Source organism: Arachis hypogaea, chromosome 1 (genome assembly GCF_003086295.3).
Source record: "Arachis hypogaea cultivar Tifrunner chromosome 1, arahy.Tifrunner.gnm2.J5K5, whole genome shotgun sequence".
NCBI lineage: Eukaryota > Viridiplantae > Streptophyta > Magnoliopsida > Fabales > Fabaceae > Arachis > Arachis hypogaea.
This window is the reverse complement of record NC_092036.1, coordinates 31,668,008-31,740,096: the sequence shown is the minus strand read 5'-3', so window position 1 is coordinate 31,740,096 and position 72,089 is coordinate 31,668,008. Positions and strand designations below refer to the sequence as shown.

The window sequence follows — 72,089 nt, the reverse complement described above, 5'->3', positions numbered from 1 at the left end:
TTGTTGGAGTCCTTTTCGCAGGCTTGCTTGTGGTTGGAAGCTCAAGGTATGATTTTGATTTCCTCTATGTAGTATATAATATTCATGGACACTTAGGCTAGTGACCCATAGGATAGGTTTAAAAATTTATATGTTGTTGATGATTGGTTGGTTGATGATGTACAATGAATTGGTATTGTTGATGTTGTTAAATGATGATGATTGAAATATGATGGATTTGGATGAATGAACATTGTTGATCAATAATATGAAGCATGGTTGAGTTGATGATGAAGATTTATAGCGATAAATGATGATTAGTGAATATATGTTTGGAATGTTATATATATAATTGATTATTGAGGTTGAGAATGATGAAGTAGGATGGAAAGATTGGTGTTAATTGTGAAAAGTGACCCAAGAGGGTAAATGGTGCTGTAGAGGGGAGTTTGGTATGGTTTTGATTGGTTTGAGATATGAAATTGGGAAAATTGGTAACTTGTGAATTTTGGGTAAAAGTTGATTTTTTATGAACTTTGTCTGATCATAACCTTTGCCTCGGTTTTCAAAATCTATTGAAATTGGTTTAGATTTAAAGTTCATTGAAAATTCTTCGAATCGATATAAAGTTTGTAAAATTTGGAATTTTGTAGAGGAAGTTATGATCATTCAAAGTTGGTGTCAAAAATCTGAAATTATGCAAAGTTGCTGAATTTCATGATTTCTGATATGTGCGCACGCACAACCCTGCGAAAATCTTATTCTGTGCGAACGCACAGACCTGTGTGCACGCACACGCAGGAAAAGGCTCCCTGCTTGTAGTGTTAGCATAGCTTGTGCGCGCACACATCAATGAAGAATTACGATCTGAACCCTGTGCGCACGCACAAGTCGGGAAGGGTCGTCTGTTGGGGGCGCTAGCACACCCTGTGCGAGTGAACAGACTTTACAAATTTTAATACATGTGCGTACATACACCCCTGTGCGCACGCACACTTTCAAAATCTTCCTGGGTGTGCGCACGCACACCCCTGTGCGTATGCACACGCCCTGTTTCACAAATTTAAACTTTGTTTTCAACTATTTCACCTTCTCAACAAGATTTTAAGCTTCTATAACACCATTTTAAGGCTTTTGAGCTTATTTTTGGGTAACAAACTTGGGAATGATCCTAGGAGGGTTTGAGTTGGAATTATTTTGAAAAGTTAGAGGACGGAGGCTCAGGTTTCTGGAATATTGAGGATGGGTTTGGTAGAGTGTGAATGGAGAAAGATGTATGAATTGAGAAACTGATAAACTAATGAGCTCGGAATGAAAATGATGAATTGATGATGGTTTTGATGAGTTGAGGACCCAAAGAGGAATGATGATCTTGTTGAATAATGGGAGTGTGCTAGGCACTATATCCTTGGGATAAAGTATGATAGTGTACCCGGTATTATGTTCTAGGGATTAAATTATGACTGATAATCTTTTCTATTGCAAGAGTGTGCCAGGCACTATATCCTTGGGTTACGCATGCGAGTGTGCCCGACACCAAATCCGTGGGTGAATGGAGTGTGCTCGGCACTAAATCTGTGGGTGAATGGAGTGTGCCCGACACTAAATCCGTGGGTCAATAGAGTGTGCCTGGCACTATATCCGAGGGTGCGGCAAAAAAGCTACATCCGAAAGGATGTGTCGGGTTGGCATTTATGGACCGACAAGTGATATCACAGCCAGTAGGACAGGCATCCATCATGTGCATTCTCTATCTGTTTGTATGCTTTGCCGACTTGAAATTTTTTGCCTATTTGTATAATATGTCTAATTGCTATTTGAATTACTTGCCTTATATGCTTCTACTTGTGTCTTACTTGCCTTGTATATAATTGTGCTTTCTTCTGGGATTGAGGAGGTTCGGAAGGCAGTGGTGATGGGATCGCACGGAGGGTAGGTTGGTGAAGGCTGTGGGACAGCGATGTTTTGGTTAGAATAGAAATTCCCTAAGATAGAGCACCCTGTTTAGTTATGTTAAGTTTATATATTTGATTTATTGTTTAGTATGCCTTAAGATTTTAATCTTGTGATGGATTTGGAGCCTAGGATTGCCTTTGGCATTCCGGGGTCTTATATCCTACATCACTAGGCACTGTTACCATACTGAGAATCTCCGGTTCTCATACCATATTTCTGTTATATTTTTCAGATACAGGTCGCAATCCACCTCGGTGAGTTACTTGGATGGTGACAGAAGCGAAGGATCCTGATACCTTTTGGAGTCTTTTGGTTTATTTTGTATATGTCTCTCGCTTTTGTATTTTGTTTTGGCCTAGAGGCTTGTATTTAAGAGAGAAAAACTTGGATAAGCCCTTTCTTTAAACTTCAGTTTCTGGTTGTCTGTATATATATATGGCTAGCCAGCTTAAACTCCATGAGCCGTGGTTAGATTTCTATGATATTATACTATTATATTTTGTTATACTACATCTGTCTCTTATGCTTTAAGTTAGACGCTTCGTTAATACGCTTTGCGCTTTTAAATCATGTTTTTGAACTGTATTTTTCATCAGGCTTCTAGATAATATTATTCCTTCTATATATTTATATGGGTTTAGAACTGTCGTAATCCTTGATTAACCTTTGCTTTACGATGCGTAATAAAGTTTAGACTAATTGGGGTGTTACAGTGTACCACTAAAGGAGTTCCCAGGAACTTGGCTCCAAAGTTTACATCCAAGGTGAGAAAGTGCGAAACCGTTGAATAATCTAGTTTTACATGTTTTTTTTATATTATTTTTACGCTTAAAATTCTATGATTTTTTTTTATTTTTAGATTTAGTCAAAAAATTACATTAAAAAATATTTATAGAAATGTATTATATTAAAATCTTTAACCTATCTATTAAAATGCATTAAAATAAATTTTAAAAATAATAGTTTAATTTTTTTTATCAATAAACCTTATTTTTCACTGCAAGTCACCTAGATCTAGATCTCTAACGTTATTTTCATCACTTCAATTGAGGATATGTCTAAAATAGGCACAACAACTTTGTGCTTATTGAATGTGTCTTATTATTATAAATCATTCAGTTTTATTAAATATAAATCAAAAGCTACTATAAAAAAGAACATTGATAGACCATAATAAATATAGAACATATTAAACATCACTAGTACATAAATAAATAAATATCTTTTAATATATAATACTTTAAATAAAAAATATATTTTTTATTTTCAAATAATGAATATAAAATATATAAATATAAAAAATATAAATCTGTTTTATTTATTAAGATCAATAATTATCATCCAATAAAAATTTTTATGATATTAAAAAATTATATGAAAATAATATTCTTAATTAAATGTAACATAAAAATATTAAATAACTAAATTTTATTTTATATTACTTGATAAATAATTTAGATTGTTATATTAAAATTTTATTAAATAATTACTTTGTTAAAAATATTAATATATAATATATATTTTTATTGAAATATTTATACTTTAAAAACTACAAGAGATTCCTACGATGTTTCGAGTTGATGTCGGGGTTAAGTATCAATTTTGACAAATTCAGCTTGATCTCAATCAACTGTGAATAACAATGGGTTCGAAGTATGTACAGTTTATTGGGGTGCAAGGAAACTACTCTTCCGGTCAGATACCTTGGCATTCTTTTAGGAACTAATCCAAGGTTGATCAAGACTTGGAAATCAATTAGAGGCAAAGTGGAGGAGAAGCTCGGCTTGTAAAAATCGAAGGTTCTTAACAAAGCGGGAGAGTTGGTGCTCATCAAAGCAGTGTTAAATAGCCTGCCGGTTTATTATCTAAGCTTATTAAACTGCCAAAGGCCATTGCTGAGAAATTGATTTCGTTATAGAGAAGGTTCTTGTAGAGTAAGGAGGATGGAAGGAATGGTATGGCATTGGTTAGATGGAAAGTGGTTCAAACTCCAAAAAAGTTAGGGGGTTAGGAGTCGAAAATGTGATGGTTCGTAATACAGCACTCTTATTTAAGTGGTGGTGGAAATTTTTTAAGGAGAAGTATCCGTTGTGGAAGAAGGTGGTATGCTCTTGTAATAATCTCTCCCCACATGAGATATTGTCCACCCAGGCTCTACCTACTAGAGGGGGTCCATGGAAGGATATTTGCCAACTACAGATTAAGGAGCAACATATAAGAGACAAGATAATAACTAGCTTGTCCATGGAGATTGATGATGGTAGAAGAACTCGTTTTTAGGAAGATGTCTGGCTATGTTGTGATCTTCTAAATGATAGGTTTCCAAGACTCTTCTCGATTTCAATTCAAAAAGGATATGTCATAGGGGTTTGCGGGTTCTGGGATGTGTTAGAGTGGATATCGAACTTCCAATGGAGGCGTGAGCTACTCCAATGAGAGTTGAAACTTGTGAATCAATTACACGACACTTTGAGGCCAGTTAAAATAGCCTTTGACAGAGTGGATAGAGTTGTCTGGAAGTTTGACAGGTAAGGCAAAACTCTTTTGTGCAGGTGCTACAGGAGGAAACGCTTCCGGACGACGTAACAAGCTATAGCTTCACTAAGATTATTTAGAAAGGATTAGTCCCTCCAAGAATAGAGTTGTTTACCTGGTTTGTCTTGATAAGTAAGGTGAACACAAAGAAAAGGTTGTGTCGACTCAGAATTGTTAATGAGAATGATAATTTGTGTGTATTATGTAATAAGGATGTAGAATATGTTCACCACTTGTTTTTTGACTGTGAATTTACTTGACAGATGTGGTGTGCATGGTTATCTAATTTTGGCAAACAATGGTCCTGTCTGGGTACTTTAAAGGAACACTTTTAAAATTGGATAGGTGTTACAATTAGAAAGGAGCAGCGTAAGAAGTGGGTCATAAATTTCTTCGCGGTTGTTTAGAACGTCGGGTTGAAAAGGAACAGGAAGTTGTTTCAAAATACAGGAAAAGGTGTTGAAAAGATCTTTAACATGACTCTCTATAACTATAAGGAGTGGAGATGCAAAAATTCATTTTGTTGTTGATGGCAATTCCACAGATGATATTGGGATAAGTTACTAGTATGAGAAATCACTAGGTAATTATAATAGGTGTTGTCTTATTATTATTATTATTATTATTTTATTTTTTTGCTTCACTTTTGTGTTGAATTTCTTTAGTTTCAAAAAAAATTTAATAAGTTATATTTTATTGAATTAGACTTTAGATATATTTTTTAAAATTAGTTAAATTCAATACAAATAGTATCATATATCATAATTTATTATTTTATCAAAATTAGAATTTTATTTATAATATAATTAATTTATTACATAATTTGTCATATAGGTAAATGTAAAATTAATTTATTTATATTATTTTATAAAATATAGGTTGCTTAAATCTAAATTTTCTTTTACAAATCCAAATAAATCGATACAATGTAAATTATATTAAATTGTATACTTTAAAGTTTAAATTAGATTGATTTTTCTTTTAAGGTTGAACATTCCTTATTATCTATATGAGAGACCTTTTTATTGATAAATTTTACTTTGTATTTTTGTTTAGAAACTATAATTTTCTTGCAGAAGTGTAATGTCTCTATGTGCAACAGCAAAAATGTTAAAATTCAAAAAAAAAAAGAAAAATTATAGAGGAGCGTGGAAACACAGCAAAGATGCGAGTGAAAAAGGGCAAAATCGCCGAACAATCTAATATTACATGCTCTTTTTATATTATTTTTCTGCTACAAATTCTATGGTTTCTCACTTTCTCTTTTCATTTATATATTTAGTCAAAATTTACTTTAAAAATATTTTATAGAAACTTATTAAATTTAAATCTTTAATCTAGCTATTATAATTATTAAAATAAAACATTTTAAAAGTAATGGTTTAATTTTTTTTTTCTTTTATCAGTAAATCTTGTTTTTTACTGTGGGCCCCGAGATCTAGGTTTCTGACGTTATTTTCATCACTTTAATTGATTCTTTTATCGTTTCTGTTTCATATAGTGTACCCAATATCATTGAACTTTTTGGGTCCCACACATACGATGATTGCTATTGCGTGGGCTTCTTCCATGGTTTTATGGATTTTTTGGAATTTTTCAGTAAAGTATTGTGGAGAGAGAGAGAGAGAGAGGACGTTTATTTTATTTTATTAGTATTAAAAATTTTGATTGTTTATATTAATACAATAAAATAAATACCTTATTATGCAAAATTTCTACACTGATTTTTTTTTGGCGTAGTTTCGTTCGAATTTTTTAGAAAAAAATTATCCGAATTAATTATATGTAAAATTTTAATTTAGTTTGTTTTTTTAAGCCAACTAAATCAAATCAAACTAATTAGAATTTGATTAATTTGGTTCATTTTTTTATTTTAAAATAATATATTAATATATCAAAAATTTATTTTTTTTATTTTAAAGAATTTTTTCTTCTTTTTTTTAATTTTTCCAAAACACTCATTAGAATTTCATTTTAATAGTTTTCACCTCTATATAATAAGAAGAAACTTACTTTGTGCTTAATTATTTTATAACTAAATCTATATTTTAGTAAATTAATTTATGTAATACGTTTACGTAGTGTTTGTAATTTTTTAAAAATATTTTATTAAAAATATCTTGGTGTATCATGATTCGATATACTTTTTTATTTAATTACTGATTAATGATAGTGTAAAAATTTATTCAAATATTTGAATTTGTATAAATTTTAAGATATATAAATAATTGAGTCAAACATATTTTTAAATATGGAATATAATAATTATATGTTGGTCATAAAATCTTTTTTTGTACTTATAAAGTTATAGTTATGGTATGTAAAATTTGAATTCTAATTTTCCTAAATTATACTTTGAATAGAACAAATGAAGGACATGTTCGCAAAATTAAACTAACACGAATAAAGTCACATAAAAAAAACTAAAAATAATAAATAATTAAATATAGAAGTGAAATTAGACAAACGGGAGCGGCAATTATCACTTCTCTAACTATAAGAAAGTTTAAATTTAAATTAATTTAAATAAATCTTTTAATACGTTAATTAAAATTTATTTTATCAAACTTAGTGTATGTTTGAATTTCAGTTTGTAAATGAAAGTTTGCGTAAAATTAATTTTGTAAATTTGATTTTGATGAAAAGTAAGTTTGTGTTAACATGATTTATGTTTTGCAATCTTTGTATTAAAATGAATTATAGTAAAATAAATGTTGTTTGGATTATACTATTTAAAAATATTTTTAGATGAAAAATTACTAAAAGAGACATCAATTTATATAATATTTTATATTATCCTATTATTTTACTTTATATTTGAATAGATCTTATTAAGAGGCATTATTTTATAATAAAATTAATATTTACTTACTAAATTAAAATAACATATAAAAATTGATAAAATATATTTTAATACATAAAAAATAATAAAAATATCATAAAAAATTTCATATAATAAAAACAATAAGAAATAATAATATACATGAAAAAGCAAAACATTAAAAAAATATAAAAAATATTTATTATATAAATAAAATAAATACAATAAAAAATAAAAATATGAAAAAAATACTATATATTTTATAATATTAAATAAAAAAACGTTCTATAATTTATTTAGTATCGTTAGTACTCTTTAATTTAGTATCATGTTGGACTATAAATCTTTATTATTTATGACTCTTTTGCTACTTATAATTAGTATGTAATAAAAATGAAAATAAAATACAATGAGAAGTACAATAAAAAAACGAAAAAAAATCATACAAATATAGTATATAATAATTACAACCAATATGAACAAAAAAATTATAATAAGTAAATAAAATTTATTTGAATAAAATTAAAAAAATAAAAAATTTATACACAACATAAATATAGTACAATAAAGAATTAAAAAAAATTATATAAACAAAAAATAATAAAAACATCATAAAAATTAGTAAAAATAAAAATTTATATCATCAACAATAGTTGTCATAGGGGTGGCAAAGCGGACCGGCCCGCCCTAACCCACCCCACTCCAACCCGCCTTGTCCCGCCCCATAAATGGGGTGGACCGGCCCGCCTCGTTAACTAAAATAGGTTTAAAATGTTAGCCCGTCCCGTTTGGCGAATTGGCGGGTGGGCGGGTTAGCCCGCTTGACTTTTTTTTTTGAAAAATAAAATTCATTAAAATTAACCAAAAAGTAATAATTAAAAAATCAAATACAAATAAAAAATAGTTAAATTATAATATAATTTTTTTACTATTTTTTTTAATTTTTAACTTCAATAAAATTATTCAAAATAATATTTGTCAATAGAATCATCTTTATTTAAAAAAAAAGTCACATAATTTGAGCATATATACAAAATTGTAAAATAAAATAAATAAAGTTAATAACTAAAAGAAGAATAAAAACAAAAACTGAAAGAAAAGTGTTTAAAAATTTTATAATTATTAATTTTATAATAGTAATCACTCTTTTATTTAATAAAAAAAATAAAAATAAAAATCTTCGGCCCCGCGGACCGGCCCGTTCCGCCCCGTCAAAACCCACCAATTTGGCGGTGCGGATTTGACGGGTTTTTTTTATTTGGTGGGTTTCAAATTCTATCCCGACCCGCTTTTTTAGCAGGTTTAGCAGATCGGCCCAACGGGCTCGACCCGTTTTACCACCCCTAAGTTGTCATATGAATAAAAAAATGCAATAAAAATATAACATTAGAACACTAAAAAAAATATAAAAATATTTATCATATAAATTAAAAATATAATAAACAAACATTAAAATCAAAATATGAAAGAGGGTACTAAAAATAATAATAAAATTAAAATATTTACCTTAGTATAATTGAAACAAATCTAAAAAATTTTGATGAAAAAAACATTTGGAACGAAGAACATACACAAAGAATTACTATAAAAGTTATATGGTTACTTGTATCCTTTTATAAAAGAAAATAAAGGATAAAATTGACAGAAAAAGAATGAATTTCTCATAATTTTTCAATTGTAATTAATTTTTTTCAACAAAAACAAAAAATTAAATTTTTTTTCTTCACATGAACGTACATTCAGAGATGAAAGTAATTTTGAGTTCAAAATTTTACAAAATTGTCAAACATAAAAATAACATATTTAAGACATTCAAATCGATTTCTGTTTTTTTTTTTCAAGATGAATCTCAAACACACCCTTAAAATTTGATTGATTTGGTTCAAGTTTTCAATTTTAAAATAATATATTAAAATATCAAAATCTATGTTTTTTATGTTAATTAATTTTTTTATGATTTTTTTATTCTCTAAAAATGTTTGTTAGAATTTTATTTTAATAGTTTCCACTTCTATGTAATAGTAAGAAACACTTATTATGTGCTTAATTTTTTTATAAGTTGATCTATACTTTAGTAAATTAATTTTTGCCGTTTAAGTAATATTTTTTTTAATAAAATATCGTTTTTATCTCTAATGTTTCTCAAATTATTTAAGATGCACTGTTTATAAAACATTTTACCTTTAAAAATATATTTGTTGCGTACTTTTTAGAGCTTCGATAATAAGTTAGCTGCTTCTTTTAATTTTTAAATTTTATTTCTATCTTTTTCATCTTCACTACTAATTTCATCTACTATTGTCATGCTTTTGAAATTTGCTGTAAATCAGGAATTTTAATTTATGCATTGGTCCAAACTGCGCAAGATTTTACAGAAAACCAAACAATGAAGGAATAACTCCTCGACGGCAAGACATCTTCTACAAACAAAGGGATATAGAATGAATTATATCATTTAGGAAAGAATAATTATTTAAATAAGTTCTTAAAAATTTTAAAAATAGATATTTTAATATGTAAAAAAATTAATATATAGATTAATTTTTAATATTTTAATATGATACACAAATTAATTATTAGTCTATTTTTTAGTAAAGTAATTACCTAAATTAGTTCTCAATGATTTTAAAAATGAATATTTTAGTACATGTTACGGATCCAGTCCACGGATCCCTGATCCAAGGTAAAACCCCGAATCCGGCTATCCAGGTCCGGACCATCGAAACCCTCTAGAAGGCCCGGGACCGACCCACTAGAACTCCCAACCAACTTTCGAATTCGAACGTCTCCCTTATCTTAGCCAGAGAAGATAAGATACGATAGCTACCTTCGCCTATAAATAGAGGACCCAGGTCCCCCCAAGTATTCATTCATTCCTCACACTTTATACCTCTCAGATCCATTCTCGGAGTGTCTTTGCAGGTACCACCCCCATCGCTCTAATCAAGTAATCTGGCTTCCGCTTCGACCCGCTAGTTCCCGATCCATCCCTCAACCCATACCGGAGGCATCCAGTACATTGGCGCTGTCTGTGGGGAACTTACGCCAGTTTAGTTGGAATGGCGGACGAACCCGAAGAGCATTCCATAAGTTGCTAAGAAAACTCCCGAACACGAAACCATACTCCTAAAAACCAAGAAGCCATACTCCAAGGAAGGATAGCAAGCACCGTCCATAACAAAGCAAACAACCCCGCCAAGACTCGGAATCCCGGGAATCCGGAAGACAAGTCAGCACAAATAATCCGAGAACTCTGCCACAGAGTACATGAACTTGAAGGTCGGGTTGCCAACAAAGAAAGGCACAATGCCGAACACGGAAGTCACGCAACCTCCAGATCCAGGTCCCGCCACGGTAGATCGCCAGAACGGCGACACGCCAAAAGGCATGATAGAAGCACCTCACGTAACAGATCTCCAGAACGAAGACACAACAAAAGATACGACCGCAGCGTATCTCGCGATCCCGCCCACACGGACGATGACCGACGATACCGAGAAACCAAACGCACAAGAAATGACCATGTGATAATGGGAGCCACCCCCTTCACAGAAAGAATTTTGAAAGCAAAGCTCCCCAAAGGATTTGATAAACCCACGGACATGAAATACGACGGAATTAAAGACCCCCAGGAACACTTAACAGCATTCGAAGCCAGAATGAACCTAGAAGGCGCCACCGACGCCGTTCGATGCAGAGCCTTCCCGGTGACCTTGTCTAGACCATCGATCAAATGGTTCAATGCCCTCCCAACGAATCCATAACCGGCTTTCGCGACATATCACGAAGGTTCATGGCCCAATTTACCACCAGAATCACCAAGGCCAAACACCCCATCAGCCTATTAGGAGTCACACAAAGACACAACGAATCCACAAGGAAGTATCTCGACCGATTCAACGACGAATGCCTAACAATCGACGGGCTCACAGACTCGGTCGCAAGTCTCTGCCTTACGAAAGGACTCATGAATGAAGACTTCCACAAACACCTTACCACCAAACCAGTATGGTCCATGCACGAGATCTAAAATGTCTCCAAAGATTATATAAACGACAACACAACAACGCCCAACACGGCAACCCGACTCCTCGGCACAACCCACCCAGAGAAGGCCTAAGGGAACACCCCAAACCAACAAACACAAACCGACCACCCAGGATTGGCAAATTCTCTAATTACACACCCCTAACGGCCCCAATTACCGAGATATACCACCAGATAGCAGATCGAGGCATCTTCCCAAAAGCCCGGCAACTCAAAGAAAGAACAGGCGGCAACAAAACCCTCTACTGCAACTACCACCGAGGTTACGGGCACAGGACACAAGACTGTTTCGACCTCAAAGACGCCCTCGAACAAGCCATTAGAGACGGCAAGCTCCCAGAGTTCACCAAAATCATTAGGGAATCAAGACGCGCAGAAAGGGACAGGTCAGCTGAAAGAGAAGGACGCAACCCGAGAACACAAAAACAACCTCCCAAGGAAAGTCTAGAAGACGACCCAACCATAATAGTAAACGTTATCACAGGCAAAGACATATCAGGAAAATCAAAATCGACACTAAAAAAGGACCTCAAGGTCTTGGCCGTCAGAAAGCAAGCCCCATCTACCACTCCCGACAAAACGATAAACTTCCTACCCGAGGACTGCTAGCACGGCACCTCGGCCGAAGATGCACCTTTCGTCATCTCGGCAAGAATCGGAACGGGACTAGTTCGAAGGATACTGGTGGACACCGGTGCAGACTCCAACATCCTCTTCCGAGGAGCCTTCGACAAACTCGGGCTCCGCAACGAAAATCTCCAAACACACCACAATGGCGTTACAGGACTCGGGGACAATTTCCTCAAACCGAACGGCTCCATCACCCTACCCCTCACCATAGGGACAGGTAACCAAAGGAAGACAATTCTGTCCGAATTTGTGGTCCTAAAAGATTCCACCGCCTACAACGTCATCCTCGGAAGGAAAACGATCAATGACTTCTCCGCCATCATTTTTACCAAATATCTCCTTATGAAATTCATAGCGGACGACGGCTCCATAGCCACTATCCACGGTGACCGCGAGGTCGCAGCAGAATGCGACAACACCAATCTAACTTTACGAAAGAAGTCTCGCGACGCGGCTGGGATATTCCTAACCGACTTGGACGCCCGACAAGACGGCCAGCCCAGACCAGAACCAGAAGGCGACATGGAAAAACTACAAATAGGACGAACCAAAGACGAATACACTTTCATCAACAGGAACCTCCCATACGACCTTAAAGAAGACATTTCTCAATTTTTGAAACAAAACAGAGACCTATTCGCTTTCACACCAGCCGACATGCCCGGGATAGACCCTGACCTAATGTCCCACCGACTAGCCGTAGATCCCAAAGCCAAACCCGTGGCACAAAGAAGACGAAAAATGTCCCAGGACCGGGCAGCCGAGGTCAGGAGATAGGTAAAGGCCCTACTCGAGGCAAACTTCATCAGAGAACTACCATACACGACGTGGTTGGCAAACGTCGTACTAGTAAAGAAGTCCAACGGAAACTTCATCAGAGAACTACCATTACACGGACCTTAACAAAGCTTGTCCAAAAGACGCCTTCCCCCTACCCAACATCGATGGATTGGTAGACGCCGCATCCGGCCATCGATACCACAGCTTCATGGACGCATACTCTGGCTATAATCAAATACCGATGCACCGACCCGACGAGGAAAAAACAGCGTTTATCACCCCCGACGGAACATACTGCTACACGGTCATGCCTTTCGGCCTAAAGAACACCGGAGCAACCTACTAAAAGCTCGTCAATAAGATATTTCAAAATCTGTCCGGAACCAAGTTAGAAGTCTACATAGACGACATGCTCGCCAAAACCGAACCCGGCGAACAACTCATCAGCGACCTCAGGCTCATAATGAACACCCTACGAAAGCATCGAATGTGACTCAACCCGACAAAATACGCCTTCGAAATGTCGCGCCATCCTCGACATGACAAGCCCAAAAAACCTCAACGACATCCAAAAGCTCACCGGCCGGCTCACAGCGCTATCACGCTTCCTCGAAGCATCGGCACAAAAAGCAATCCCCTTCTTCAAACTGATGAAGAAAGGAGCCCCCTTCAAATGGGAAGAGAATGCGAAGAAGCCTTCCAATACTTCAAAAGAGTCCTAGCGGAACCACCAGTTCTTGCCAAACCCCAAACAGGGGAGACCCTCTACCTATACCTCTCCATAACGGAAGAGGCACTCGCAACAGCACTCATCCACGAAAACAAGCAGAAAGAACAAAAACCCATATACTTCATAAGCAAGGTCCTACAAGACACAAAGACCCGCTACAAGGTCGGTTTACGGATCCAGCCCACGGATCCCTGGCCCAAGGTAAAACTCCGAACCCGGCTATCCAGGTCCGGACCACCGAAACCCTCTAGAAGGCCCGGGACCGACCCACTAGAACTCCCAACCAACTTTCGAATTTGAACGTCCCCCTTATCTTAGCCAGAGAAGATAAGATACGATAGCTACCTTCGCCTATAAATAGAGGACCCAGGTCCCCCCAGCTATTCATTCATTCCTCACACCTTATACCTCTCAGATCCATTCTGACTTGAGCGTCAGAGTGTCTTTGCAGGTACCACCCCCCATCGCTCCAATCAAGTAATCTGGCTTCCGCCTCGACCCGCTAGTTCCCGATCCATCCCTCAACCCGTACCGGAGGCATCCAGTATATTGATACACTCTTTTCGTTAGAAACAAACAATGTGAATAATGATGTTTTAAAATTCAAATTAAAATATTTTCTTTTTATACAAACATATATATTTTTGAAATAGGAAATCTTTTAATTATATTAAATACAAAAATATCAAATAATTTTAACCTTAAATTTCTTGTAGAATAATTTTTAATAATTTTATTGAATATTATTATTAATTATTATTATTTTTGAATGAATATATATATATATATATATATATATATATATATATATATTTATGTAAAGACTCTTTTTATATTATAAATACATACATAAAAATATAATGAATAAATTTATTATTATTTTTATCAAAAAATATAAAAAATTATAGTATAATATTATGCAATTAATAATAATAATAATAATAATAATAATAATAATAATTATTATTATTATTATTATTATTATTATTATTTTATTTTTTTAGAAACGGACGTCTGACGGAAAAAAATATTGGGATTGATTTGTGTATTAATTTTTTTGGGACTAAAATATTCGCTTTTAAAATTCTTGAAACTGATTTGGTAATTACTCTACCAAAAAATAATTGAGAATTGATTTGTCTATCTAAATAAATTTTGGAATATTTTTGTGTATTAATTTTTTATTTTTTTAGACTAAAATATCTATTTTAAAAATTCTTAAGTACTAATTTCAATAATTATTTTTTTATTTTTTGTTCATAGAAATTCTAGTATTACACTATTAAATTACTAAAATATATTATTATGATAAATATATGATTATTCATGTAGGATGTAGCTTCTATCAATCTAACTAACTTTAATTTTTAGAACAAATAAATGATGATATAATATCAATATTTTTATAATTTAAAATTTAATTTTTATTACTTTTAACATACTAAATATATATAATAATGACACGATATTTGAATTTGTATGATTTAAAAATTTAGAATTCAATACGGTTATTCTCTCTCAAACAAATGATATCATACTAGTTTATTCAATTCTATAAGATAATTGACGATACTGATATTTTAATTAAGAAATGAAAAAAAAGTATAATATTATATTAAGCATTGTAGATTAAGATCAGAGAAAGACTCGTGAAGACAAAGAGAAGAAAACAAATTAAAGAAAATAAAATAAGAACTAAAAAAATTAGGACAAATGAGAAGCCTTTTAATAGTACTGAAATGAAAACCACCAGCTGAGCACACAACAATTGGAAGAGTGGGAAATATACATTCAAAGCATACATAACAAGACTTCATCATATTTGATATTTTTGGTAGTTGCTAGATAACAGTTGTCTTTGATGGTGATATGTGGAAGATTCGTTTGGGTACAAAAATAAATTATTGGATTATTACTATGGTTGTCTTATAATGGAATGACTTTTAAGTTTTAAGTGATTATTATATAATTAGCACGAAGGGATTTTTCATTTTAATAAATAAATTAATTATAATAATTACGAAAATAAATAATTTAAAAAATATTTACTAAAATAAATATTTCTCTTATCTCGTTTACACGTGAATATATATCTTTTTAAATAAAAAAATTTAAAAATAATAAAAAATATTAATATTATCAATAATCTAAATTTTTAGCATAAAATTGATATATAAAAAAATTAATAGAAGAGATTAAAATGGATATATTTGATCAATTAGTACTAAAAAAGATTGATGGGACAGTGGAAAAAGAATTGAAACGGTTATCTCTCACATTATCTTTCACTATCCACGTGAGAAATGACCGTTTCAATTCTCTTCTCACTATCCCATCAATCTCTTCTAACAATTGACAAACTGTTATTTTTATTTTTCAAATTTAAATCAAGGAAAAGTCTATGGGCCAGCAATTTTATTGCATTTTGGCCAGCATATAACCAGCAGAAAAAGGTGAGCCATTTGATGAAATCTCACACCAATCTTACACCATCAAATCATTATTGATGGCTAGTTGATGGCTACCAATCACAAATATTGCTGGTCCCCTAACATTGCTCATCAATCAATCCAATTGGATCATAATTTAATTTAAATTTTGATTATTAGTCTATTTTAAATTTGATTCTTTTATTACGAATAATATTAGAGAATCAACACTATAAAGTTTAATTTTAGCGACCATTATAGATTAAAAATGAGTATCTTTTAGTTTAACATGTACAAGATAGAGAGATTGATAAGATAATAGGAAGAGAATTGAAATGGACAATGGTTATCTCTCAGGTGGATAGTGGGAGATAACGAGAGATAACTATTTCAATTTTCTTTCTTCTATCCTATCAACTTTTTTGAGGACTAATTGATTAAATATATTCATTTTAATTTTTTCTATTAATTTTTTTATATACTAATTGTACGTTAAAAGTTTAGATTATTGATAATATTAATATTTTTTATTATTTTTAATTTTTTTTAAAAAATACATGTATCTCATTTATACTGTAAATAAGATATACACGTTTTACGTCTACTCGTCTTATCTCGATAATTATTATAATTTATTTATTTATTAAAATAAAAAATTCTAGCAGTAAGTGATACTATTCATCATTAATAACATGTATATTGTTAGTAGTCGAGAAATTGGTAGTTATTTTGTGTCTAGGAAATATATAAGAATAATAATAAGTTATGGAAAATAAAAAAGTTCATGAACCGAGATAATTAACGAGAAACGTTGAGTCCAAAGTAAGGAGAATTACATGTAATGCTGTAACGTGTAAACGGCTAACCAATACATATCAATTAACTCTAAAAACTTAATAACGAGCATAAACCGTTAGTAGAAGAGCTGATAACATGAGCATAAACTGAAAAGCAACTAAGGGAGTACACTACTATTTTTTTTTAAAAACAAACTATATTCATTTAGGCTTTGGAGTGTGTTTGTAGATACCAATTCCAGCTCATGTACTAAAAAGCATAGATGAGGTCCGAGTTTTTTAGTTAGTGAATTCACTAAATTTTTTAATAACAAAAAAAAAAAACACACACACACACATATATATATATATATTTGATAACTAATTTAATGATTAATTTTAATGTATAAATATATAATTTTATATATACATATTTGACTAAAAAATTATGTAATGTATTTTAATCATATAATATTATTTACATAAATGTATTTTTTTAATTAGTAAATTGTAATGGGAAATATCAATTACTAAAAAAATAAGTAAATCAACCCTCCCTTCCCCTATTTTAACCCATTTTAGAAACTAGATAAATTGTACTATTGGGTAGAAAATTTAAAAAAGTACTATAATCTACCTTATCAATGCGATTTATATATGAAACTTGAATTGAACAAACTCTTGAATTGCAATAAATTTCACAATTTATCATCTGTAAAAAATGGTACTCACCTACTGCGATTTGTGAGTTTTGGGTTAAAAAATGATTGTGATTTATGAGTGAAAGAAAGGAATTCTAATAAGCTAATGTGGTTTATATGTAGCCACAAAAAAATAACCTATCATGAACGATTGTTGTTGAGTAATGTTATATGTACACTAAAATCAGTCATTAAAGTTAGTCATCAGTATAAAATATATGTTGAAATATAAATACATATTGAAAATAAATTAAACTACACATATATTTATACATAAATACATTGGTGGTTAATTTTAATAACTGATTTTAGTAGCTGATTTTAATGTACAAATTAAATAGTATTTTTTATTGTCATTTATATCAATTTTCAGTAACTATGGTGACTATACATGAAGAGAAAACGTTTTTAAACATAGCACTTTTGTTAGAATTCACCTCAAATGATAAAAAAATTATTTTATTGTTGCCCATCACAATAGTAAAATTATAGAAAAGGTTAAGTACGATTTTAGTTTCTAAGATATAGGTTGAATTTTTTTTTCATTTGTAACTTTTTTTTGCACACAAATCATCCCTAAGGTTTAATTAGTTTTAAAATTGTCATTTTTACTTAAATCTTAAATTTTGTTACCAAATTACCCTTATCAAAAAAATTATAAGATAAAAAACTTGGGAAAGAGAGTTCTAGAGTTGAGAGAGAAAAGCAGAACTACGGGGAAGAGGAGAAGAAGAAGGGGGAAGGGAAGACGAAGAAGGAGGAAGTGCCGTTTCTGCTACTTTTCCTCACTAGCTCGCTGATCGTCGCTGCTCCTCACCGCTCGTCGTTGCTCTTCGTATGTAGCCGCTGCTCCTCTTATGTCGTCGCTGCTCTGCTCCTCGTCGCTGCTCTGCGTTCGCACCGCTACTTTGAGAGATGCGTTGATGAAATTTGGGAACAATACTGATGGAAGGGCGAGGTAGGCTCAATCACGTGTCCTAGATTTAGAGCGAGAGATGTTGTTGTTGTTGTAGGAAGAATTTAGGAAATACAAGACTTACCATGAATTGGTACTTAATACTTTTCTCTTCTATAGAGAATGTTTTTGTTGAATCTGTCAACCATTGGTATGCTTTTTTTCTTCTAACAATATTAATCAAGAAAATATTTTAATGCTAATTAATGGGACTATTGGGATTTCAGTGCTGAACAACATTTTTTTCTTTCAATAATAGCAGCTGTGACTTTATGAGATGTGAGTATAATTGTGTGGATGGTTTCTTAAATTTCTAATATGGTTGGTGGCTAGATGATCATTCATTCATAGTTGGGTTGCTGCAATAGTACAATCTTGTAATAATTTTAATGTACTTTATCAATGTGTTATGCAACTTATGTTTAGTAGTTAATCTTACTATAAATCAGTTAGTTTTCTTGTTCTTAAATGGTGAAACTCTAGTACTTTTATTGCTATTACTTCTAATTTTATTGTTCTTTTGATTTTATTACTATTTGATTTCTTGTGTTCTTCTGATTGCGCTATTGATGTTGAAGAAGAAGAAAAGGAAGAAGAGATGCTACTATGATGGAGAAGAAGAATGGGGTATTTTGGTGTATAAGGAGAATGGTATTTTGGTTCGAAGGATGATTTTAAAATCAAGTTAAATCTTAGGGACGATTTTGTATGCAAAAAAGGTTGGGGACAAAAAAAAATTTCGCCTTATGCCTTAGGGATCAAAATCATACTCAACCCTTATAGAAACTATAGAAGGAACCACCTTTATCAACAATGATCCAGTGGGAAAATTTGTTAATTCTACTACTTCTTTTGCTGTCCTACAACATAATATTTTGCAGAAGTAAGGCCAGTTTGGTCGAAAGTGTGTTTCTAAGATTTTGTACAGACTTCCAATAGCATTCGATTAAGGATGTGCTCAATTTAAGAATTTCTTAATACATAGTGACAAGATGTAAGTATTATTTCACTACCAGTCTAGGTTTTTGAAACTTTAGAAAATTGAATTGTTTATAAAATTTGAGGAGATATTTGTGAGTTATAGAGGATTTGTGCCAAATGTACAATCAATGAGAATGGAAGGAAGTTCTAGTTCACGATATGAACAAGTGAGATAGTCTTCTTTTAATGTCTACAATGTGAATGATGAACATGAGATAATTATACGGGATGATTGGTCATTTGGAACAACTCGCAATTGCAATGATTGAACCACCAATCCAGCATCCACCAAAGTATGAATTTTTATGGAATTATAGATGTTGCAAAGGATGTCATTCTAGATAGTCTCAGAAACTCAGGGTTCTACTTCTAAGAAACATCAATATACAAGTAATTTTTTGACGTTGAATCTAATGGTCATGCAACAAGTTGATTAATACTTTAACTAACAAACCCGTTATGCTGTAGTCATAACAGGTTATTAACGAGGACATTACTATGACCAGTAACCTATGAGTCTTAAACACATATAATAATGTTAATAATACATAATAAGAGTTTGAAAGTCATTTTTTTATTCGTATATATACCATTTAAGATTGTAAAAAAAAAATGGCACGAGTTGACTAATAGAAGAGATTTCAGATGAGAGGTCTAATTTAAACAATACAAAATTATAAAGTACATATAAGTATATATATAGGAATCGAATTCTAAGGCTTGGCCATGGAGAGGCCACCTAAACTGGTTTTCAGGCTAGATTGACCTAATTAAAATAAAATTGTCTCTCAACTGAAAAACACATATAGTGAATACAACAATAATGAGATAAGACTATTATGAGCAGAATAGATAAAGGACGTAGAGTGAATTCACCAGATGTGAATTTGTGTATCACTGAAGTCTGCCAAGATATGAAAAGGAGAAGTATATAGCCACATGTAAGAACCTGTCGATTTCCAGTAAGATTCTGAAATCGAATACAACTAAATAAAGAAACATAGTTCCTAAGCATCTTAAGTCCGAACCCGCAATCTCAATACCTTAAGTCAATCTAATCCCTTAAACAAGTTATCTTGTACAAATACAAATCTTCTCTTGCTTTAAATCTAACTCCTTTTCATTATAATTGAGATTAAAACCTAATGTCTTCTCTAACCTTTAATATGTGAATATTTCCATGCATCCAACAAACATAAGCAACACACACAATATCAATCACAAAAATTCACAAGTGGTTTAAGTAGTACAAGAAGCACATAAGTAAACAAGTAGAAAAACTCAAACAATTATACACCCAATAAATAAATAAATAAATAAATACATATGATGTGTGGCAGTCCTATTAGCCATGAACTAACGTGTTAGTTATAAGGTTCGTTTGGGAAGCTTCAAAATTTATTTTTTTGAGCTTTTAGGTTATGAAAACTAGTACTATTAATGTTCGGTACAATTTTCAAAATCAAATTGTAGCTTTCTAAAAAGCTATTTAAGTGTTTATAGAAAAGTTAAAAAAATAACTTCTCTCATAATAAAAAGCTTTTTATCACATTTATTTTAAAATAAGAACTTTTAGAACTAAAAAAATAACTTATTTATAAGCTACTTTTAATATAAATATTTATTGTTTAATCTATTTTTTCGAAAGGAGTTTAATTAAACTGTTTACCTAAACTAGGCCATAATACCAGAACCTAACACATCTGGTAGTCAAACTAAACATAGTCTTTCTATTGTACATTCCTAAAAGAAATATCTTGAACTTTCCAGAGCTCAATCTCAAAGGTAGCACTGTAAGGAATTATATGCTCGATCAACCTTACGATCAGAAAAAATGTAGTGAGAAAAAACCACTATGTCCACATAAAACCAATATCAAGTATGGAAGAATCCTTTATCTCATACATAGCATCACATAGCACTAAGCAAGAAGATTGAAACCACAATCCTTGCAAGACATAAGTATAATTAACATCATCACACAAGTAGGACGAAATTCACATTCTTGTCAAAATCATCATTAATCATAATAGTCGTCAATCATAACCACCATCAATCGTAATCATCGAACATAATTCTCATCAATAATAATTATTATCGTCAATCATAACCATCATTATGTGGCTCAAATCATACAAAATTTTCATTAAAATATTTAGAGCCAAATACAGATATTGATGCCTTGGCATCTTTAGTGATTTTTACATATCTTTTGAAGTAGTTTTTTATGTTTAAATTGAAATTTTTATGTTTTATATGAAATTTTCATAGCTAATCATATATTTGGAGTTGTTTAAGAATTAATATGCATTTATGATTATTCTTTAAAAAAATAAGGTGAAGAGAAGCAAACAGGGATGGCATAAGTTGAACTCCCAAGGATAATTCCTGAATGCACACTAATTCTAAAATAACTCCAAATATATGATTAGCTATGAAAACTTCATTTAAAACAATAAAACTTCCAATTAAACATAAAAAATTACTTAAAAAGATATTTAAAATCACTAGATATGCCAAAGCACCACAACACCAAACTTCAAATTTTGTTTTTTTTTTCAAGCAAAAAGAAGAATAAACAGAGGTTATCTTAGTGATAAGAATGGAAGAGTTTATTAATTCAAATCCAAGTCGGATATTAAAAATAAAAATGAGGTTTATAATAATCCTTATGATCGCATATGGACTTTTCCTATCTTGATGAATCTTGCATACATATAGTTATGAATATTCAAAGACTCTAATCCGGATTATATTATGAGAATCCCTTTTTAATTTTATGACCTTGAAAGCAGCTCACTTTTCAAAAAAGTTTTAACAATTTTTCTTAACTGGGGGAGATACTTGAAATTTTTTACTCTAAGTATTTTGTCTCAAGGCAGCTCTTAATATAGGTTTTAAATCGATAATCTCAAGGCAGTTTGTAAGACCCAAAATCTTTGAAAAGTCTTTTTATGAGCAAGTTTCAAATCATATAGTTATTTATAGCCTTAATTTTAGAAATTATTTTATTAAAGATAATTAAGGCAAATTCCGATTTATTGAATTTGAGACAAGTTATGATTATTATCCAATTTTATAATTATTGGATTATTTTCTATATTTAAATTATAAAGTTGGCATTTATAAAATAATAGGGATTTTATATAATTTGGACTAAATAATTTATATTTTAAGATATTAATACTGCTATTTTGGAAAATGAAGAAATTAAGTACATTATTTCTAATTTTTGGATTTGAACATTTTATTGAAACTAAAGTGTGAAATTGATGAGCAAATAGTATTTTTATAACCGCTGCTAATCTCGCGCCGCCGCGGTCCCGCCGAGCTTCCACGAACACCGCACGAAACAGAGAGGGAGATAGATGGAGAAGAGGTCCGCGGAGGGGGAAGAGCCGCCGATTTCCGTCGTCGTTGGGTTCTTGTTCCTCGCCGTCGAAGGAGCTGCTCCCAGCCACGGTGGTCGCCGATGTTCGCGCTGTTGTTGTCGGAGAAACCCGAGGAGAGAGAGACGACACGACGGGAGAGAGGGGGAAAGCCGCCCGCGACGCCGCCGGAACATCCATTGCCGTCAGAAGCTGTCGCTGCGCCAAACAAAGGAGTGGCCGCCGTCGCTGCAGAGGAGCCGCGTGGCCACCGTTGCATCCTTGCGCACAGAGAGAGGGGGATGTGCGAAGGAGGACCTTTTTTCGCCGCTGTTGTGCCAGGAGCACCGATTCAGTGGTTGCTGTCACCACTGCCTGGGTTGCTGTGGTCCAAGCCGCCATCGATGGAGCTCGCATCACCGCCAGCCATGGCCACTGCACCTCTGGCTGCCGAAAAAACTTCGTTGCCGTTGCCGGAGAACTCTACCGTTAAGGGTTTTAATTTGTGGTTTCTGTCATTTGGATTTCGAGAAGGTTATGATGTTGCGTGATTATTATAATTGATCCACCAGAGCTTCTGGCTGCCGCCAGAGCTGTTGCTGGGGCGGTTCGAAATCACAGCTGCTTCGTTATTCCGGTAAGAAATTGTGTTTTGAAAGCCCTACGTTAGTGTCCCGTACGTGTATTAAAGCCTTTACGATATTAATGTTCTTAGAGTGTAGTAACTGAGGTTGCTTGTTGTAATTTAGGGCTGCTTATGCTACTGTGTAAATGTGTGGGGCTATGCTTTGAAGCTGCCTTTGATTTCGAGTTGAGGCAAAAAGAACTTATGAGGCGTTTGGATTATGGAATTTGCCTTTTGAGGTAGGGGCGCTTTCTAAAAATTATGTTTTATGTTTTGGAATTATTACATATGGATACTGATGAGAGACATTGTGTATTTGGTGATTGTATCTGCCTTATGTATTATTTGATTGTCTCGAATGATTATGGATGTTTGTTTGGCTGAATTGTTGTGCGGCTTTGTGAAACGTAATGTTTTGAAGTTGATTCTTTAAAGATTTGAAATCTGAGTTTAATCCGTTGAGGATTGATTTGAATTGAGTTAATTATTTTGATGATGTGAAAAGCCGAATGCACTTTTGAATTAAGCCTGGTTTACGTTAATTGACTTGGTTTTGGACAAATGATTTGTTACTGAACCATTTCTTTAAAGCTTTGGAAATGATTTAAATCGGTTGATATTGATTTGATTTTGAAATGGTTTCTTTGAGATATGCCACTGAGGCGACTGTTGGATTTAGCTTGATTTTGAATTGATTTTTGGATTCTGGACTGTTGAAAGGAATTGAGGAATGGTTTTGTTGGGACCCGAACCGGGTGGCAAAGTCCAAGTTTTAGGGGATATGCTGCCGAAATTTCTATAAAAATCCGAGTCTTTATTGAAATATTGTTTGAAATAATGATGAGTTAAAGACTTCTACTATTTTATTTGAATTATCAAGAAAAGGATGACTCATGCTTTTGAAATGAATTGTTAAAGAGAAAATTGTGATTTAGTCTTGCTTCTTAAGAAAATTATATATTTCCCTTGTGAACAAGTTATTTAGATGAAACTTATGCCTTATGGCTGTTTTAAATGTGAAAAGGGTTTATGCCTTTGAATTTGGCTTGAGGATTTCAATCAAAGGATTTTCAATGACTTTAAACGAACCTGAACGTCTATTGACAATTTTATTCTAAAATGTTTTGGGAAAAGTTTTAAGTACTTTTTGAGTTCTGAGTTTTTGGCATGACTAAAACAATTTTTGAGCAGTTTGAAACGCTTTAGAATTTCTCATGGGGTTGAAGCTGGTTTTTGTTTAAGTAAAGAAAACGGCTTTGAAAGAAGTAAATGATTACGTGACTCGGTTTGGCTTAGATCCTATTTTATTACTCAAATCGGAAAGCTAATGTTTTAATGATTTTAAATGAATTTGGCGTAATGAGTTATGTTATTCTCCCCTAAAGACTTAGGACTCTGCCGAGAAACTTTGTTATAAAATTCCATTGTTGGATGAATGATATTGAATATTTCAAAATAAATCTTTAACTTGCCATGGTTATGAAAGTTTTGGAAAGAGGATGCCGAGAGTGGCATTGTTTTCAAAGGGAGAATTTACCTTGAGTAAAAGTGGCTTATGAGCCTGAGATGATTTGAGAAATGAGATCTTTAAAGCCAAGGCTGAAAATAGTTGAAACTTGATTTCAAATTGAAATGAATTGAGAAAAAGTGATTTATGGCTTAAATGCTGATTTTATGAATTTAATGATGTTGAATGGTGGAAGTGCTGTTTTGTTATGGGCCGGAATGGCTGTGTATGATTATGAATATTGGCTTGTTCTGGATTGAACCGTGAGCCGGAATGGCTGTGTATGATATGAATATTGGCTGGTTCTGGACTGAACCATGAGCCGGATGGCTGAGATGGATGTTGATCCATGGAAGAGAATGAATGCATGTATATGCGGAATTATTGATAATTGTGATTTGCACTTCCACTATCAGAGGCACGAGTTCCCTGGGAGAAAGCAGTGGTTAGCCACCACGTGTTCTAGGTGGAGACTCGAGACTCTGTTGACCCTATGTCGTTAGTGTGGCCGGGCACTATGAAAGTCCCGAATGAGCTCGCCCCCGTAAATATTCACTAGTGAGGGTGATGGATATGGATCATGATTATGATCAAGTTTATGATGAGTATAACTCGAGTTGGGGATGCACGACAGAGGGACAGTCCAATGGTTAGCTACCAGGACTTATCGGGTTGGCTCTATTACCGACAGATGATATCATCAGCCACTAGAAACAGGCATGCATCATATGTATCTATGTGACATTATTTGGGTGTGCATATTGTACTTAGTTTGCCTTTGTGACTATTTGAGATTAATTGCTACTTGTTCTACTTGTTGTAACTGTTTGTTTGTGCTTGAACTTCCTATCTGTGTTTGCAACTGGGACTCTGTTGGATTGTGGTGATTGGCTGTTGGTTGGATTGTTTGGGCCTAGGGCCGTGGTTGAATTGAGATAGACCGATGGTTGATTTCGGTTTTGTGTTTCTGGTTTGGAAAAGTATGAAAGGCTAATCTGGTTCAGCATAGATAAACCTTTTGAAAGACTTTTGAATATTGTTTTAAATGAACAGTTTCCTCTTTCAGAAAAAGATTTCATATTTTTCTTTTATTGTAAACCGTTGTTTTTGAAAAGAGGCATAAGACGGTTATTGATCACTGGTACGGTTTATCTTCACGTATCCTATTACAGTAATTCCCAAAAACCCTATACTGAGAACCTTTTCGAGGATGATGTTCTCACCCCCTACATTTTTTCTCCTTTCAGGATATGGGTGCAGAAGTCACGAAGAGTTTTATTTATTTGTTATTGAGATGTTCTGTATTACTTTAGATTATTATTTTTGTACCCTCGCCTTTATCTTGATTTATTCTGTAAGAGGGGTAGGAATTATATGGATGCACTCTTTATGAGTTTTTTGTAAGTTGTATAGTATCTATGGATGTACACTATCGAACGAAGTATCTCGGGAGCGATATTGCGGTTAAAAGTTTTAAACAGGCTCATATTTCAGTATTAAATAGTATAAGTGTCATCGTAATGTCCGAGCTATCAGAGTCGCGCAGCCAGAAGCGTGAGCTTTGGTAGTTAGGATGTTACATAGTTGGCTCAAATTATCAGGTGATGAAGCACTTCTCGGATTTACTTACCCAAATCTCTCCTTGACACAATAGCATCATAAGCACATAACTGGACTCTAATCATTGGTGCTCAGAGTCTTATTATTCTTATGCTTTTGATCTTCCCCCCTTTTTTATTTGAAAAAGATCACTGCTTCATAGTTTGGACCTTGGATTCTCATAATACTTTTCTAGATTTTTATTTTTGAAGATTCTATCTCTCTTTCTGCAAGTTTTATCCATATTGAATCCATTAATGTAATGATATCCTTTCACATGTGACCCACTTTTATTTTAACCTTCTTGTTTGTTGATCTTCAATTCCTCTCACTCGAATATTCTCATTATAAGAAAATTTGGTGGAAGGACAAGCAAAATAAAAACAAACTAGATTTTGAAAACGAGTGAAAACATGATGTAACAGCAAAGAAAAAAAAAGAAAAAAGAAAACATGATGTAGAAAGAAAAAGAAAATATGATACAACAAAAGAAAAAAAATAAATATCTAACTAACCACAAAAAAATACAATTCAAGTTTACCACATTTAGTTTAATCTTTGGGTCATTTCCAATTAAAATTGTTGGAATTCTCTATAAAACTACTAGAAGTCAATTTTTTAAGCTTGAGATTGACTAGTTCCCGCTTGAGGCTCAGGTGCGGGAGGTGGAGGAGGATGCTGTTAAGGCTCGTCTCTTTGGTATTCTCCATAGTACCTTCATGCTGATCTTTCAATTAGTGCCACAGAGATCGGGCTTCCAAGTTTAATAGAGATGTCTTGTTCAATGGATACCCCAGCAACTTGGCAGTGACGGTGGTTGAAAACCCGAAAATTCGAGTTTTGCTCTTGAGTCACACTTTGAGCAATGGCTCTTATTTACGTAGGGATGAGATTCTCTACTCTAACTTCTTCTCAGGTCATCATAGAATGGATTAGGACTGCTCTATCCATGGTTACTTCAAAATGTATGGACGTAGGAATAATAGAGCGTTGGATGAAATCCAACCATCCCTTGGTAACAGGGATGAGTTCCGTTCTCTTTAATTAGTTTAGTGCTCCCTTGGCATCAAGCTTCCATTGTGCCCCCGGGACACATATGTCACAGAGCACCTCATATTTCCTTTGTCACTCTTCATCACCGTTTCATAATCATAATAATCGAAATTCGAGGAGTAAGGTTGAGGAGGGAGGCTGAGGACCCTTCGGATATTTTGAGGTCTATAGTCAATAGGTTAACCTCGGACATAGCTCATGAAGGTGGGCTTTTGGGTTTCTTCCTCTGGGATCCTCCAAGGATTTGCATGAAACTCTTAGACCAATATGAGCCCCATCCTTCTCGGTGGATTAAACAAAATGCTCCACTTCCTCTATGATATTTCGACTTGAATATTCGAATATTAATCCAGTTTCAAGTTGAACCTTATATTGGGGATGACCAATTTATCCACCATCCACATACTATATTGATCTTCATGAAGTTTGGAATGGAATCGACCCTGTCATATGAAGGAGTGGGTTCCTTTCCTTTCCTCTTCTTAAACAAAGACATGTTATTTCTATGAAATAATATTTCAACAGAATGTAAAACAAGTTTTTCTAAACACTTTCAACGCCAAACTTAGAGTTGTGTTGGGTTTCTAAGTTCAGATGTATAAGTGAAGAGAGAATAAAATATGTTTGTGAAGTGAGTGTGTATAGAAAAGAAGATGAACATGAAGAATAAAATGGATGTGAGATGTGTATAGTGTGTAGGTGTATTTATAGTGGAGTGAAATATGAGTTATGTGGTTGAGAATAGATGATAGAGTGTGTGGTGTGCATGTGTGCAGAAGAAATTCATATAAAATAAGAGCTAGATGACAAAATTTAAAACATTGAAAATTGAGAAAGTGGATGCATAGAGGTAGCGTGTGGTTGCATGTTTGCATGCATGTGAACTATGACAACAACAGAGATTGGAAAGAGTGATATTGAGAAGGGTGACATGTATGCATGCAGAGCAGCTGCATGATAATCCTCGGGAAGACAAACATGGTGGCAGTCATAAAGAAAAAGAAAAAATAAATATGCATGCAAACTTTTTGAAAAAGATTAAAATTAATAAAGAGAAATTATAAAGAAGAATCAAAAGCATTTAGAGGGAATAGATCACTATAAGCGAGAAGGGAATCATCGAAGGTGTTGAACTTGAGTCCTGGGTGCTAGACTTGAGCCCCTACTTGATTCCTGGGCGCTTAACTTTGATCCCTTGGGGGCCAATTAATGCATAGCCATTGGGCGCCCAATCCAGGCACTCGACGCCAACTTCCTTACCTCTTTCGAAGGCACTGGGTGCCGATCCCTCTCTTTTTAAAAATAAAAAAACTACTTGATCACGGCTAAATGTTGGTTTAGAAATTCACAAGTTATAAAACTCGAATTCGTCAATAGTATAGTCTTAAACCGACAAATAACCCTATCAAACTTTAGAAAATTGTCACAATTCAAATCAAATACCTGGAGTTTTAAATTCCAAGTCGTTCTCCCACGGAATTACAATCGGGTGTACAAGTATTGGCTATGAAAAATGGGAGTTGATCGCAATAAACAGGAATTAAATTGTAAGAAAGTAAATAACGAGCAATGAGCAAAAGACAAAGGGAATTAAACTAAAAGTAATTAAAACAAAGTAAAGGAAATTCAAGCAAAAAGGATCTTGACAAGCATTGAGAGTTAAAGATCACTATCCTTATCATTAACCACGAACATAGCAGTTGTGAAGAGTTAATCCCACTTCATCATCCCTTAAATATCGGGGAAAAATCAAGCATGTATAATTAATCTCAATCCACAAATCCTAACCAACTTACCAATTAAATTTGGTAAAAGATTAGTCTTAGTGGAAACTAAATCAACTAGCAATGCTAAATCACCAATCAATATCGGATATCAATGACTTAAGGTCACCTAAGTCCTCAATCTCAAGTCAATGATGCAAAATTCTTCTCTATAACTAGGTGAGATATTTCATTAAATACTTAGAAGGCATAAAAGAAAAGCATCTTAAGTTGCTAGAATCAATAAAATCTATAACTAACCAATGCAAGAAAGTAATAATAACAACTTAAGCAAGCATTAATAAACATGAAAACATCAAATTGCATTAAAGGTGAACAAAAATTCAATAGGAGTTCATAAAACTAAAATGACAAGAACAATAAAAACTAACATGAAAATATATCAAACTAAGGTGGTAGAACAATAAAGATTAAAACCTAATTCTAGAGAGAAATTAAACTAAAAAACCCTAAATTTTAGAGAGAAGTTGGAACTTTTCTCTCTAGAATTCTACCTAAACATGATACTAGACTACTACTAAGACTCCTTCTCACTATTTGGTTGATCTCCTCTAAATTCTTGCTTCAAATGCTTCAGAAACGAGTTGGATTGGGCCAAAATTAGGCCAGAAATTTTGAGCAACGTGTTCTTTTAAATGAGTCACGTGTTGCAAGTCGTGCGTACACATAAGCCATGTGTACACACGAATTAGAGGAGATGCGTATGCACGACCTATGCGTACGCATAACCTGGCAAATTTTCAAAGCTCATTTTCTTCATAAATTCTCCACTTTTGCATGATTTCTCTCTACTTATTTAAGTCATTCTTACCTTCTAAACCTAAAATCACTCAACAAACACATCAAGATTTCAAATGTGATAGAAGTGAATTAAATGTTAACAATTTAATGGTCCAAAAAACATATTTTTAACACTAAAGCACATTTAAGAGAAATTCACAAATGCATTCTAAATGAATAAGTGCAAGATAAGTTGATAAAATCCACTATTTTCAACCAAAAAATTATCATAAAATATGGGTTTATCACTACTTTAATGAAAAATAGAAGAAGAAGAAAACTAATTATGGTTAGATTGCCTCCCAACAAGCGCTCTTTTAACGTCATTAGCTTGACTCACAACATTACTAGGGTGAAAGTTGGATTGCTTCACAACACTTTTTTCCAATATTTTCCTCCATTGAATGCTCATCCTCTAACTCTTCTTCATTTTTAGAGCTTGAGTGCTGTAGAGAGTCCTCAAAGGTTCTTTTATCAATAATTTTTTGAACTAATAAATCAATTAGATTAACCCTCACACAACTTTCTAATTCCCTTGGGTGTTACATGGCTTTAAAGACATTAAAAAATATTTATTCTTCATAGATCCTTAGTGTTATCTCACCTTTCAGGACATCTATGAGAGCTCATGCAGTGGCTAAGAAAGGTCTCCCTAACATAATGAAAGCGTCCCTATCCTCTTTCATGTCAAGGATCACAAAATCAGCACGGAAGATGAACTTTTTTATTTTGACCAACGCATTTTCTACTATCCTATGTGAAAATTTTATTGATCTATTGGCCAGTTGCAAGGATATCTTTGTTGGCTTGACTTCTTCAATTTGTATCTTCCTTATCATACGCAGAGAAATCAAATTAGTGCTTACCCCTAAATCACAAAGAGCCTTTCCAACGGTGACATCCCTAATTATACAAGGAATTTGGAAACTTTCTGGATCTTTCAGCTTTTGTGATAGTTTTCTTTGAATAAGGACACTGCATTTCTTGGTGAGTATCACTGTTTCATCCTCCTAGATGGTTTTTTTCTTATATAGCGGTTCCTTCATGAACTTGGCGTAGAGCGACATTTATTCTAAGGCTTTCGTGAAAGGAATGTTAACTTGCACCTTCTTAAACACCTCTAGAAATTTGAAGAATTAATTCTCCTGATTCTACTTCTATAGCCTTTGAGGATATGGAATCCTTGGTGAATAGGCCTTCACATTCTCTTTTTTTTTATTTCTGTAAGAGTATTCTCCTTTTTTGATTTCTCCTCATTTTTCTCTTTTAAAGGCTCCTCAGCTTGTCATTTATTCTCCTTGAGAATCTTCTTGTTAACTACTCTTTCGCTTCTCAAATTGATACTCTTGCACTCCTTTCTAGGGTTTGGTATTGTGTCAATCAGAAAGTAATTTGCTAGCTTCTCTGCCAATTACTTGACATCTGTCCCCCTTGCACTTTTAGATTTCTGATGGATGCTTCTTGATTTTTCAAGTATGCTCTTGTTTCTTGCATGAAGTTTTGGGTTTATTGCACAAATACAGCAGTAGACTGGGAAATTTCTCTATGGCAAGCCCAAGAGGTGATAAATTCTGAGGGTTTGCTTGCTGTTGGTATAAAACATTGAAGTTTCTTTCTCTTTGATTTCTCCAACTAAAATGAGGGTGATTCCTCCAGTTAGGGTCGTAAGTTTTATGAACGGGTCTTTCTTTGGCTTTGAAAAATGTCCCATGAAATTTACTTGCTCAGTAGATAAATGGACTTTTTTGAATAATTCACACCCTTCCCTCTGATGTGCCCCTTTATACAAGCCACATGTAGCTTATGTTCCTACGGCTGAAACTTGCCTCCATTCTAGTTATTTTGTGAGTGAAGAGAGTTGTTGAAACATAATTTTGTATTGTGTTAGGATTATACTTATGGTGTCCAATACCATCACTCATTTTTTATGGTTCTTTTGTATGATTACATGAAATTGTTAGCTGCCACTATTTTGATCAACTCCAATTCTTATTTAGGTGTCTTTCTATGTAATGAGCCTCCTGCGGATGAGTCGATGATGGTTCTTGAGACATGAAAGACTTCACCATAAAAGGTTTGGATTTACAACCACTCAGGAAAAGCATGATATGGGCATTTTTTGAGTATCTCCTTATATCTTTTCTATGCTTCATAGAGTGATTCATCATCCTTCTAGAAGAAGGAATTTATGTCATTCCTCAATCGAGACAACTTCTGGGGTAGAAAGTATTTAGTTAGAAATTTGTTAACTAAATCCTCCTACGATGTTATGCTACCCGGGGGTTGAGCTTGGAGTAATTGCTTAGCTCTATCTCTCAAAGAGAATGGAAATATCCATAACCAGATGGCTTCGAGGCTAGCTCCATTATTACTCTTTACTGTGCCACATAGCTGTAGAAAACTAGCTATGTGGACACTCAGATCTTCTTGAGGGCTACCACTGAATTGATCTTGCTTCACTAATTGGATTAGTGAGGGTTTTAGTTCAAAATTATTCGCTTGAACCGTGGGTCTCATTATGTTGCTTTCAGAACTATTAGTGGCAGGTGTGATGTAATCACGAAAGGTCCTTCTCACGTTGTTGTTCTTCTCTACCATTCTCTCTTCCACTTCTCTTCTTGCCCTTGATTTCTTCCTTAATTGTGTAAGCATTCTTTCTATTTCAAGATCAAAGAGTGTGTAATCTTCTCTCCTTTGCATGCACAAAAACAAAAAAAGAAATAAAACATGCCGTGTAGAATAAAGAAGAAGAATAAAAGAAATTAAAAGATATAATTCAGTGATTCATCTAAATGTGTGTTGTCAATCTCAGTTAATCCTCGGTAACGATACTAAAAACTTGATAGGCCGAATCTTGATGGCACTAATCTTGGCAAGTGCAATAAATCACTTCAAGTAACTGGTGGACGAAATTGTGATCCTCAAAGTTGGTCTATTTGTATTTGTATGAAATCAAAAATACCCCAAAGAGATCATGGTGTGATGAATTGGGATCTTAATAATCCCTGGTGTGATCATAACTCCGTTCAACTTAACCAGCAAGTGTACTGGGTCATCCAAGTAATACCTTACGTGAGTAAGGGTCGATCCCACAGAGATTGTTGGTATGAAGCAAGCTATGGTCACCTTGTAAATCTCAGTTAGGCAGATTAAATGGTTATGGGTTTCAAAAATTAATAATTAAACAGAAAATAAAATAAGATAGAAATACTTATGTAAATCAATAGTGGGAATTTCAGATAGGCGTATGGAGATGCTGTGCTCCTCTCGAATCTCTACTTTTTTCTTATATTCATCCAATCCTTCTTACTCCTTTCCATGACAAGCTGTATGTAGGGAATCACTGTTGTCAATGGCTACATCCCATCCTCTCAGTGAAAATGGTCCTATGCTCTGTCACAGCACGGCTAATCATCTGTCGGTTCTCAATCAGGGTTGGAATAGAATCCCTTGATTCTTTTGCGTCTGTCACTAACGCCCAACCTTCAGGAGTTTGAAGCTCGTCACAGTCATTCAATCCCAGAATCCTACTCGGAATACCATAGACAAGGTTTAGACTTTCCGGATCCTCATGAATGCCGCCATCTATCTAACTTATACCACGAAGATTCTGTTGGGGAATCTAAGAGATATGCGCCCGGCCTAGAGTAGAACGGAAGTGGTTGTCAATCACGCACGTTCATAGGTGAGAATGATGATGAGTGTCACGGATCATCACATTCATCAAGTTGAAGTGCAACGTATATCTTGGAATAAGAATAAAAGAGAATTGAATAGAAAGTAATAGTAATTGTATTGAAACTTGAGGTACAGCAAAGCTCCACACCCTTGATCTATGGTGTGTAGAAACTCCACCATTGAAAATACATAAGTGAAAGGTTCAGGCATGGCCGAATGGCCAGCCCCCTGAATGATCAAAAGACCGAATGGTCAAAAGATGACTAATACACTAGTAAAAAGTCTTATTTATACTAAACTAGCTACTAGGGTTTACATGAGTAAGTAATTGATGCATAAATCCACTTCCGGGGCCCAATTGGTGTATGTTTGGGCTGAGCTTGATCTATCCACGAGCTGAGGCTTCTCTTGGAGTTGAACGCCAAGTTATAACGTGTTTTGGGCGTTCAACTCCGGATCATGACGTGTTTCTGGCGTTTAACTCCAGACAGCAGCATGTACTTGGCGTTCAACGCCAAGTTACGTCGTCAATTCCCAAATAAAGTATGGACTATTATATATTGCTGAAAAGCTCTGGATGTCTAATTTCCAACGCCGTTGAGAGCGCGCCATTTGGAATTCTGTAGCTCCAGAAAATCCATTTCGAGTGCAGGAAGGTCAGATTCCAACAGCATCAGCAGTCCTTTTGTCAGCCTTTTTCAGAGTTTTGCTCAAGTCCCTCAATTTCAGTCAGAAATTACCTGAAATCACAGAAAAACACACAAACTCATAGTAAAGTCCAGAAATGTGAATTTAACATAAAAACTAATGAAAACATCCCTAAAAGTAGCTTGAACTTACTAAAAACAACCTAAAAACAATGCCAAAAAGCGTATAAATTATCCGCTCATCACAACACCAAACTTAAATTGTTGCTTGTCCCCAAGCAACTGAAAATCAAATAGGATAAAAAGAAGAGAATATACTATACATTCCAAAATATCAATGAATATTAATTCTACTTAGATGAGCGGGACTTGTAGCTTTTTGCTTCTGAACAGTTTTGGCATCTCACTTTTTCCTTTGAAGTTTAGAATGATTGGTTTCTCTAGGAACTTAGAATTTCGGATAGTGTTATTGACTTTCCTAGTTAAGTATGTTGATTCTTGAACACAGCTACTTATGAGTCTTGGCTGTGGCCCTAAGCACTTTGTTTTTCAGTATTACCACCGGATACATAAATGCCACAGACACATAACTGGGTGAACCTTTTCAGATTGTGACTCAGCTTTGCTAGAGTCCCCAGTTAGTGGTGTCCAGAGCTCTTAAGCACACTCTTTTACTTTGGATCATGACTTTAACCACTCAGTCTCAAGCTTTTCACTTGGACCTTCATGACACAAGCACATGGTTAGGGACAGCTTGATTTAGCCGCTTAGGCCTGGATTTTATTTCCTTGGGCCCTCCTATCCATTGATGCTCAAAGCCTTGGATCCTTTTTACCCTTGCCTTTTGGTTTTAAGGGCTATTGGCTTTTTCTGCTTGCTTTTTCTTTTTCTTTCTATTTTTTTCGCCACTTCTTTTTTTTTCGCAAGCTTTTATTTTCCACTGCTTTTTCTTGCTTCAAGAATCAATTTTATGATTTTTCAGATTATCAATAACATTTCTATTTGTTCATCATTCTTTCAAGAGCCAACAATTTTAACATTCATAAACAACAAGATCAAAAATATGCACTGTGATGACATGACATCATATACCTATTTTTCTATGCTTTTCATACAAGAAATTGATAATTTGTGCTTAAATATTGAATGCTTTTGTACTTAAATGATATATTTTCTTGATATTTTAATTTTATAAATCTTGTAGGAAATAAGAAGAAAAAGAAGCAAAGAAGCACAAAAAAGGAGAAAAAAAGAGCTTTGGGACACACTTTGAAGTTGGAGCACACTTTGGAGCCTTAGGCCACGCTTTTAAAAGCGTGGCCCATGACCAAATTAAAGAGGAAAACAACCAGCAAGCACATTGCCCTGCCCTTGCCAAGGGCAGGGCAGAATCGTGATGCACATTGAGGTTGGAAGCAAGAATTTCGCTAAGGTAAAATCTGGGCGCTCACAGCATGACCATGCCTCCTTCAAAGGGCTATAACTTGAGCTACAGACGTCCAATTGATGTGCTTCCAGTTGCGTTGGAAAGTTGACATTCAGAGCTTTGCAACGTTATATAGCAATCCATATTTGGCGTACAGTTGAGGGAGGAACGAGAGGCATCTTTAAGGGCAAAAAATAAGCGAAAATAAACTAAAGTGCTTCCACCAAGGCTCGAAGCTGGAGCCTCACTCCAAAACAAAGTAGCGCTCAATTTTCTGCCTTGCCCTCTTAGAGAGCAGGGCAATGTCGTGCTCTTCATGGAAAATCAAGGAAAAATTGCTCCTCAAGTGCTTTCACCAAGTTTCGAACCAAGCACCTAAGGGGAATGAGGAGCGCATCATGACACGGTCCAAGGAAGTGAGTGCGCAAGACACACATGCAAGGCAACATTGCCCTGCCCTCCACAAGGGCAGGGCAGCATCTTCACACACCAAGCCCGCACCACGCCCGCACCACGCACGCACCACGCATCAATTTTCTGCCCTGCCCTCCACAAGGGCAGGGCAGCCTCCTGGGAACACCCATGGGTCAAAATTCAATTCAAATTCCCTTTGAACTCAAATCTTCACCAATTGAACCAAGGCCATCCAAGACCCATTTCCCTCAAATCCAAAGCAAGCAAAGCCCACTCAACATGACTCAAAGGCACATGGATCAATTAAATTAGGATTTTCATTTTTGTAATTTGTTTTAATTTCATTTTTATTTTTTATTTTGTAAAGCCTATATAAAGGCATCAATTCCATCTCACTAGGGGGCTTGCTCTATTAGGGAGTAGTAGTAATAGATAGCTCTCTCTCTTAGTTTTCTTTTCTGTTTTTTTTTCTTGAGTGAGATTGGAGGAATTCTGTTTCATTCTCACTTTGAGAATTCTATTTGTTTACTTTCTGCAGATTTCTAAGAAATTGAGGATTGAATTTGAGTCTTCACTGATTGCTTCTCTTTTTTTCTTCTGCAATTATTCTCTGTTGGATCAAGGAAGGGATTGAGATCTAGACTTGTTTTCTAGTCTCCTCCATCCTTGAGATCTTCAACTTTCCCTTAGCTATTGAAATTGAGCTGCATTTTACTTTCTGTTTCATTCCTCTTCTACTACATTTACTTTTCTGCAATTTCCTTTCCTGTATTCTGCACTTTCACATCTTTGTTCACATTGAGCTTGATTTAATTTCCTGCACATTTACATTTTCTGCAATTTAAATTTCTAGTTGCTTAATCTATTGCTCTCTTAAATTTCCTGCACCCAATCCCCTTTACATTTCCTGCAATTTACATTTCGTGCAATTTAAGTTTCAGCTCTTTTACTTTCTTGTTCTTTAAGTTTCCTGCAATTTTATTTTCTGCATCTTTTAAATTCCTTGCAATTTACTTTCTGTTGATCAACTTCACACAATTCACTCAATGTTAGCTTGACTAAACTAATCACCCACTAAAGTTGCTTGATCCATCAATCCCTGTGGGATCGACCTCACTCTTGTGAGTTATTATTACTTGATGCGACCCGGTACACTTGCCGGTTGGATTTGTGTGTTGGAAATTTATTTTTCCACAAAAACACCATCAAGTTTTTGGCGCCGTTGCCGGGGATTGATTAGATCAACAATGATTAAGTGGGTGAGAAGTCTAGATCAAGCATTTTTTTGTTTTTGTTCTCTGTTTTAAAGTGAAACCAAGGTGTTTGAGTTTTTGCCTCACTAAGAAATTCACATCTCTGATATGAGTAATTTCAATTTTTCTTGGTGTTGTGTTTTCCAAAATTTAAATGGAGTTCAACTCATCTTATGATCAAACAAATTTTATGGGATATTACCCACCATCACCAATCTCTAATGGTGGTTGGGAATATCACCAAGAAATCACAGATTCTGAGCACTCCAATCCATGGAGATTTGCTTCACAGACACAAGATGAGCAAGAAAATCATATGGTATATTTTCTTCCACCACAAAATGATGCTAGTCATGATTCTAATGGTGGCTGGGAAGGAAATTCTAATGCTCCATATGATATTCATCCAAGATATCATCACTTGACCATGCTTCAACAGAAAGCCTCTATCAAAATTCACCACCCACACAAACTTCCATGAACCAAAGCCTCTCAAAGCTTGAGACCATGATTGAAAAATATGAGAGGGAGGCACAGATATCCTGGAACGAGCAAGAGAATTCATTCAAAAACATGGAAATAATGTTAGCTCAATTGATGAGTGCAACAAGGAAAGAGGAAAAACAAGAGGAAGAGGCTACTAAGTCAAGTGAATCTTTAGTGAAGAAGGAAGAGGTGGTGGAAATATTTGAACCTGAAACTGCCCTTGAGATGACAAGAGCACATGACAACTCACAACTCTCAAACGCCTCAACACTTGAATCCATGATTGAAAGGTATGAAGAGGAGATGAAGAAAGCTTGGGAAGATCAACAAACCTCCTCCATGAAAGAGCTATTAAAGCAAATGTTGAGTGTAAAAGAGGAAGTGGAAAAACAAGCTAGTGAGGAGGACAATCAAGAACGTCCAAACTCAAGGGAAACAGAGAGGCACATTGAACCACCAATTCAAAAGGCTCTGGATGAAGATCAAACTCCAAAAATCACACAGCAACCATGTCTTAACAACAAAGAAGTGAAGGCAACTAACAAGAGCACCGATTCTGTCCTTAAGTCAGCAAGCAAGCTCAACCAAGCCAATTTCAAAAGAAAGCTTGCTGAGAGGAAACCAAGAAAGGGGACAAAAGCTGAAACTTCTCCCCCCTTGAAGTCATTCCTCTTAACCAATTGGAAGAAGAGGAAGAAAGTGAAGAACAACATGTCAAGCTAATGACACTAAAAGAGCACTTGTTGGGAGGTAACCCAACCGTAGGTATAATTTCTTCTCTGCTTTGTTTTCGTTCTTTACTTTGTTTAAATTCAATAAATGGGCATATGGTTACATTCTAAGTTTGGTGTTGTCTTGCAACAACTTATTTTCAATCTTTTTGGATGATTGCATCAAATCAAAAATGGAAGTGACACACTAAGATTCTAAGTTTGGTGTGCCACTTAATTCTCTATGCAATTCATTAAGCAACACCACTTGTCTGCATAATCATAAGGCCTTTGCAGTATTGTTTTTCTTTTGGTTTGACACTTTATTATTCTGTTTACTTTAGTTATTTCTTTATTTTTAATACTTCCACTTATTTTGCTTCTTAACTATTTTTGTTAATATACACCAAGAGATCCTTATTCATGACATATTCTTGGCTTGGTGATTGTATTTAACATATAACAGTTTCTTTTGTTTAGTTTTAATTCAAATAAATTGACATATGGTTGTATTCTAAGTTTGGTGTTGCTATGCAACAAAATTTGGTTCCAATGCTTACTAGATACTTGCATTAATTTCAAGTGAAAGTGTCACACTAAGTTTGGTGTGCCACTTATCTTTTATGCAATGTATTGTGCACACCTTCTTATGCTTGCAATCAAAATGTCGCTGTCTCCATGCCTTGATTGTTATCTTTAATTTTGCTTGCTTGAAACACATGTGTTACTAACATATCATTGTGTAAGACATTCATGATCCATCTTAGCCCCATAGCCATTGTTCTAATTGTTGCTTGAGGATGAGCAAGCATTCTGAGTTGGTATGGGAAGGAGAAGAATGGGAGGAAAATGACAACAATAGAGAAGATGAATTGCAAGGTTGTAAAGTTCCTTTTCCTCTCATTTATTTCCAGCACTTTAAATTGCATGATTGTCTTTATATTTTCTGTATACATGTGTGGTATGACTAAGCATAGCTTGAATTTGATTTGAAATATGTTGTTGTGACATTGTGACTACCAACTTGAGTTTTGTGAATTCAAAAGCAAAAAAGCATCATGATCATAAACAAACAAGGAATTAAAGAAGAATTTAGCATGTGCATACAAGTATTGGAAAGCTAGTATGATTGATTGTTGCTTAATTGCATTGGACTTTATTTAATTGAAGTTTTTCATCTTGTACATTTTGTGAAATCTTTTGAAATCATGAAAACCTTGAAGGAAGTAAATGCAAAAAAAAAGGAAAAAAGGGAAAGAATGAGAAAGCTGAAGGCTCTGAGTACCAATGGCAATTTATTTGCTAAGTGCTTGTGGTGTTTATGTATCAAGCCAAATGCTTGAAAACAAAACACTTAGAAGTCAAGGCTAGGCTCAAGTGCAAAAGCACTCCCTCAAAGCTCAAGGCTCTGAGCATCAATGATTAGAGAGTCAAGAAAAGAAAAGAAAAATGAGCTTAATGAAGTCCTCTAATTAAATGCTTGTGGTGCTTATGTATCAAGTGGTAATACTTGAAAACAAAGCATTTAGAAGTCGTAGCTTTATTATTAACTCATGGGGCAAAGCACCCAAAAGGAGAAGCTAAAAAAAAAAAATCAAAAGCTTGTTTCAAGGAAGAATTATAAGAAAAAGATTTCATAAATTGAGCTAAATGGAAGCATCAATCATTTATATTTCTTTTGTGATTGTAGCATACTTAGAAAACTAGCTTACCATGAACATTGAGTTGCTATTCTTCTTACCTTGGATTGTCAATCTTTATTGCATGATTCTTTTCTTGCTTGGGGACAAGCAAGGTTTAAGTTTGGTGTTGTGATGACATGACATCATATACCTATTTTTCTATGCTTTTCATACAAGAAATTGATAATTTGTGCTTAAATATTGAATGCTTTTGTACTTAAATGATATATTTTCTTGATATTTTAATTTTATAAATCTTGTAGGAAATAAGAAGAAAAAGAAGCAAAGAAGCACAAAAAAGGAGAAAAAAAGAGCTTTGGGACACACTTTGAAGTTGGAGCACACTTTGGAGCCTTAGGCCATGCTTTTAAAAGCGTGGCCCATGACCAAATTAAAGAGGAAAACAACCAGCAAGCACACTGCCATGCCCTTGCCAAGGGCAGGGCAGAATCGTGATGCACATTGAGGTTGGAAGCAAGAATTTCGCTAAGGTAAAATCTGGGCGCTCACAGCATGACCATGCCTCCTTCAAAGGGCTATAACTTGAGCTACAGACGTCCAATTGATGTGCTTCCAGTTGTGTTGGAAAGTTGACATTCAGAGCTTTCCAACGATATATAGCAATCCATATTTGGCGTAAAATTGAGGCAGGAACGAGAGGCATCTTTAAGGGCCAAAAATAAGCGAAAATAAACTAAAGTGCTTCCACCAAGGCTCGAAGCTGGAGCCTCACTCCAAAACAAAGTAGTGCTCAATTTTCTGCCCTGCCCTCTTAGAGAGCAGGGTAATGTTGTGCTCTTCATGGAAAATCAAGGAAAAATTGCTCCTCAAGTGCTTTCACCAAGTTTCGAACCAAGCACCTAAGGGGAGTGAGGAGCGCATCATGACACGGTCCAAGGAAGTGAGTGCGCAAGACACACATGCAAGGCAACATTGCCCTGCCCTCCACAAGGGCAGGGCAGCATCTTCACACACCAAGCCCGCACCACGCCCGCACCACACACGCACCACGCATCAATTTTCTGCCCTGCCCTCCACAAGGGCAGGGCAGCCTCCTGGGAACACCCATGGGTCAAAATTCAATTCAAATTCCCTTTGAACTCAAATCTTCACCAATTGAACCAAGGCCATCCAAGACCCATTTCCCTCAAATCCAAAGCAAGCAAAGCCCACTCAACATGACTCAAAGGCACATGGATCAATTAAATTAGGATTTTCATTTTTGTAATTTGTTTTAATTTCATTTTCATTTTTATTTTGTAAAGCCTATATAAAGGCATCAATTCCATCTCACTAGGGGGCTTGCTCTATTAGGGAGTAGTAGTAATAGATATCTCTCTCTCTTAGTTTTCTTTTCTGTTTTTTTTTCTTGAGTGAGATTGGAGGAATTCTGTTTCATTCTCACTTTGAGAATTCTATTTGTTTACTTTCTGCAGATTTCTAAGAAATTGAGGATTGAATTTGTGTCTTCACTGATTGCTTCTCTTTTTTTCTTCTGCAATTATTCTCTGTTGGATCAAGGAAGGGATTGAGATCTAGACTTGTTTTCTAGTCTCCTCCATCCTTGAGATCTTCAACTTTCCCTTAGCTATTGAAATTGAGCTGCATTTTACTTTCTGTTTCATTCCTCTTCTGCTACATTTACTTTTCTGCAATTTCCTTTCCTGTATTCTGCACTTTCACATCTTTGTTCACATTGAGCTTGATTTAATTTCCTACACATTTACATTTTCTGCAATTTAAATTTCTAGTTGCTTAATCTATTGCTCTCTTAAATTTCCTGCACCCAATCCCCTTTACATTTCCTGCAATTTACATTTCGTGCAATTTAAGTTTCAGCTCTTTTACTTTCTTGTTCTTTAAGTTTCCTGCAATTTTATTTTTTGCATCTTTTAAATTCCTTGCAATTTACTTTCTGTTGATCAACTTCACACAATTCACTCAATGTTAGCTTGACTAAACTAATCACCCACTAAAGTTGCTTGATCCATCAATCCCTGTGGGATCGACCTCACTCTTGTGAGTTATTATTACTTGATGCGACCCGGTACACTTGCCGGTTGAATTTGTGTGTTGGAAATTTATTTTTCCACAAAAACACCATCACACTGTTCAAGCATTCATTCAGAAAACAAAAAGTATTGTCACCACATCAATATAATTAAACTAAATTCAAGGATAAATTCGAAATTCATGTACTTCTTGTTCTTTTGAATTAAAACATTTTTCATTTAAGAGAGGTGAAGGATTAATGGAATTATTCATAACCTTAAGACATAGTTACTAACTACTAATCATCATGAAGTAGAGACACAAAACATAGATAAACATGTAACATAAAAATCGAAAAACAGAAAAATATAAGAACAAGGAATGAGTCCACCTTAGTGGCGTCTTCTTCTTGAAGGACCAACAATGTCCTTAAGCTCTTCTATGTCCCTTCCTTGCCTTTGTTGCTCCTCCCTCATTGCTCTTTGATCTTCTCTTATTTCATGGAGAATGATGGAGTGCTCATGATGTTCCACCCTTAATTGTTCCACATTATGGCTCAAATCTTCTAAGGAAGTGTTAAGTTGTTCCCAATAGTTGTTGGGAGGAAAGTGCATCCCTTGAGGCATCTCAGGGATTTCTTGATGATGAGCTTCCTCATGCATCCCTTGAGAACCGTGAAGGGTCTCTCTTGCTTGCTCCATCCTCTTCTTGGTGATGGGCTTATCCTCTCCAATGGAGATGTCTCCTTCTATGATAACTCCAGCTGAGTAACATAGATGGCAAATAAGGTGAGGAAAAGCTAGCCTTGCCATGGTGGAGGGCTTGTCGGCTATTTTGTAGATTTCATTGGAGATGACCTCATGAACTTCTACTTCCTCACCAATCATGATGCTATGAATCATGATGGCCCGATCCACAGTAACTTCAGATCGGTTGCTAGTGGGAATGATGGAGCGTTGAATGAACTCCAACCATCCTCTAGCCACAGGCTTGAGGTCCAGTCTTCTTAGTTGAACTGGCTTGCCTTTGGAGTCTTTTTTCCATTGAGCTCCTTCCACACATATGTCCATTAGGACTTGGTCCAACCTTTGATTAAAGTTGACCCTTCTAGTGTAGGGGCGTTCATCTCCTTGCATCATGGACAAGTGAAACGCCAACCTCACATTTTCCGGACTAAAATCTAAGTATTTCCCTCGAACCATTGTGAGATAATTCTTTGGATTCGGGTTCATACTTTGATCATGGTTCCTAGTGATCCATGCATTGGCATAGAACTCTTGAACCATTAAGATTCCGACTTGTTGCATGGGGTTGGTTAGGACTTCCCAACCTCTTCTTCGGATCTCATGTCGGATCTCCGGATACTCATTTTTCTTGAGCTTGAAAGGGACCTCAGGGATCACCTTCTTCTTTGCCACAACATCATAGAAGTGGTCTTGATGGCTTTTGGAGATGAATCTTTCCATCTCCCATGACTCAGAAGTGGAAGCTTTTGTCTTCCCTTTTCCTTTTCTAGAGGATTCTCCGGCCTTGGGTGCCATTGATGGTAATGGAAAAACAAAAGGCTTATGCTTTTACCACACCAAACTTAAAAGATTGCTCATCCTCGAGCAATAGAAGAAAGAAGAGAAGAAGAAGAAGAAGAGAATACGGTAGAGAGGGAGAGATGTAGGTTCGGCCAAGGTGAAGAAGAGGGGGTTGTGTTGTTTGAAAATGAAGTAGAATGGAAGGGTATATATAGGGAGAGGGGGTAGTGTGTATTCGGCCATTTAGGGTGGGAATGGGAGGGAAAATGGTTTTGAATTTTTTGAAGGTAGGTGGGGTTTATGGGGAAGAGTGGATGGATGTGAGTGGTGAAAGGGGTGATTGGGAAGAGGAATTGAGGTGATTGGTGAAGGGTGTTGGGAAGTGTGACATGGGGAAGAGTAATCACAAAATAGGATTAGGAGGTAAGGTGGGAATATAGTAGGTGGGGATCATGTGGGGTCCACAGATCCTGAGGTGATCCTGTGGGGTCCACAGATCCTGAGGTGTCAAGGAATTCCATCCCTGCACCAAATAGGCATGTAAATTGCCTTTGCACACCATTCTGGCGTTTAAACGCCGTGTGGTGCACATTCTGGGCGTTCAATGCCCATGTAAAGCATGTTTCTGGCGTTGAACGCCAGTTTCATGCTTGTTACTGGCGTTCAGCGCCAGCTTTTCTTCTCTAGGCACATTCCTGGCGTTCAGCGCCAGAATGTTGCTTGTTTCTGGCGTTCAGCGCCAGAATGATGCTCTGTTCTGGCGTTGAACGCCGGCCAGATGCATCTTACTGGCGTTGAACGCCAGCCTGTGCGTCCTCCAGGGTGTGAATTTTTTTCTTCTGCTGTTTTTGATTCTATTTTTAATTTTTATGATTTTTTGTGACTCCTCATGATCATGTACCTATTAAAACATAAAATAACAATAAAATAAAAATTAGATAAATAAAATTGGGTTGCCTCCCAACAAGCGCTTCTTTAATGTCAATAGCTTGACAGTGGCTCTCATGGAGCCACAAGGTGATCAGGTCAATGTTGTATAGTCCCAACACCAAACTTAGAGTTTGGATATGGGGTCTTAACACCAAACTTAGAGTTTGACTGTGGAGGCTCTTTTTGACTCTGAACTGAGAGAAGCTCTTCATGCTTACTCTCTTTTGTCACAGAGGGATGGCCTTGTGCCTTAAACACAAGGTAGTCCCCATTCAATTGAAGGACTAATTCACCTCTATTGACATCTATCACAGCTCCTGCTGTGGCTAGGAAAGGTCTTCCAAGGATGATGCATTCATCCTCTTCCTTCCTAGTGTCTTAAGATTATGAAATCAGCAGGGATGTAAAGGCCTTCAACCTTTACAAGCACGTCCTCCACTATTCCATAAGCTTGTCTCATTGATTTGTCTGCCAATTGTAATGAGAACAAGGCAGGTTGTACCTCAATGATCCCCAGCTTCTCCATTACAGAGAGTGGCATAAGATTTATCCCTGACCCTAGATCACATAGAGCCTTTTCAAAGGTCATGGTGCCTATGGTACAAGGTATTAAGAACTTGCCAGGATCTTGTTTCTTTTGAGGTAGAGTTTTCTGAATCCAAGAATCTAGTTCATTAATGAGCAAGGGAGGTTCACTTTCCCAAGTCTCATTACCAAACAACTTGGCATTCAGCTTCATGATAGCTCCTAAGTATTGAGCAACTTGCTCTCCAGTCACATCTTCATCCTCTTTAGAGGAAGAATAGTCTTCAGAGCTCATGAATGGCAGAAGGAGATTTAATGGAATCTCTATGGTCTCTGTATGAGCCTCAGATTCCTTTAGATCCTTAATAGGAAACTCCTTCTTGCTTGAGGGACGTCCCAGGAGGTCTTCCTCACTAGGATTTTCGTCCTCCTCCTCCCTTGTGCATTCGGCCACTTTGACTAAATCAATGGCCTTGCACTCTCCTTTTGGATTCTCTTCTGTATTGCTTGGGAGAATACTGGGAGGAGTTTCAATGACTTTCTTACTCAGCTGGCCCACTTGTGCCTCCAGATTTCTGATGGAGGATCTTGTTTCATTCATGAAACTGAAAGTGGCCTTTGACAGATCAGAGACTAGATTGGCTAAATTAGAAGTGTTTTGTTCAGGATTCTCTGTCTGTTGCTGAGAAGATGATGGATATGGCTTGCTATTGCTCAGCCTATTGTGTCCACTATTGTTAAAGCCTTGTTGAGGCTTTTGTTGATCCTTCTATGAGAAATTTGGATGATTTCTCCATGATGAGTTATAGGTGTTTCCATAAGGTTCACCCATGTAATTAACCTCTGCCATGGCAGGGTTCTCAGGATCATAAGCTTCTTCAGAAGTTGCCTCTTTAGTACTGTTGGATGCATTTTGCCATCCATTCAGACTTTGAGAGATCATGTTGACTTGCTGAGTCAACACTTTGTTCTGAGCCAATATGGCATTTAGAGCATCAATTTCAAGAACTCCTTTCTTCTGAGGTATTCCATTGGTCACGGAATTCTTCTCAGAAGTGTACATGAATTGGTTGTTTGCAACCATGTCAATGAGTTCTTGAGCCTCTTCAGGCGTTTTCTTTAGGTGAATAGATCCACCTGCAGAATGGTCCAATGACATTTTCGAAAATTCAGATAGGCCATAATAGAATATATCTAATATGGTCCATTTTGAAAACATGTCAGATGGACATTTTTTGGTCAGCTGCTTGTATCTTTCCCAAGCTTCATAGAGGGATTCACCATCTTTTTGTTTGAAGGTTTGAACATCCACTCTCAGCTTGCTCAGCTTCTGAGGAGGAAAGAATTTATCCAAGAAGGTTGTGACCAGCTTATCCCAGGAGTCCAGGCTATCCTTGGGTTGTGAATCCAACCATATTCTAGCTCTGTCTCTTACAGCAAAAGGGAAAAGCATGAGTCTGTAGACTTCAGGATCAACTCCATTCGTCTTTACAGTCTCACAGATCTGCAAGAACTCAGTTAAAAACTGGTAAGGATCTTCAGATGGAAGTCCATAAAACTTGCAGTTTTGTTGCATTAAGGCAACTAGCTGAGGTTTCAACTCAAAATTATTGGCTCCAATGGCAGGAATGGAGATGCTTCTTCCATCAAACTTGGACGTTGGCTTTGTGAAGTCACCAGGCATTCTCCTTGCATTATTATTATTTTCGGCTGCCATCTCCTTCTCTTGTTCTAATATTTCTGAAAGGTTACCTTTAGATTATTGTAACTTAGCTTCTCTTAGTTTTCTCTTCAGAGTCCTTTCAGGTTCTGGATCAATTTCAACAAGAGTGCCTTTATCCTTGTTCCTGCTCATATGAAAGAGAAGAAAACAAGAAAAGAAAAGGAATCCTCTATGTCACAGTATAGAGATTCCTTTATGTTAGTAGAAAAAGAAAGGGGAGAAGAAAGTAGAAGAGGGGATTCGGATATTAGGTGAAGAGGGGTGAAGAGAAGTGTTAGTAATTAAATAAATAAATAAAATAAGAAAAGAGAGGGAGAATTTCGAAAACAATTTTGAAAAAGGGGTTAGTAATTTTCGAAAAGTAGTTAGGTGGTTTTGAAAAAGATAAGAAACAAACAAAAAGTTAACTAGTTAAAAGATTTCAAAATCAAATTTGAAAAAGATAAGAAGATAAGAAGTTAGATAAGATATTTTGAAATCAAATTTTTTTTTAAAAAAAGATAAAATTTTTGAAAAAGATAAGATAAGAGATAAAAGATTTGTTGAAAAAGATTTAATTTTTAAAATGACTTAACTAACAAAAAACTACAAGATAAGATTCTAGAACTTAAAGATTGAACCTTTCTTAACAAGAAAATAACAAATTTCAAATTTTTGAACCAATCACATTAATTGTTAGCTAATTTTTGAAAATTTGATATAAAGATAAGAAAAAGATTTTGAAAATATTTTTGAAAAATATTTTTGAAATTTTCGAAAAATAGAAAAAAATGAAAAAGATATAATTTTTGAAAAAGATTTTAAAAAGATAAGATTTTTAAAATTGAAAATTTGACTTGACTTGTAAGAAACAACTAATTTTGAAAATTTTTGACTAAGTCAACTCAAATTTTCGAGAATTATGTGAAAAATAATGAAAATATTTTTTTTTATTTTTAAAATTTTTAATTATGAGAGAGAAAAACACAATCATGACCCAAAACATGAAAATTTTGGATCAAAACACTTAATGCATGCAAGAACACTATGAATGTCAAGATGAACACCAAGAACACTTTGAAGATCATGATGAACATCAAGAACATATTTTTGAAAATTTTTGATGCAAAGAAAACATGCAGGACAAGAAATGCATGGATTCTAATAAACAAAAAATGCATATGAAAAACAACAAACAACACAAAACAAGAAATCATCAAGATCAAACAAGAAGACTTGTCAAGAACAACTTGAAGATCATGAAGAACACTATGAATGCATGGAATTTTCGAAAAAATGCAAGAAAAATTTTAAAAGCATGCAATTGACACCAAACTTAAAAATTAACACAAGACTCAAACAAGAAACACAAAATATTTTTGATTTTTATGATTTTCTAATTTTTTTGGATTTTTATTTTAATTTTTTCGAAAAACATGGTTAGAAAAAACGAAAAAGAAAAGAAAAATTTTGAAAGAGATTTTTGAAAAGAAAATTACCTAATCTGAGCAACAAGATGAACCGTCAGTTGTCCATACTCGAACAATCCCCGGCAACGGCGCCAAAATAGGTGAGAATGATGATGAGTGTCACGGATCATCACATTCATCAAGTTGAAGTGCAACGTATATCTTGGAATAAGAATAAAAGAGAATTGAATAGAAAGTAATAGTAATTGTATTGAAACTTGAGGTACAGCAGAGCTCCACACCCTTGATCTATGGTGTGTAGAAACTCCACCGTTGAAAATACATAAGTGAAAGGTTCAGGCATGGCCGAATGGCCAGCCCCCTGAATGATCAAAAGACCGAATGGTCAAAAGATGACTAATACACTAGTAAAAAGTCTTATTTATACTAAACTAGCTACTAGGGTTTACATGAATAAGTAATTGATGCATAAATCCACTTCCGGGGCCCACTTGGTGTATGTTTAGGCTGAGCTTGATCTATCCACGAGCTGAGGCTTCTCTTGGAGTTGAACGCCAAGTTATAACGTGTTTTGGGCGTTCAACTCCGGATCATGACGTGTTTCTGGCGTTTAACTCCAGACAGCAGCATGTACTTGGCGTTCAACGCCAAGTTACGTAGTCAATTCCCGAATAAAGTATGGACTATTATATATTGCTGGAAAGCTCTGGATGTCTACTTTCCAACGCGGTTGAGAGCGCGCCATTTGGAATTCTGTAGCTCCAGAAAATCCTTTTCGAGTGCAGGGAGGTCAGATTCCAACAGCATCAGCAGTCCTTTTGTCAGCCTTTTTCAGAGTTTTACTCAAGTCCTTCAATTTCAGTCAGAAATTACCTGAAATCACAGAAAAACACACAAACTCATAGTAAAGTCCAGAAATGTGAATTTAACATAAAAACTAATGAAAACATCCCTAAAAGTAGCTTGAACTTACTAAAAACTACCTAAAAACAATGCCAAAAAGCGTATAAATTATCCGCTCATCAGTAACACTATGGTGAGTAGATATAATTCTCATGATGATTAAAGGAGTGAGCAAGCAACTTCTAATCAAATCTTCTAATTAGATCAACTGAACCTTTGCAAGAGGAAGGATGTGAATCTTGAAAAAATAACAGTATAGTATAGTGTGTTTGGTGTGAGTGAATGCTTATGAAATAGTTAGAGAAATAAACAGTGGAATGAGATGTTAAGGTTTTGGAGATGTTTAATTTCTAGAAAAGGTAACGTTATGTTTATTTACTTTGATTTATGCAAGATAATTTCACGACTAATCATATATAATCAAACTCAATTTTCTTGGCAATTCAATTTTTCTTTATCTTATTTAATCACAAATTTTTTAGTCAAGTATTAAGAAAAAGAGGTTAAGTACAATTTCGATTTAACGTCGCACAACCTTTCAAAAGCTATCCCTAGTCAATTTGAAAAATTATAAGAAAGAGTTTCAAGCTAATCCTGATATTAACTTTTCCAAGAGAATAAAGAGATCCAAAATGGAATTAAAATATTTTCTAATACTTCTAACCATTAAGATGAAGAATGAAACTTAATTCTTGGAAAAGTATCAATGCATTAATCAAAATAAAATGAACAATCAAATTACCATTCCATGAAAATTAAATAGAGCTCCTAACCCTAACAAAAGAGGATTAGTGACTCATGATAAATAGAAAAATAAACTAAAACTAATGAATGAGATGTGAGATGATCGATGATGATTATTCGTGAATCATCTCTTCCTTATTTATATCCTAAGTTCTATCATAAAATTCAAATGCAAAATAAACATAATCTTATCTTTCGAAGGATAAGATAACTAAAATAATAATTCAAATTTAAACGAAAACCAAAACTTATCTTTCTAGAAGAAGTTAATAATAACTAATCATTCAAATATGGAGAGTCTTGGCCGAATTAAAACTTCTAGGAAGAGAATTTTGGGCCTAGCACTGAACTTGGAGGATGGGCGCCTAACTTGATGTGTTAGGCGTTGAACTTGGGCATTTGGCGTTGGACGTAATGCATTTTTGGACTCCAGGGAGGTGGAACGGTCATTAAAGTTGGGTGCCAAGCATGGGCGCTGGGCAGCCTGGGTACCCATCATAATAGAACTTCTGATGCTGGAACTACATTCCCAAGTTAGGCACAAACCTTTTTGGTTTTGTCGAAGGCGCTAGACGCCCCTTGGGCACTGGGCTTTGGTTCCTTGGGCGCTGGGTGCCCGTTTTGGCAAATCTTAGGCATTTGGCACCCATTTTCCTGGGAGCATAACTTGTGCCTTCCTTGTTTGCTTCTTTTCACCTTATTTCTTTAAAGAATAACCCTGAATGCACAATAATTCCAAAACAACTCTGAATATATGATTAGCTATAAAAACTTCATTTAAACCAAGAAAACTTCAAATTAAACATAAGAAAACTACTTAAAAAGATATGTAAAAATCACCAAAGATGCTAAGGCATCAAGCGCCCAACTTCAGGAAGTGGCGCCCAACCCCCATGCTTCGAAAGTCCAACTTCAAGGATTGGCGCCTAACTTCAGCCATCCACGCCCAACGCCAGCACTCTAAGTTCAATGCTAGGCCCAAAATTCTCTTCTATGTAGTTTCAATTTGGCCCAGACTCTCCAGATTTTTATGATTAGTTATTGTTAGCTTCTTCTAGAAAGATAAGAGTTAGTTTAGTTCAATTTAAATTATTATTTTAGTTAACTTATCCTTCTGAAAAAGAGTTAGTTTGATTTAAAATATGAATTTTTGTTTTAGTTATCTTATTCTTTGAGAATATAAGATTAGAATTAGTTTAAGTTCAAAAGTTAGGTTAGGATTTCGGATATAAATAAGAGGACGATGATTCACCGAAAGGATTGATCGATCCATCCAACATCTTGCATTCATTAGTTTAGTTTGTTTTTCTGTTTATCATAAGTCACTAATTCTCTTTTGTAGGGTTAGGAGCTCTGTTTGATTTTCATGGATTTGTAATTTGATTGTTTATTTTATTTTGATTAATGAATTGATACTTTTTCAAGAATTGAGTTTCGTTCTTCATCTTAATGGTTAGAAGTATTGAAAAATATTCTAATTCTGTTTTGGATCTCTTTATTCTCTTGGGGAAAGTTAATATCGGAATTAGCTTGAAACTCATTTCTCATAATTTTTCAAACTGACTAAGGGTAGTTTTTGAAATGTTATGCGGTGTTAAATTGGAAGTGTGCTTAACCTCTTTTTCTTAATTAATTGACCAAAAAATTGGCGATTAAATAAGACAAAGAGAAATCGAATTGCCAAGGAATTAGAGTTTGATTATATATGAATCGTCATGAAATTATCTTGCATGAATCAAAGTAAACAAACATGAACGTTATCTTTTCTAGAAATTAAACATCTTTAAAACCTTAACATCTCATCCACTATTTGTTTCTTTTATCATTCATAAGCATTCATTCACACCCTACTTTACTGTTATTGTTTCAAGATCCACAATCCTTCCTTCATAAAGGTTCGTTGATCTAATTAGAGATTTGATTAGAAGTTTCTTGCTTAATCATTTAATCCTCATGGGAACGATATCCATTTACAATGGTATTACTTGAAGCGATTTGGTGCACTTGCCAATATTAGACCATCAAATTTTAGCTCACTAGATATCCTTCAATAATCTTGCTCAATATAACCTCATGGCTCCAAACAAATACTCATGATAAACTAAGAATCATATGCTGTTTGTTAGTGCTTATCAACCTATATGCATCATCACTTCTTAGCTTCTCTACTACTCCATTTCATTTGTTTAACATTTATCGAGAGTTGGCTTGGATCGTTTTATATGGCTTGAGGCTTTAGGGCCACTATATACACATTTTCCTAGACCTACACATGACTTTTATAGACTTACGGTTAAGGTTATAGACTAGTATGGGCCACTAAAGAGTCCCATTATGTCAAAAATAGAGTTTCAAAAAAAATCAAATTGGTATGTATGCAGCCTACCTAAACATACATTGCAAAATTATCTTAAACCAACCAAGTTTAAGAAAAATCAGCAACTGATGCGTACACAAGTATGTTACGTGCGTGGCCAAATGACCTCTGCTGATATGCCTATAGAATTGCCATTTCAACTTCCAAACATCCAAAAAATCATAACTTTGTCTATAAAAAATTGTTTATCTTTTGTCTTTCCAAGACAATAAACTAGACTTCTTGTATTTTATGACAAATCAAACCCCATCAAATTCTGTCTAAATTACTTAAATTTTGCGAATTTCCTTAAACAAATCAACCCCTTATTCTCTATATCATAACTCACACTTAGCTAGGCCTTATATGCCCACTCAAGCCTTTTTCTTATCAACACAATTCTTCAAAAATGATTAGCTATATCCAAACTCTAAAGACAATTCATCTAGTCAAATCTTAAATCCTTACAAAATTTTTCAGATGTCAAAATTTTTTAACTCCCAATGCATATACAAGTTTCCCAAACCTCGAATCCAACATACTCAATCATAGGCAACGTTATAAGTATCAAAAATCAAATTCACCCCAGTATAATTAAATAGCCACTCATTAAACACAATCCTTAAACCATAATATATTCCTACTATAAACTTCACATAAGCAATTCCCAAATTATTAATCACAATGAATTCAATCCTCAATTCAACTTAATTTCAATAACTAACATTAATGTTCACAACTCACATGAACATTAACCAATCACAACAACAAGATTACCAAATATCTTATAGCCTCTAACTTAGGGTTCCACAGAAAGTTATATAGAAGCACCCAAAATCAAAACTTACACTTTAATTGACATCCTTTTACACTTTATTGACTTGTCACCATGATCAATCATCTTCCTAATCATCAAATCAAACTAGTTTGGCAAAACCTAAACCAAGGTTTCCTACAAATTAGGGTTTAAATTGTAGAAAAATAATTTCTCAGCTTTAAACATGAAAATTCACAGTAGAAACATCCTAAAACTTGTATTGATGATTCTTTCAAGAGTCAAATTCATTAATATTAATTTTTGGGAGAAGCCTAGCTCAAAAATATCATAAAAATGAGGAGAAAAGGGATTGTCCTTGAGTTCTTACCTCGAAATTAGTATGGTTATGTAGAGAGGAGTGAGAGAAATAATTTAATTTGAATAAAATTTTGATTAGAGCTCTGAATTCATCAGAAACTAAAAGAAAATGAGGAGGTGTGAATTCTCTCCTTTATCTTTTTTTCTTCTTTGGCTCGTGTTTACTTCTAGGAAGGAAGAAAAAACAGAAATGAGAGAAAGAAAGAATGGCCAATGCAGCCTTTAATACAGGTGAGGGATATTTTTTTTGTTTTCTCCCATTGGTCTTACTTAAAACTCAATTTTTAAAAATATCTGTTTCGCTTTGTACTCAAAATATTATTTTAATTATATTCTATCTTTTACTTTTTTTATTGGCGGTATTAGACTGTCTCAAGCGTGTACAATGAATTCTGATTCTAGTACTCATTTTCCAAAAAATATTTATATTTTTGCATCCAAATAATTTCTTTGAATTAAAATCTTATCTACGAATCCTCAAATTGAGAACTTTATATTTTTAGCCAATTAACCCCAACTATGTGTTTTAAGACCTCTTAAATCTAATTTAAATTAAATAATTGACTAAATATTTTTTTGGGTCTTACATTGATCTTGACTAGAGTAGGTTCATAGAGAATAGTTTCGAAGCAAAGACGAAGCCAAGCTAGTAGTGAAAAACTACAATATTCAATGATCTATGGAGTGCAATCTGTTATAATTTGATAAGTATAAAAACTATAGAAAACGTAGACTCTATCATCAAAGTTATAAATGATTGATATATCTCACTTTATTGGAAGAAAAAAGGATATTGGGAGGTTTGCAAACATTGGTCAACACATATGTTTGACTTCTAATATTTTAATAGACTATTGGTAACTTGATTATCATGTAATATGTTTCACTATCTTTCAAATGGTGTAGGTTGATGCTATTATTTCGATTGAAGTGCTACAAAATTTAATCGAGGGAACATTGGGCTTATGTGCAATTACAGAAATGTTTAGCTAAAAAAACAGAAGCAATTGTAAAGATACACATTAATTAGAAATGTAATTTGCTGCCAAGATGAATATTGAGAGTCTAAATAACAATTCTTACAAATTTTTTGATGATAAAGACATCTCTAGTTTAAAAACAAAGGTGTGATTGACCCACATGTACTTTCATTATGTTTTATAAATATTTTCACCTTGTGTAGAGGCATTTATGTACTGCAAATCCTTTATTAATATCGACGACATTCATTTATATAAAAACTAAGGAGGGTCTTTACTGCTCCTAATTACATGAAATAGATACTCCAACATTTTTCCAGTTGGTTTTGCATTAGTTGAGGGTGAGAACAAAAAGATAAAAATTTCATCTTATCCTTTTGTTTGAGCAGATAACACCTTAATGAGACATTCTTGTTATATCTGACATGTATAATGCTATACAAGCTGCTCTAAATGTTAAAGGAATTAGTTAGTAACCTTTTACAGTTTATCATACATTTTGTATATGTCACATTGTTGTAATATTTGCAAACAACTTAAAGTGTAAGGATGAAAGAAAGGCTCTTATCAACACAACATATATAATGACTGCGATGGAGTTCTAATACTACATGTAATTGATGAGAAATGAGAATTCAGACATGTGTACATGGGCTAACAAGTATCCCTTGGAGCTTTGGATGCAACACCGAGATGATTGGCATAGGTATGGATAGATGACAACCAATTGTCTGAGTGGGTGAATGCTGTCTTAAAGGGTAATCGCCACCTTCTAGTTACATTTTTGGTGTGATTCACTTATCATCGGTAGGTAGTAATTTTTGTAAGGAAAAAAAGGGGGTTAAGACCTGAGTTGTTATCGAGTACCAAGTAATATTTCTCATATATTTTGATAAAAGTTATTCAGAAAAATAGGGAGGCAAGTAGGAAAATTAGTGTATATTTATATGATTGAGATAATTTTGAGTTCAAAGTTTTAGAACTTGCGATGGTTATAAATTTGGTGCATATTTTTCTTTGGATGCATATTAATATTATATCTCTCTACCAAGCTCCTTTGAGTTTTCTCCTTCTATCTTCAAAATTTTGATGCATTGGTGGCCTTTTAGGCCCAAAACGTAAGTCATGTGCTTTATTAAACTTGGCGTATGTGACTTACTTCGCATATGCAGAAAATAATCACATGCGTGGCTTATATTCTCTGTTCATTATACACCTATGGATATAATTTTGAAACCTCAGATCTTAGTTTTCTAATGTTACTAGAAACAAATCATTTGGACCTATGTAACTCAAATTATGATCAAACTAGTGTAAAGAGGTTAGGATTGACAGTATCTAAAACATTCTCGAAACTAATCTTTAGTTGTGAATTACACCTAGAATCATTGCGAACTGGAAAAAGTGCTCATCATAAAATTGCAGAGCTCGAGTTTTACTCCAGCGACTCTAAGTTTGATCTAATTCAATCACTATAGATCCTTATAATTCCTTTTTCCACAAATAATGCCTTGTATTTCAATACGAAAATCCGAACAAAACTCGTCATAGGCACCAGTTTTAATATCAAACCAATTATATTCAAACAAAAGGCAACTCCATATAGTTTATGAATCATCGCAATTGGAGAAGAGAATTTAAAACTAATTAAAATTTCATGAAAAGTGAAAAAAACTTGATTAAAATCTAAGTAAATATATGTAGTTTTTACGCAATAATTTGGGTTCTATCACATATTGGGTATCTTTGATAGAGCACCATTGAAATTGTGGACAGTTTCAGATGTTACGCTATCCATGATGACATATTCTAACAACATGTGTTTCTCAGAGAATTGATTGGACTCTTTATGTTGATAGCATTTATCATATGAGAAATATCTTCACTTATCCATACACGAACAAGGCATATCAGAGAACAACTAAGACTAAAAAATCATGCATCGAAGGATATGCACTACCCTCTAACAACTGAGAACTCAATCTTCCAAATTCATGTAGAACCTATGACAAGGATCCACCTCCCAATTATCACCATTACATTGCCACCTCCACCACCTATCCTACCTACACTATCACCACAACCTCCATCGACACTACTGCCTATCTCTCCTCCACCTCCCCCACCTTAGTGACCACCATCATCAATATCATTGTCCTCATCATATGTGTTAATGTGCCTCTAAGAATTACGCTGACTAGTACATATTCCAATGTGGGCATGAGTAGCTTTGCGCCACCTATCCATCATAGGTTTAAGCCCATATCTTCCATGTGGATGTGGGACAAGAGGTATGTTTGTTGCATAAGGAGGTATTATACCTACCTTGTATCTCCAAGCAACACCTCTTCTGGTAAGAACCATCTCCTGCAACTCTGAATCCACGACATCAAGTACTTACGGAAAGGTCGTGGATCTTCCTTTATATCAAATTCCATGAGGGTCACATACTTCTAATCTCACTATTCATGCCTATTCTATATGCTTCGTTGGCCACTAATGGTTTTCGCCTCGACCATCTTGAGTGTGTAACAGGTCAATGCATTTTAATTTGGCAAGACTAGGCATATGGTACCAACCACCAAGCTTACCAACAACTTTATATGGATGGTGCCAGTCGATTTGAGCAAAGTGAATCAAAGAAGTCATAGATTACCACAACCATGAGTGTTAACCTGCCAAAATCTTTGGGTGTAAAACTACAATATTACTTGAGTCATCATACGACCTCCAAACAAATTGCAAAATAAGATAATTATCAACAAGGACAAGTAATAATTTTTTTAAAAGTTGGAAAACATGTAATACAAGTAAGTTGTATTGCCTGGTCAATAGTGACTCTGTCAAGTTGATACAATCACCTCAACTAACAAGCTACATTAGGCCATTTTGACGACATATACCTACCCTAACTAAATTACTTTTAAATGTCAATATAAACAATTACAAATTTATAAATACCAAAGGATAAGGTAACATATAAAATAAATTAAAATATATAAAAATAAAATAAAATAAAATATTTAGTTGGTAGCCAAAGGCTAACTCATAACACCCTGATATATAGGTGGGCAAAATGTTAAAACATGGAAGAAAATTCATGATTGCAATAAGATGAGGCTTCCATTAGTCGTTGGTTTGCGCGACAACAGAAGCCTTTATATAACAATGTCAACGTAGTATATTATTAGGTATAAGTACTCATGCTCTCAACATTCGTAGTTAATGGAAACTATTGCATGTGCACACTTGTCGAAGACTTGTCCCCAAACAATTTAGAACCCAACAACATGATATGTGACTGTAATGACATTCGCCTATACTTGTGACTTGCCAAATATCATCTCGATTCAAGTAAAGCACACATTGTTCCTGTTGATCTTGTATGGTGGTGATAGCTAGATGAAGATCTCTTGGAACCATGTCCACATCTTTCTGTCCTCATCGATAACTCGGGTTTTGTAACACTCTGTTACCCTAAGCCTTACCTCTAGCTGTAAAGCAAAGGATAACTAAGTGCCACGACAATTCTAAAGCTCATATTATAGTATATATATATTCAAGAATTTATATAACTAGGAGACCGATGAAGGAATAAAAGCTCAAAGTTGTACAAGGCGGAATTACAAAACACGAAACGTCCACACACGATAACTAAACGCATATGTACAAATAGAACAAGACATAATATATATAAGTACCTTGCAGATAGCTCCAAGATACACAAGGTAATAATTAAATTAACAATATATACATATAAGTATGATATACCAATAGAGGACTAGTCACAACCTGCGGAGTTTAGGCCGGCTAGCCTAACTGAAATACAAAAGAGTTTTAGAAGTGTAAAATAGCTTATACAACTTATCTCTCAAATCAAGCCTCTAAGGCTATAAAGTCTAAAATAAAAAGGTGGGAGAAAGTACTACAACAAAATAATCAAAATACAAAAGAGAGCATAAGATCCTCCGCTCAGTCACCATCTCACAACTCACCGAGGTGAGTTACGGGCTGCATTTGAAAAATAACACAACATATGGTATGAGAGCTGGAGGTTCTCAATATGGTAATAGTGCCCAATATATAAGATGTAAGATTCTAGGACGAGGAAGGCAATCCTAAAACTTCGCACTAAACAGATATTCAAGCTTAACGAGATAAATAACTTAAACCATAAACAAGTAAGCAGGGTTATCTAAACTTAGGCGATTTCTAACTAATACCAAACCACACCGCTATATCCCATACCCTTCGCCAACCTAACCTCCGTGCGATCCTATCGCCACCGCTTTCTGATCGTCCTCAACACCAGACAAACACAAGTATATGCAAACAAGTAATACACAGGTAATGTTCATGTATAACATGTAATTCAAGAAACAAGTAGGCATATTATACATTTAGGCAAACTGCAAGTAATAAAAGCAAACAAGCACATAAGAGATGCATATGATGAATGCATGTCCTATTGGCTCGTGATATCACTTGTCAGTCTATGAATGCCAATCTGACACATCCTTTCAAATGTCGCTTTTCTGCCACGTCCGAGGATATAGCGCCTGGTACACTTTTGTATCGTTCCGAGAATATAGTGCCTGGCACACTCTTGCAGCAAAGAAGGAAAACAACAACAACATATGTTTCATCATAAATTATTCCAGAGATATAGTGCCCGGTACATTATCATTTCAAGGATATAGTGTCTAGCACACTGTCCACATCCAACAAGTCCATCAACCTCAAATCATCATCAGTCATCACCATTTTCTCAAGTTTCAAGGATATAGTTCCTTGCACACTCTCCTTCAATATCCATCAAGCTCATCATAACCATCATCAGTTCTTAATTCCATAAGTTACCATCCACTCACAAGTTCTTAAGCCATTGCCAATAAAACACTTCGCTAGCTCACCCACAACTTCAGAAACCTAAGTCTCCGTCTTCTAAACTCATACAAAAAATTACCAATTTAGCTCACTAACCCATCTCTATTAGTCTTAAGGCCCAATTACTAGTTAGCAATCTTAAACAGTAGATAAAAAAGTTTGGAAAGCTAGAGAACCCTTGAAAAATAAAGAAAAATAATTTTTCAGCAAAACAGGGGCTACGCATACGCACACCCTTATCGGTGTACGTATGCACACATTGAAAAAGGTACGTCCGCGTATGTATACACGAAAATTGGGCCATTTTACGAATGCATACCTGGGCCGCGTACGCATGTATATCAGAATCCAGAAAAGTTAAGTTGCAGAAATTTTAGTTTTGGACCCCAAACTTTAAACGTTTATAACTTCCTCTACAAAAATTCATTTTCCTCAAACTTTATATCAATTTAAAGCTCTTTCAATCATCTTTAATTAAAAAAATTTTTCAACGAATTCCAAAAACTGAGGCTTAAGTTATGATCCACTAAAGTTCATCAAAAATAGATTTTTACCAAAGGAGACAATTCTCAAATTTTCCAAACCTTCCAAACCCAAAACAACTCAAAACATACCCAAACATCATAAAACACTACCTCCTACATCAATTTACCATTTCATAGCATTTTTCTCAATTTCACACCTATTTCACTCATTCTCTTTCACCTCTTTCCTTCATAAGTCAACAAAATCCACAATTTACAATCAATAGCTCAACCTCAACAATTTTCACACTATATAACTCTTCATATACATTATTCACCAGCATTCAATATCAATATCAACTACACTATTCAAAATCCAATATCATCATCAATATTTATCACCACTCATCATAATCACATTCAACATCAATATTCATCATATATTTATATATCACACATTCCAATACTCCATATCATTATCTTCATCATCAAACATAAATTCACATATAATTAATCATACACAACATCATTCAATCCTATCTTAAGGTCAACTAGCCTAAGTGTCCAGAAACATTGCATATTACATAAAAAAAAACTGAAACTATACCTTGGCCAATTCTCAAAATGGACCAAACACCAAAACGAAGCTACCAAGCTCGATCCAAAAACCTCAAACCAACTCCAACAAACGCCAAAACTCAATCTAACATCATACAACATACCAATATCAAACCTAGGGTTCACAAAAATGACTAAACACAAGGATTTAGTGAGATCTTACCTTACCCAATGAGATTAGAGATAAAACTCAATAATATTCCAATGTTAGATCACCCCTAAAGAACCAAAATCACAAAACTTACTCAAAAATCAAACATAAAAATGTGAAATTGTTAGGGCTGGAAACTGGAGCTTGAGATTCAAAATTTTACCAACAAAACTTAGTTAGAAATTACAGGCTTGGCAAGAGCATTGCGTGGCCACAAACGGCTCGTCAATCGAAGCTCCGTAGCTCAAGTTATGGCCAAAAGAAGGAGGAGATAAATAGTAACAACTCTCTTCTTCCTCTCTTCTGTCACGAGCGCCCCTTTCTTGTTTTAGGGCTAGAAATGAGTTGAAATACTCATTAATTGTGTTTATATATGTTGGGTTTAGTTCCAACTTAGACCCAGTCTAACCCGTTAGCGTTTTAGATTCGTTTGGCCCACTTTGGGCCAAAATATTTAAGATTAGCGTTTGGTTTTTTATTCTAAATTATTTTTGTCCTTTCAAAATAATGATTTCAATTTTCAAAAATCCTATTTTTCTCAATACGCGGTACAGTCAGACTTGAGCCGATAGTATCGGCTTAGGTGCCAGTACGCATTTTTACAAAAGATACATTTTCACACTCAGAAAAATTTATTGAATTCAAATTTTATATTTTCATTTTTAAAATATTATTTTTTTATTTTCAAACCTATTTTAAACAATTAAAATTATTATTTTATTAAAGCGGTTAAACCGATTTTTACAGATTTGAGTAGTAGTATATGGTTTAGGGTAAAAGAAAGAGGACGAAGTTTAAAGTTGTGAGGACTACGAGAATCGCACCAATATTTTGATGTTTAATGTGTACATAAATCGTTATGGCACCAATCGCTTTACTAATTCACTTATAAACCACAATAGCACTTTATTTTTTATTCCAAAATTCGTAAATCACAGTAGGTGGTTGTAATGACTAATGATAAATCATGAAAAGCTATTGCCATTTAAGCATTCATTCAAATTTCATGTATAAATCACATTGACGGGGCTAGGTTTCTAATACTCTTTCAAACTTCTTATTCCAGGTTCAAAAATTGATTAAATTATTTCTTCCTGGTGCGACTTACATGTTCTTTAGTAGTAAATAAATGATTTTCATTGCGATTTACTATTTAAAAAAGACCTTTAAAAAAAACCAGAGTGTTTGTTAGTCGAAATAATTATTTTCGACAAACTAAGCTGATTCAAAATGCTGGTGAAGGGTCAAGAAGGAAGCGAGGCCGAAAAGATGTACGTGCAGGTATTAATTAGAAGTTATTTGACACAGACTCGACCTAGATACCTTGTTAAATTGAACAAGTACTCGAATGATGAATCGAACAGTTGTTCGAACAGAGAATCGAGCGGTTACACAAGCAGAGAAGTCAAAGGCTTTCTCTGAGTGAGGACTTTATGAGTAATGTCCGTCGGAAAAAGAGCAGGAACAGTTACCTAAGGATTCGCATACAAGGCAGCGTCGTGTAATTAATGGTCGGTTATGGAAGTGGGTTATAAATATTAGTAAGTTTTAGGAAATAAGGGTTGGAACTTCTTGTCAGAAATACATCCAAGCACACTCATATTCCAGCGAATTCCTGAGTCTGCATTCGAGTTTGATTTCAATTAGGTTTCTTTCACTGTCTTTACCTTTTATTTATGATTCTTGTAAAACTTTATCTTTCAAGCAAATCTATGTTTCAAGCATTGTTTAATTTTCATGTTCAATTTACACTTCGGTACCTTTAATTTTCATGTCTAAAGTCCTTTGATTCAATTGAAGGCATTTTTATTGCTTTCTTTAAATTTCAATGCAAACCTTTTCGATTTTAGTCAAGTTTACTTTTTGAACCCTTTGTCTTACACTTCTTTTACTCTTTTGCACTTTTTGAAATTCTTTCCCGTTTTGATACTCGTCTAATTCGAGAATCTTTGATGCACTTATAGAAAACTGGTACCTGCAAAAGAGGAGTTGGTTTTGCTTCCAGACTATTAGAATTGAACCACCATCGATTTGCTAAAAATCAACAAAATAAATTGGCACGCCCGGTGGGACAGTTTTAAACTGAAGTATGTCATAAGATTAATATTTTGGTGTCAGTTGGTGTATGCAATTGAGAAGTGAAGGATTATTCATATGGCTGATGAAGTGTCAAATGTGAATGGTGGTTTGTCCACCAATGATAGTATACCAGTGACTGTGCATTCTTCGGACGTTACGTCACGTCCGGAAGGTTTGGTTGTAAGTGAAAGTACAGTGGTTACTAGTTTACAAACTGGAAATATTGGACATAATGTTCGGCCACGTGGTAACTTACCACCAGTCCAACCTTCAGTAACCATTGGTTGGCCTCCTTATGGTCTCCCTCTTGGGTATACTCCTCCAATGAGTGATTTTGTCCCTCATGTTCGTTTTGGGAGTGTAAATAGAGTAAATAATTCTCAAAATCCACCACAATATTCCGAGTTCTCTCGTGATTATAATGTGGGCTCTACATCGAATGCCTCTAATTCTATGGCGGTATTTCGACAACATGTAGAAGAAAGCCATCATTATTTAGTCAATTTATTGACTCAACAAATGACCACAATTCTAAACCCTATGATGGATGATCACGAATCAAAATTTGAACGTCTTGCAAGGCAAGTCGAACAGATTGCTCGAATCGTTGATTATGATGAAGGTGAAAGGCATGAGGCTATGGGGAACAATGAAGGATTTGAAAATATATTTTAAAATAAAAATAATGTTTTAAATAGAGAGAATCCTCAGATAATTCCCCGTGGTCAGAATGCAGATGATGTTCTTGCCCGATTACGTGCTAATTATGGTGGTGACCGTTATCAAGTCACAAGAATTGTGGAAGAAGTGCTCAATCGAGTTGGTTTAAATGTTGGTTTTATGAAACGACCTCATTTTATATCTGCTTTCCCTCAAGTTGTTCAAATGGCTGAAGTGCCGAGAGGGGTGAAAAATCCAAAGATAATCACGAAATTTGCAGGAAAAGTTGGAGAGTCAACCACTGAACATGTCGCTCGATATTTGGTCGAGATTGGGAATCTAGCCAATGATGAGTATTTAAAAATGAAGTTTTTTCCTTTTTCATTCACGAAGAATGCATTTACTTAGTCTTCGAATCTCAGACCAAATTCGATAATGACATGGACTCAGTTGGAAACTGCTTTTTATGCTCTATTTTACCGATGGGAATTGAATGTAGTGGTTAATGATCTAGTTGCTTTGAAACGAGAAGATGGTGAAATAATTGATGATTATATCATACGTTTCAAAAATGCTAGAAGTAGATGCTACGTGTCATTACTTGAAAGTGAAGTAGTGAAAATAGCAGTTATGGGGTTATGATTCTATATGCGTCGAAAACTGCTTAATGTGCATATACATGACTTAGCTCATTTGGATGAAAAGGTTCGTCAGGTCAAACTTATGAAAAAAGAAAAGGAGAAATATAGGAATGAACAGAAGTTAGAAAGTAAACCTTTTACTCGAAAGGAGAAGGTTGCTTATGTGACCATGGAGTCCTCGGAGGAGGAATTCGATCTCGACGCAGAGGTTGATTTGGCTAAACTTAAGAAGTGTCCTCCATCTGTTTGTTCCTTACTTAAAAAACTCCCTAGTAATGAAAAGTCGAATGATTCAAAATTAAAGAGTGGGAAAAAATATAATTTTGATATTTCGAAATCTGATCAAATTTTTGATGTGTTGCTTAAAGATAAAAAAATTAATTCTGCCTAAGGGTAGAACCTTACTTTTGGTGAAAGATTTAAAAGGGAAACCTTATTATAAGTTTCACTAAGCAACCAGTCATTCGACTAATAGTTGTGTTCGTTTCAGGGATTTAATTCAGGAAGCCATCATGGAAGGACGTCTGAAGTTTGATGATGGGAAAAAAGAAATAAAAGTTGATGTTGGTCTTTTCGACGCTGAAGCTGGTTTTGTTGAACCATATTTTGGAGTAAATATGGTTGGCATGTCTTATGACTTTGATGTGGCTCTAGGTGATTTCGAGTCACAGGTCCGATCAGTATATCCTCGAGCAGGGAAAGGTTTATTGGATTACTTAGTGTAGCAAAAGATCAAAGATCGGGATGTATTTCTGTGTCCTTGATGTAATGCTATGTTTGATGCTGAGGCTGCAGCGATCTTTGAGAAAGAAAGGATGAAAAAGGAGTTGGCTTGTAGGGAGGAGCAGGCTCGTCAAAGGCAACCTGTCAGACGAGTGGAAGGACAAACTTCAAGGGTTCCTCAGTAGAATGCTGTTGCACCGCTGAGTCACTCCCAAGCTATTGGAGTTCAGTGGATTCGGAATTGTCCAGAATTCCAGAGTTAAGATGCGCGATATCGGCGAAACCCACAATGGAGACATCCAGGGCCTCCTCGAAACTAATATCTTTATCAACGTGGTCGAGCCAGAGGATACCCGAGGGGAAAAGAAAGAAGGAGTTTACTTCAAAATAAGAAACCTCAGGTTGACAAAGGCAAGTGGGCAACACCTTTGGTGCATTCCCGAATAATTTTTCCTTCTGATAGGGAAACATGCCCGAAGAGTATACCTTCCCTTGCGAAATTTGAGAAGGGCAAGGCAATAGTTCATACTCCAGGGATTGACAAAGGCAAAGAGGCCGATTTGGATGAAGAATACTTCGAGGAAGGAGATGATGAAATGGTTGGAATTATTTTGATTAATCCAACTGAGTATTTGGTCGAGTAGGAAGGCGATCCCAAAGAAGATTATGACATGGACATTGAAGAAGCCTTTTCTTTCATATGATATGAGGATGAACCGCGATATTTTCTGAGGCCCACTGAAAAGCAAAAGTCTCATCTTTGCCCACTTCATATTACTACTACTTTGAGTGGGATTAAAGTGAATAAAGTTTTGATTGATAGAGGAGCAGCAATAAGTCTCTTACCAGAAAGGATGCTGATGAAAGTTGGTAAACATCCTGATGATTTGGTCCCTACCAATATTAGTGTAACAAAATTTAGTGGTGCTTCTACTCCTACGAAAGGTCTACTTACTTCGGGGGTGAAAGTGGGGTCTTCTGAACGAAACACTGTTTTCGTGGTAGTGCCATCAAAAGCGAGTTATAATGCTTTATTAGGCCGAGACTGGAATCACGGAGTTGGATCTGTACGATCTACTATGCATCAAAGTGTCCTTCTTTAGACAGAGGATGGCAAGCCTGCAGTTGTTAAGGCAGATTCAAATCTATATGTCGAACAGCTGCATATTGATTTCAGGGCATATAGTCCGAAACTGAGGCCTTTAAATGTTGATAAGGCGTTGAATTCTTATAACTGCAAGGGTTGCTACTTGTCTTTAGAAGGCCTAATAGTGAAATTGCGTCACATCTGAATGTGACCCCAACTGGTTGGGATTGTTCATCTTAAGGGATCTGAGGCATTATTCGATGGAGCATGCTCAAGGTGTCTTGGATTAACTGGTAGATTTAAATAATTATTTAAGTAATTTTTCTTCGGTAGAAAATAAAGGTGGTTTTTCTGATGAAGTTGAATCATTTAGGAATGTAATTTCTTCTCTTAGTAACAACAACTCGATGTTTTTAATCGAGTTTAGTCATGGTTTAAGTTTTTTTTCATTGTGTAATGCAAATGATATTGTTAGTCGAACTGCTGATATAATAGCAGAAGTCTATTGTGTTGAAAATAAAGTTGTTGTTAATCCAGCAAATGATCAAGTTCATTTATTCCTAACGAATCTGTTGATTTCTCTTTTGATTGCATCTATGATTTAAAAGTTTTGGGTTTCAAAAAATATTTAGTAAAAGATGAGGATTGTTTTAAAGGATTTGAATCTCAAGATCCCTTAGAAGAAATTAATTTAGGGTCACTTGATGACGTTCGAATCACTTACATTTGTAAAGATCTCGTAGATCCCTTTCGAAATCAACTTTTCCATCTCTTACATGAATTCAAAGATTTTTTTTGCTTGGGATTATCATGAGATGCCTGGTCTCGATCGTTCCCTTGTAGAACATCGATTATCATTGAAACCAAATGCTCGACCAGTGAAGCAAACTCCTTGTCGTTTTGCTCCAAAAAATCAATCAAAAGATTAAGGAAGAAATATAACGGTTGATTAAAGCAAAGTTTATTCGAACTGCACGTTATGTTGAATGGGTTTCGAATATTATTTCCATAATGAAGAAAAATGGACAGTTAAAGGTGTGCATTGATTTTAGAGACTTGAATAATGCAACCCCGAAGTATGAATACTTTATTCCAATTGCATATATGTTGATCAATTCTGCAGCGGGAAATAAAATTTTAAGTTTTATGGATGGTTACTCAGGTTATAACCAAATCTTCATTGCAGAAGATGACGTGTCCAAAACTGCTTTCTATTGTCCCGGGGCACTAGGCACTTATGAGTGGGTGGTTATCCTTTCAGTTTAAAAAATGCTGGTGCAACTTATCAGCAAGCAATGAATGCTGTATTCCATGAGTATATCGGGAGATTTATGGAAATATATATTGATGATGTTATGGTTAAATCAATTTTGGTGAGTTAACACATTGATCACTTAAGAAAAGCGTTTATCACTATGAAGAAGAAAGGTTTGAAGATGAATCCTTTGAAATGTGCTTTTGGTGTGTCAGTTAGAAACTCCTCAGTTTCGTTGTTCATAAGAAAGGGATTGCAATCGATAAGAGTAAGGCCGATGCAATATTAGCATTGTCTGCACCTAAATCGAAAAAAGAAGTGCAGTCATTCCTTGAAAAAGTGAATTATCTTCGAAGGTTTATTTCGAATCTTTCTGATCAAACTCGAGTGTTTGCACCTTTAGTAAAATTAAAGAATGATTCAAAGTTTGAGTGGATAAATGAGCATCAACAGGCATTCGATTCAATAAAAGCCTATTTATCTAAGGCTCCAATTATGGCGAATGTTCGTCTGCATGAGCCCTTGAAATTGTACATTGCAGCATCTGCAAACACAATTGGGTGTATGTTAGCCCAAGATGATGAGAATGGGCATGAACGGGCAGTTTATTACCTTAGTCGTGTTTTGACCGATATTGAAACAAGGTATTCCCTAATAGAAAAATTGTGTTTATTCCTATATTATGCGTGCATGAAATTAAAGTGCTACATGGTGGCTAAATCAGTGATAGTTGTAGCACAAACTAATCTCATCAAATATATGTTGAGTTTTCCAATGTTACGAGGACGTTTAGGGAAATGGATGCTAGCTTTGACAAGATTTGATTTACAATATGTCCCAGCCAAATCTGTGAAAGGCCAGGTCATTACATATTTTTTAGTTGATAATTCGAATAATCTGAATGACCAAGGGGCAAATGTACTCGACATTAAAGTCGATTATTGGAAGTTATATTTTGATGGATTGACGAGAGGACTTTTGCCGGTAAAGAATTTCACAAAAATAATCACGTTGTAAGTATAGTTTCTAAAGCAACAGAGAATCCTTTCGTACAAAAACTTGTTTGTCACTAAAGCAAACCCAATAAGTATTTAAACCTCGGGTCGTCTCTCAAGGAATTGCAGGGAGGTGTATTTATTATTGGTTATGGAAATAGGTATATTTTTGGGTTTTTGAAATAGCGAACAGGAAAATAAACTGGCAACAAAGTAAACTAATTATCATGAAAACTATTGCAAGGTATAAGAACTGGAAATCCCATCTTAGTTATCCTTATCAGGTGTGACGAAAATTGTTTATTGCTCCCACTTAGTTAACCCTTACTAAATAAAGGAAAGTCAAGTGGACTAATCAATTTGATTCCTCAAGTCCTAGTCAACTCCTATGGAAAGACTAGCTTTAGAGGGATCCAAATCAATCAGCAAATTCCAATTTTCAATCAACAACTGAGTTTGATAACTCAAGTATCACCAATTACTCAACCAAAGTAAAGGGAGAAAAAATCCAAATTATTTATATCATAAATAGAAGAAAGCAATCATAAATCTGAAATACCTCAAATTGCATTAAATAAAGAAAATCAAATCTAACATGGAGTTCATAAATCAAATTGGGAAAATAAACGAACTAAAGTCATAAAATAGATAAAAGTAGAAGAGAAACTAAATTAAAGGAACATTGAACATAGAAAGAAGAAGAAGTAAACCTAACCTAAGAGAAATCCTAAATCCTAAATCCTAAGAGAAAGGAGAAAGTCTCTCTCTCTCTAGAAAACTACATCTAAAACTAAAATTGTGGATAATGAATGTTGTCTCCATGAATGGATGCATTCCCCCACTTTATAGCCTCTAATATGTGTGTTCTGGGCTGAAAATTAGGTCAAAAACAACCCAGAAATCACTTCCAGTGATTTCTGATACGTTCAGCACGCGGCAAAGTCACGTGTACGCGTCGTCTACGCGTACGTGTGGATTGAGTTTTCTCCAAGTCACGCGTGCGCGTGATTCACGCGTGCGTCATCTATCTTCAGGGAAGCTATGGCAAATTATATATTATTGCGAAGCCCCATATGTTAGCTTTTCAACGCAACTAGAACTGCGTCAGTTGGACCTCTGTAGCTCAAGTTATGGTTGATTTAGTACCAAAAGGTCAGGCTGGACAGCTTTAGCAGTTCTTTCAGTTTCTTGTATTCCTTCCACTTTTGCATGCTTCCTTCCTTTCCATCCTTTAAGTCATTCCTATCCTGTAATCTCTGAAAACACTTAACACACATATTAAGGCATCGAATTGTATAAAGGGGAATTAATTTTTGGTAATTTAAAGGCTTGGGAAGCAAGTTTCCAATTATAGAACAAAATTATAGAGGAAAATGTAAAACCATGCAATTAGTATGAATAAGTGTGCAAAGACTTGATAAAAACCACTCAATTGAGCACAAGATAAACCATAGAATAGTGGTTTATCATGGATCGAAGCACAAAGATGGTTCAGGAGTTGGAATTCTTACTATCTCGCCAGAAGGGATTCCATCGGAATTCTTGTTCGATCTAAAATATCCTTGCTCGAATAATATGGCAAAGTATGAAGCTTTAATTTTAGGTCTTGAAATATTGATCGGAAAAGGGGCTTTGGAAGACCAAATCCTACGGGAATCTCAGTTAGTCCTAAAACAGTTATCGAATGAGTTCAAATGTAATAATGAGAAATTGCAAAAATATTTGGCAACGGCTTGGGAATTGTTAACCTCTTTTTGAAAAGTTTCTTTTGTTCCTATCCCAAGGATTCATAATGAGATTGCTAATGAGTTAGCCCAAATTGCTTCGAGATATAGAATCGGCCCAGAAACTTTAAGAAAATTAGCCAGTATCCATCAAATTTTGGTACCTACAGATGAAATGGAAGCTTTGTGTATAAGTGAATGGGACAATAATGATTGGAGGAAGCCTATTGCTGAATATTTAAAGAATCCCAGCATCCCAGTCAGTAGAAAGATAAAATTGTAAGCAATAAATTTTTTCTTGATAGCTGATGAGTTGTATAAGAAGGGAATCGATGGAAGTCTGTCGAGATGTCTAAGTCAAAACGATAAAGACATTGCTTTAGGTGAAGTCCATAAAGGGATATGTGGTGCTCATCAGGCTGAGAGGAAGACGAAATGGGTGCTATGTCGAAATCACATATATTGGCCATCCATGATCAAAGATTGTATCAAATATGCAAAGGCGTGTCAAGAATGTCAAAAGCATGGATTGATACAACAGATCCCAGCGTCTGAGTTGCATTCGATTATAAAGCCATGGCCGTTTAGGGGTTGGGCTTTGGATCTAATTGGACTGATTTATCCTCCTTCATCGAAACATCATAAAGTTTATCCTGGTAGCAATTGATTATTTTACAAAGTGGGTCGAAGCAGATCCATTAATAAAAGTTGGGCGAAATGAAATAATAGATTTTATTGAGGAACATATAATCCATCGATTTGGAATTCCTCAAACATTGAGCACTGATCAAGGAACTATGTTCACTGGTCAGCGAATCAAAAATTTTGTAGCTTCAAGGAATATTAATATGGTTACTTCAACCCCTTATTATGCACAGGCCAACGAGCAAGTTGAGGCAGCAAATAAAATTAGGATAAGTTTGATTAAAAAACAAATCGGGAATAGACCTCAAACTTGGCATGAAACGTTAAGTCAAGTACTTTGGGCTTATCGAAATTCACTAAGAGGGTCGACAGGTACGTCGTCCAATAGATTAGTGTATGGCCATGATGCTGTGTTACCATTTGAAATCAATCTTAATACTTTGAGGGTGTCAAGACAGAATGATTTCCCAGTCGTTGATTATGGAAACGCAATGTTTGATGAGTTGAATGAATTAGACTCAGAGTGAAAATTGGCGCTTGAAAACATGATTCGACAAAAAGAAAGTGTTGCTCAAAATTACAATCGTCGAATAGATGAGAAATGCTTCAGTATAGGCAAATTAGTTTTAAAAGTTATTTTGCCAATGAAAAAAGAAATCAATAGTCCTTGGTAAATGGTCCTATACTTGGGAAGGCCCTTTCCAAGTGATAGGATTATATTCTGGAAACACATATCGAGTCAAGGATATCGATACCAGAAATATAATTAATTCGATAAATGGAGAGTATTTGAAGCAATATCATTGTTTACCAAATTAGGACTAAGATGCATAAGTCTGAAAATAAAGAAAATCATTACAAGTACTGAATTCTAAGGCGAAGAAATGTAAGGTGCCATAAGCTCTGCAAAGTCTGAGCATAACTTTGCCCTTTCACTGTCCAGAGCTGAAAGCGTTTCAGCATGCCTAAATTCTTCATAATGGGCCTTGTCAAGTTGCTTCTCACATTCTTCTTGCTTGGCCTCGATGGAAACGATTTCTTGCACAAGTTTTTGTTGTTCATGTTGGACAGTGGCTAAAGGTGTAGCTATATCTGCCATCCTCTTTCGAATTTTGGCAAGTCTTTTGTTGATCTAAGCCAATTCTACTTCAATTTTTCTCTCTTCTTTATCAGAGTGAGCTCGAACGGAAAGGGCCTGAGAGATCCTTAAATCGAATTCTTCACGGGAAGCCTTGATTGGCTGCAGAGCTACAACATAGCTTTCTGATTCAGTTCTAATTTGAGCCACTGTACTCTTGATCTCTTGTAGTCTTTCTTGGGTAATTACGCTTCTATTACAAACTTGTATAAACTGTTTGACTATGGCAGAGTATGAAGACAGGATATGAAGTTCAAGAAATGAATTTAAAAGATCAGACAGAAGCTTGTTCAGGGTTGCATCGTTGGTCCATTCGATGGGTGGATGGTCCAGGAGATTGAGAAGTGACAGAAGTTATTTTCAAGCATTAACATTCAGCTCGGATGAATGACCAGATGTAGAAGGACCGATGAGTATAGGGGTAGAAATGGGTACCTTATCTTCCTAAATAGCTTGGTTCAGGATGG

At 34.9% G+C, this 72,089-nt stretch overlaps 2 non-coding genes across 2 annotated transcripts; both read left to right on the top strand.

Annotated features, from left to right (window-relative positions):
- Positions 1-32,134: 32,134 nt before the first annotated feature.
- On the top strand, positions 32,135-32,241 carry LOC112713955 (small nucleolar RNA R71). Its single transcript, XR_003158919.1, has one exon. It is a non-coding gene; the product is annotated as a small nucleolar RNA R71 (small nucleolar RNA).
- Positions 32,242-46,522: 14,281 nt separating this feature from the next.
- Positions 46,523-46,626, top strand: LOC112712799 (small nucleolar RNA R71). Its single transcript, XR_003157904.1, has one exon. It is a non-coding gene; the product is annotated as a small nucleolar RNA R71 (small nucleolar RNA).
- Positions 46,627-72,089: the final 25,463 nt, after the last annotated feature.